Genomic DNA, 57,907 nt, shown 5'->3' with positions numbered 1-57,907 from the left:
ACCTGAGTGGACGGAGCATCCTTGCCAAGCTGCAGGCCAAGCATGAGAAACTGCAAGAGGCCATTCAGCGAGGTGGGCCCTGCTCCCAGCCCCCTCGACCCCTTCCGCCCCACCCCAAGGGCCAGGCACCTGCTCTCAGCTCCCCTTCCTGGGAACCCCACCCGGCCCATGTTCCTCTCTGCCCAAAGAGGTTGGCTGGTGTGCAAGGAATAACCCAGCAAGCGTCCTGGCCCCCATCCTGCCCTTGGCCTTCAGGCCAAGCCTTTCTCTGCGGTGCACTGGGGACCTCCTGGGTTGAAAGGCACACCAACATTGTCTCCTCCCCAGGTGACAAGGAGGAGCGAGAGGTGTCTTGGTGAGTCTTTCATAGGGGGCTGGTTTGTTCTGAGGAGCTGGGCTTCTGCAGGGGCCAAGCTGCGATGTCCCCACCTCCCCTCTCCTTGGGGCCCAGCTCTGCTGCTCATTCCTCTGTGGCCTCAATTTCCCACTTTGCCCAGTGGGTTCTAGAATAACTCTCAAGCTCCAGGGCCCTGTTTGGCTGGGCTGGGGGTGGGGCATCCTATTCTCCATGCCCACTCTCCTCAGAGCCAGCTCCTGTTTATCACAGGACTCAGTACACACAGAGAAAATTCCAGAAGAGCCGCCTCCCCCGCCCCAGCTCCCAGTATAACCAGAAACTCTTCGGGGGAGACATGGAGAAGTTTATCCAGGTACTTGCTGTGCCTCACGCTCCAGCTGAGTGCAGGCTCTCCCCCTACATTCTGGTCTCTCTCCAGCCCTGGGCCACCTCTGTGGCCTGGCTGCCTGTGACTCCAGTGTCCCTTGTCGCCAACCACTGGTCAACTGTCCCTTCCTGGGTGGGCCTTTGCCAGGCCTCCAGTGATCGAAGGGGATGTCCTTAACTAATAACAGGCATCTACAGAAAATCTCAGGCAGCAGCATTTTTCAGGGAGAGAAATGAGCTTCTGGCCAGTGTGGTATTGGGGGTCCTAGACAGTGAAATAAGGGAAAGAAGAAAGATCAGAAAAGAAGAAATACCACTAGTATTTGCAATGATGTGACTATGTACGTAAACATTCAAAACAATCGACCGACTGTTTAAGTGAACTTGCAATGTGACTTGATTTGAGGTCAGCCTACAAAATTGGATTGCATTTTCGCATGCCAGCAATAGACAGTAAATCATGTGTCAGGGCTGCCTGACACCCGGGGGGAGTCTGCCAAGCCGCGGGCTGGCCGTGTTGCCGACAGCGACAACCGTAACACCTTGTTAAGAGAAAATAAAAGCGAGCGAATGACAAGGCAGGACGTGCCATGTCCACAGTGAAGTGAACACCTTTCTGTCCCCAGAGCTCAGGCCAGCCCGTGCCCCTGGTGGTGGAGAGCTGTGTCCGCTTCATTAATCTTAACGGTAAGCAAGACCTCGGCCCTACTGCCTCTGGCCTGGCACCCAGCACCTGGCCCCTGATCCTGGGGGGGATTGGGAGGGGACTCTGCCCACCGGCTCTTCGTCCTCTCGCAGGCCTGCAGCACGAGGGCATCTTCCGGGTGTCTGGTGCCCAGCCACGGGTCTCGGAGATCCGCGACGCTTTTGAGAGAGGTGGGGACAGGCCAGGTGGGGTGGGGGTGGGGGGCTCTCTAGAGCGGGTGTGATCAGCTTTCTCGCTCCTCATGTCGCTCTCAGGGGAGGACCCGCTAGTGGAAGGCTGCACAGCCCACGACTTGGACTCAGTGGCAGGGGTGCTGAAGCTCTACTTCCGGAGCCTCGATCCCCCACTCTTCCCCCCGGACTTGTTCAGAGAGTTGCTGGCTTCTGTGGGTGAGGCCAGGGCCTGGGGCAAGCCGGGTGGGAGGGACTACTCCCCCGTGACCTTGGCTGCACTCACAGGCTTCTCTCTGGGGCGGTGGCCTGGGTGCAGAGCTGGAGGCCATGGCAGAGCGGGTGGAGCACGTGAGCCGCCTCCTGGCGCGGCTGCCTGGATCGGTGCTGGTGGTCCTCCGCTACCTCTTCACCTTCCTCAACCAGTGAGTGTTTCTTGGGGGGCGAGGGTGGCCAAGGAGTGGCCCCAGCCAGCTGACAATAGGGGTGCAGGGGACACTGGGCAGGGAGCTCCTGCTTGTGACCTGTGTGTGCCCCCAGCCTGGCCCAGTACAGTGATGAGAACATGATGGACCCCTACAACCTGGCCGTGTGCTTTGGGCCAACACTGCTGCCCGTGCCCGCGGGGCAGGACCCGGTGGCCTTGCAGGGCCGGGTGAACCAGCTGGTGCAGACGCTCATCGTGCAGCCCTCGCGGGTTTTCCCACCCCTGAGCCTGCTGCCGGGGCCCGTCTACGAAAAATGCATGGCTCCGCCTTCTGCCAGCTGCCTGGGGTACGCTCTTTGAGCTGCCTGGGGTGGGGGGGGTCCCGCGGAGGGGAGCCCCCTCATCTTCTCATCTGACTCACTCTGCCCTGAACCTTAGGGACACCCAGCTGGAGGGCCTGGCAGGGGAAAATGAGCCGGAGATGGAAGCTGGGACCCCCGCCCAGGAGGATGGTGAGGGGGGCAGAAAGGAGGGAGGGCCTTACCCTGTCCCCGCCCTACCCTGGGTGCCCACTCCACCCCTTTACTCAGACCCTCTCTTCTCCCCAGACCTGGAAGGGGTTGTAGAGGCCGTGGCCTGCTTTGCCTATACCGGCCGCACAGCCCAGGAGCTGACCTTCCAGCGTGGGGATGTGCTACGGCTGCACGAGCGGGCCTCAGGGGACTGGTGGCGGGGTGAGCACAACGGCGCCCGGGGACTCATCCCGCACAAATACATCATGCTGCCCGCAGGGTGAGTGACCAGTGCCCTGTGGCTTCCCTTTCACCTGGGTTTCTGGCCCCCCCCCCCGAGTCCCAGCTTCCACAGGCCTTTCTGACCACTTATGGCAGCACGAGCCCCCAGAACTTGTGCTGGAAAGAGCACTCTAAACAGGCTGTCTTTCTGACCCCAGGTCAGAGAAGCTCACGGCGGGCCAGGGGCTGCAGGCTGCAGGGGAGCTGGGGAGCAGTCCAGAGGGCCTCCTGGCCATGGAGTTCCTCCATCGGTGAGCAAGGGGAAAGCAGCCCTTGGGAAGACCCTGTCTGGTGGTCCCAATTGCCCGCCCTGGCCAGGCCGGAGGGGGCTGGGGTCAGGCTTTGGCAAGGTGGAGAGGGGCCCAGTGGGGAGAGTTGTCCAGGTGAAGGACACTGAAGGAGAACAGAATGGACTCGCTGGACCAGCCTTGCTGTTCCGTTTCCCTTGGCCACACCCCGGGGTTGGGAGGAGCCACTGCCAGGGTAGCACAGGGACTTCCCAGGGCCCCCTGCCCCCTGCCAGGCTCACTGTCTGTACCCTGCAGGCCAGAGCCGTGCACCCCACCCGAGGCCCCTCTGGGCGCACCTGGGGGCCCCTCTGGACACAGACGGCACTACTTGGTCCCAACCTCCCTGGAGCGACACGTGGAGGTGGATAAGGTGAGAGCTGGGACTGGCTATGTGGCAGGTGGGAGCGCCTCTTCTGGGAGCTCTCTGCCTCCCTTTATGAACCAAACGCTTCCTTCCCAAGGTTGTAGCCAGCCTGGGGTTGGGGGGGGCAGGCCTGCAAGGGTGTGAGCACAGGTGAAAGGACGGGTGGGCCCAGGAGCAGGGTAGAGGGGGACGTGGGGGCTCACGCATTTGGGTTTCATGTCTGGTTCTTGAGTGGGAAGTTGCAGGTGGTGTGAGTGAGGGGCTCCCGGACAGACTCCAAGGCTAGCATCTAGAGCCAGGCTAGGTGACAGCTGGTGACATGGCAGGCACTTGGCGGGCCAGGGAGGATGAAAGGGACAGATGGAAGTGAAGCTGGAGGGGGTGACTGACCGGGAATCCGGGTAGGGCAGTGGTTCTTGCAGGGGGAGAGAGTGGGTACTGGACGCAGCCCCTGCAAGGGGTGCAGCCTGGGGAGACCGGCTCCCTGCTCTGTCCGATGGGCCCAGTGCGCCCGCCTGCAGGCTCCCAATGAGCACCGTGGGGCTGAGACAGAAGCCCCGGGGACAGTCTGAGCTTGAGGAGAGAGAGGGAGAGAGCGCTCGGTGTCCTGTGTGTACCCCAGCGGCCAGGCCTAGGAGCCCGAGGACAGGGGTGAGCTGGGCCGCACAGACGTGGTGGCCCAAGGAGCAGGAGCCAGGCGGTGGGGGTGGGGCGGGGCAGCTGGGAGATCCCAGGGGAGGTGGGTGGCAGGTGGGGCCGGGTGTAGGTGCACTCTGACCTGGGAGTTCCCGACATGCTGATGGTCCCCACGGCCCCCAAGGCGGGGGCGGGGGAGGGGGGTGTAGAATGGCTGTGATCTCAGCCAGGGAGAGAGTGGGTGTGAGAAAAGGGGAGGCACGAGCCCCAGCCAGAGGGGCCCCCACTTCAGGGCTAGGCTGAGGATTGCTGTCCCCAGAAGAGGCTGTGACAGCCACACCAAAAGTGGCAGGAGGGAAATCGGGCAAGGGAGGAGAGTCAACAGCTGCGGGGCCCACGGAGAGGAGGGTCCTGGGGACAGGCAGTGACCAAGGATTGTTTCTGGACTGTGGAGGAGTTCCACTGGAGGCTTGGGCAGCGGATGGGGGGAGAGCCTCACTCCTGGGTCAGTTGGCAACACACTGACCTGGGGGTGTGGGGAGTGGCTGGACAGGTGGGGGGATGCTCTCACTAGATGCCCTCCCTTTCTCTCCTCTCTGCCAGGCCGTAGCACAGACCATGGACTCTGTGTTTAAGGAGCTCTTGGGCAAGACCTCTGTCCGCCAGGGCCTCGGGCCAGGGTCCACCAACTCCCCGAGCCCTGGGCCCCGCAGCCCGAAGCCTCCAACCTGCAGCCGCCTCGGAAAGAACAAAGGCTTCTCCCGTGGCTCTGGGGCCCTGGCCTCACCCTCAGCATTCCATTCCCAGGGGCTGGACTCACCCGTCAAGCCGCACTGAGGTGCTGCTGGCTCCTTTGCAGGCCCCGCCCCACCCCAGGCAGCCACCGGTGAGACCAGCCACCCTCCTCAGGCCCTTTGCTTCTCCCTGGCCCTGTCCAGCAAGCGCTGAGCACCTGCTCTTGACTCTTTGCAGAGGAGGATGCCCCTGCCTGCCCCCAGCCCTGGCTTAGGCCCCTCTGGGAGGCAACCAAGGAAGGAGGCTGGGGGCAGGCCCCTCCCCGGCTTTGCTGTAAGGGGTCATCAGTGGCTGTTGGGTGACAGGTGCCCTTGCTCAGATAAGCAGGCACACCAGTGCCTAGGCCTGTCTCTGCCTCAGCTGAGAGTCTGAGCCTGGAGGGGTTGGCAGGCAGGAATTGGCAGCCATTCATAAAGACCTGTGCATTGACTCCCCGCGAGAGGTAGTTCTCTGTCTTAGGGGGCTGGGAGGTGGGTACAGGGCTAGCCCCCTAGCGCCCCAACTGCTTGAGGCCACATGCCAGGGCGATCAGCAAAGGCAGCAGGTTGGGCTACCAGAACAGCTTCCACCAGGGGCCGCTGGGCACCGAGCTGTCCATGCCAGGGCTGTGTGGGTTGGGGACCTGCACCTTTAAAGGCTCAGTCACCTGCATCATGGGTTCCAGAGCTGTGCATGTGTCTGTGGGTGTGGGGGGGTCAGAGAATGTCTTTCCACCATTACCCTGATCCAAGAGACTCTCGGGTGGAAAATGAGCTGCAACTTTTATCGGGGAAAGAGTGAGAAGGGAGGGCAGAGGGAGACTAGAGAGGCAGAGAAAGAAAGGTCACCTGGCCCCACCCCTTTCCTTCCTCCTGGGCTCCCCGGGATCTCCGTCTCTTGGGCAAGCACTGGCTGGGGTGGAAGCCACGTGCCACCCTCAGACTCTGCAACCCCTTCCCACACCCAGCACCGAGGAGCTGACCTCTGGGGCCCCTCACAATCCTGGAGCCAATTCCCAATGGGCCCTCCTCTCCCAGCGGCTCCCAGGGACAGCCTCAGGCAGGCAGCTGAACTTCATAGAGCCTCTGGAAGGAAGGCGCCTCCTGGCTTCTCAGGAGGAAGTGTCCTTGGCCAGGAGGGAGCTGGCAGTGGCGCAGGACTCATCTTGGGGCCCCAGGCTGGGTGGGGCACGCCTCCGGGCCCAGCAGAGCAGGCTGCGCAGCTCCGAGGAGATGCTGCTGCTGAAGGAGGCGTAGATCCAGGGGTTGGTGCAGCTATTGAGGCTGGCCAGCAACATGAGCAGCACGAAAGGGGGCCCTGTGGGGGTGCAGGAGTCCGGGCTGGGGCTGAGGGTGCTTGGGCAGGGGTGCGACCCCATGTGCCTGCTAGGGACTAGCAGTCCCCATGAGCATGTGTGTGCTCATAAGCCCACAGCTGGACGCATGTGTCGGGGGGGAGTAGAGGTGCGTGTGCAGCCAAGCCCCGTGCCCCCCGCCCATGGCTCTAGCTACAGCCACACTCACCTTCCCGAGGCGCCTTCGGGTCCCACGCTGCCCACAGCTGCACAAGGAAGAAGGGCGCCCAGCACAGCACATAGACAATCACAATCACCAATGTCATCCTCACAGTCTTGGCCATGGCTGCCGACACTTGGGCTCCCTCTCTGGGACTGCCTCTCCGGTGCCCTCCACGGCGCCCCCCAGCCCTCTCTGCTGGCCCCGGCACCAGGCTGGCATGAATCTCCCGGAAGATGAGCACCTGGCAGGCAGCGATGCCCAGGGCAGGTGCCACAAACACCATTAGGGCAATAAAGGTGACGTAGGCGCGGAGGCCCCAGGGCTCGGCAAAGCGGGCCCAGCAGTCGAAGACCCCGCTGCCGTCTCCCACATCACGCTGGGCGAAGATGAAGAGCTGGGGCAGGCTGAGAAGGAGTGAGAAGGCCCAGGCCACCAGTACCGGCCGGTTCCAGCGAGCTCCGCCTCCATGGCGGTATGCCAGCATGGGGCGGCAGATGGCGCGGTGGCGGTCCAGCGTCATGGCCAGGATCATGTAGGAGGAGGCGTACATGCCCACCATCTGCAGGTACTTGACGGCCCGGCACAGGGCGTCAGGCCCCCGGAAACGGTCGGTGGCATCCCAGGCCAGCTGGGGCAGCACTTGGAACAGAGCCACGGCCAGGTCAGCCAGGCACAAGTGGCCAATGAAGACGTGCATGGGCGCCCAGCAGCCCCTCTGGCCCCGCCGAACTAGAGCTCCCAGCACCAAGCCATTGCTCAGGGCCACGGCCACAAAAACCGTGGAGAGCAGGGCCAGCTCCGCCTGGGCTAGCAGCGGATCCCGGGTGTCCAGCGGCTCCTCCTCGCTGCTGTTGCTGGGTGGGATGGGTTGAGAGAGGGGCTGGAGCACAGCTGGGCAGGGGTGGGGGAAGAGGGCCAAGTTAGGGAGTGTGCTCTGCACGGGGATCAGGCCCAAGGAGGTTCCAACTGGACAGGCAGAGCTGCTGGCCTGGGCAGCCATCAACCTGCGCCTCCTGCTTCCTTCCCACCTTCCACTTCCTTTCTCTCATTCTTCCAGCAGAGCACACATCATCCCTCCACCTCATGTGGTGGGGAGGGAAGGGCAGCCCCAGTCGCCACTGAGTATATAGAGCCATGCCCTCCCTTCCCCCAACCAGCAGCCTGGAGAGGAGGGCAAAGGAGCCTCTGAAAGAGGGGCTTCTCGTCTTCATCCAACCCTGCTCGGCCCACCTGGCACATCCGGTGGGGGGATGGGTAGGGGCCTAGTGGCTGGAACCTTACCGGAGGTGGTGGACACCACGAGCATGATGGGGCCGGGACAGGTGTCCTGAGTGCCTGGAGGAGACAGGGCCGTGAGCTCAGCTTCCCATCTGAGGGGTCAGCCCTGCTGCCCAGAGTTTCTGGATAGGGGCCGTTAGAGAGGTACAGGGTGGCCAGGTGCCTGTGTGTGTGTGTGGTGGGGTGGGGGTCCAGCCCGTGCATGTAACTGCATGTGTGCGTGCGTGCGTGTGTGTGTGTGTGCGCCAGTGATCGGGCACTGAGGGTACACCTTTAGCTTGATCAAGGTTGGTGAGGTCTGGCCCCATTGAGTCAGACATGGACCTTAGGGCCTCGCTACGCTCCTCTCAGGACTGGACAGGGGAAGATAGAGAGAGGGACAGTCAGACAGATGGATAAACCGAGCCTAGGACCCACCTAGGCAGTTCACGAGACCCAAGGCAAACATATAGACCCCCCTTTTCCTGACAGAGGTCCAGAGAGGTGGCCATAGAGGGCTGGGGACTGAGTGGGAGGGGCCAGCGTACCCCCAGGGTCCCTGACAGCCCCTTACCTGGCCAGGCTCAAGGGCTCCTGGGCAGCTGTGTGGCAGCGGGTGAGAAGGTGGCCCAGGAGCTCAGATCTGCTCTCCATCGATCGCCCCGCCCCAACCCAGCCTCTGGGAGTGACCTGCCCAGGAGGGCACTTCCTCCCCTCCTCCGTCCCCCGTCCCCCACGTGCCTCCCCCGGCCTCCTGCCTGTGGCACCTGGCACCGGGAAGTAGGCTCCTGGCCTCCTCTGCTTCCTTTCCTGCCCCTGGCCCTCCCAGGTTGGTCCCCAGCACTCCTTTCCCCCACTCTTTAGTGCCCTGAGCCCTCCTTGGCTGGTTCCCAGCTTGGCCCAGCTGCGCCCACCACACCGGCTATCCCTCACCCACTCCCTGCACAGGGCCCACCCTACTTAAATGTCGGGCCTGGCCAGGCTGTGGGAGATCACTTAGTTCAACATCTCCTCATATAAGTGAGGAGCCTGAGGCCAGAGAGGAGTGGGACCGGCTCAGGATCTCACACAGCTTTTTCGTGGGCCTGGGCGAGGGAAAGGGGAGAGCTCATGGAGTCCCCACCTCCCCGAGGGATGGCCCCTCCCAGGCCTATGAAAGCCCCTCTGCCTCCTCAATTTGGGTGCTAGAAATGAGGGACAAGAAGCGAGGGGGTGGGGCGGGGTCAAGCCAGGGCTTAACGTGCCCTGTGAGATGCGGCTTCCTCCCCAAGGCCCTGTGGGAGCCAGGGACATCCAGGTCCTCATTCTCCTCCCCCGCCTGCAGCTACCTGTCCTAGGAGGAAGGGCACTCTGCACGTTCCAGCTCTCCCTCTCTCTCTCTCTCTCACACAGACACACAAACACACGCCTTCATCTGCATGAAACAGCCGCATGCCCACAAAGGCACACATACTTGACACAGACACAGACACGCACTCGTGTCCCCACACACTGTGTGGAGGGCCTGAGAGAGGGACTTCTCGGTCAGGGGCTTCAGGGCTGGGCCCTCCCTCCCTCCTCCCCCTCCTCAGGCTCCAAGACTTCCTCCCCCCTCAAGCCCATCCTTCCTCCCTCCCATCCCAGGAGCCTTTTTTCCACCTCTTCCCTGCTCTGCCACAGGCCCTGGCCTGGCTCAGCCTAGGCCTGCTGGCCCAGCCCAAGGCAGAAGCCTGCACGCTGTGCAGGGCCAGGCTCCCGGCCAGAACTGGCCCTTTTCCTCTGTTTGTCTGTCTTCTCTGGTGACCTGCGCTGACCAGGCCCAAGTACAGCCAAGGCCAAGGCTCCCTCTTTCTGGCCAGAGAGCCTGGTGGCACCTCAGCCCCTCCCAGCCCCTGACAGGGCAGCAGGGGACGTGGGGATGGGTGCCTTACACACTCACCACACCCCCACCCCTATATGCTGCACACACAGCACACGTACTACACCCACAGGTGCCGCACATACAGCACACACACAGCACCCAGTACACACAAGTGCACACTGCTCATACACATACCCCATACCCCCCTGCCTTGCATGTGCATATTTATAATGTTTTTTGCTGAACCATTATGAATTAGGTTGCAGAATGCCGACACCACAGGTCTGAACACTCCCACTGCACCTCGTAAGAACAAGAACCTCCTCACTTTCTGCCCTGTAACCACACTCCCATTATTAACCTAGGAGTGTAGGAAAAACTTTCTATAGGAGCTCCTGGGACCGGCTTAGGAAGCGATGCCAGCCTTGTGGGATAAACATGCAATCATCTCTTTATGGGTTTCTCTGCCCAGACACAAATGAGGCCATGCAGGGCTGGATCCCAGTGGAGATCTGGCACAGGGCGAGGCCCCTGAGTTGTGAGGCCAGGCCCTTGGCCATCTCTGCTCCCTGCACTCCTGTTTTCCTGTTGTTGAGCCCTTGAGGAAGGCCTCCTTTCCGCAGTCTTCTCTGGGCTCCAAGAAGCAAGGGGAAGGGTTTGTGTCCACACCAAGGCCAGGACGTAAAGGGAAGCCATGCATACAGCTCCGCCTGCTCAGCCAGAACAAGTGCTGGGGACCTCCACGAGGAACCAAGAGCCACCAAGGCAAGAGCGCTGCCAGAGAGAATCTGGCTCCTTGGCTGGTAGCCCCCAAGGCTCAGAAGCCCGTGGTGCACGTGCAGGTGCCGCATGGGCGCTGTGCCAGGGGAGAGGCTGGGCCAGGCTGGGCCGAATCCCACTGCCTGCAGCAAGGAGCTGATCACAGGTGAGAGGCCCCGGGCAGGCCTCCGCCCCAGCCACCCCACAGAGGACTAGAGAGGTGGGGCTGGGCAGCAGTTCATGGGAAGAAAGTCTGGCTGGCTTATTCACTGTCAAGGCCATGTGAGCTGGAAGAGATGGCACTGGGCTGCTGAGAAGCCCCTGCCCTCTGGGCAGAGTTAACTGGAAGCAGGGCACCTACCTGGAGCGGGGTGCCGTGCCCTCACTCCTTGGGGTGGGCAGGTGGCCCTGGGCGTGCCTCCCTGGGACAGGCAGTGGTGGGTGGGGGTCCCTGGAGAAGAGAGAGAAGAAAGGATCCCTGAGAAGTGTTTGAGGAGGTGGCTAAATGGGACCCATGCTCATCCCAGGGAGCACTGGGAAGCTGGTTCTGGAAGGCTGGAGAAGAGCTTGGCCATGGGGCTGGCCAGTTAGCCTCAGCGGGTCTCAGGCCCAGGGCAGGACTGAGCAGACACCCTCCCACCCCCCACCCCCCCAGCGCAGCGTCCTCTGCCCTGCCCCTCCCCAGCTCCCTCTAAGATTGCATTTGCAGAAAGGGTTCTGTGGGTTGCCAAGGTGTGGGTCTGTGTGGCCCCCCAGCCCAGTGTCTGATGAGAAGAGAACAGGAGGCCTCAGGGTGTGGAGGGCACTGAGCATCCCACGTGCCCACCCCTTGGGCAGAGGATCAGAGGTGGCAGGCCCCTGGGCCTCCCTGTCCTGCTCTATCAATGGCTCTCCGCAAACAGAACACTTTGCTCAACAAACAGCAAGTACTGCTGGTCCTGCGCTGTGGGTGTGGAGGTGGAAGGGCCTGGGCGCTGTCCTGAGTAGTGCATGGTCTTGTGCCAAGAGGAGTGGGGGCAGGGAGGCCAGAAGAAGCTGTTGCCATCACCCAGGAGAGAAAAGGTGGGACCGCCGGGCAGTGGGGATGGAGAGGAAAGGCATGTCACAGGCCCTCGATAGATCCTGGAAGGACGTTTCAGGGATGAAAGAGGAAGAGGAGCCAGCCAAGGACATGGAGGAGTGATTAAAAAGCCGGGAGAAAAATCGGGAGAGCATGGGTTCACAAGGCTGGGAGGAGAGACAGATGCCCCAAAGGAAGGAATGACACAAGCAAAGCTGCTGAGAGGCCATGCCCTGGGGAGAGAGAGGCGCCCCAATTGGGTGTCCCTGCTGACGGAATGTGCACTGCAGGTGGTGGAGGCTTCGTGGCAGTGGGAAGAGGGAATGAGCTTACACCCACCGAAATGACAGTAAGGAGCAGAGTGAGAGGGCAAGTCCAACATTAATCAAATGCTTAGAGGCTCCGATGGGGTGAAAGAGCACTGGGTTAGAGAATGGGATCAAAAGGGGCAAAAATACATTTAATAGAACCACATGCGTGTGTGCGAGTGTGCAGTGGGACGCGCATGAGCCAATGACAACAGGAAGACAGGGTGTCCACTTAGCTGAGGTCCAAATTAAAGTGAATAGTAATTTTGAAAGTTAGATAAAACCTGTTTGCAAGTTTCGGGAGGGAGGAGAGTGGTACTTGAGGCTGGGAGGGGCAGGGGCCCCAGCAGGCGCTGGGCTGAGGAGCTGGGGGGTAGAAGGCAGATAAGCAGTTGACGGTTGTGCCCCCAGATGGCCATGAAATCCTCATCTAAGGGAAGGCAGCCTGGCAGGAGGCATCTCCTTTTTGTTCAGCGTTATACAGGCCTGTGGTTTCAAGTGGCAGATTGTTCTGAAGCGGAGGCTTGTAAGGAAAAGCAACAGCCGCCCCTCCCCATTTCCCCATCCCAGAGGCAACGGATTGCAGCTTCTTCCAGGGGCTCTCTGGGTAAGCACCTCTGTCTTGCTCGGAAATGAACCTCTAGCTCTCTTTCACCACCACCACCACCACCACACCCCCTTCTTCCTCCGCCTGCTCTCCTTCATTATGGCTGCAACTAGAGCCACCTCATCAGAGTTTGCTGCCTCCACTGTTCTGACCGCCGTGGCCTAGGCACTGATTTCTCTCCTTGTCCTGAATGAGGTTTTAAAACCAGCTTTATTGAGGTATGATTAGTATACAGTCAAATTCACAAATTGTTTCATGAGACTTGACACGTGTATACAGTCGCGTAATCACCACCATAATCATGATATAAAACATTTCCATCACTCCAGAAAGTTCTCTCATGGCCCTTTACCATCTCCTTCTCCCACCTGGAGCCTGGCAACCATGATATTTCTATCACTATATATCTGTCTTTTCTAGAATTTTATACAAATAGAATCATAGAGTATGTCGTATTTTGTGTCATGCCTGTTGCTGTGTGTATCAGGAGTTCCTCCTCCGTGCTAAGTAGTGTTCCAATGTGTGGAGGGAGCACAGATCGTTTATTCCATTACCAGTTGATGGAGGCGTGGGTTGTCTCCATTTTGAGGCTGTTATAAATAAGGCTACTCTGAACACGAGTACAAGCTTTGGTGTGCACATGTTGTAACTTCTCTAGAGCAAATCCTTAGAGGTGGGGCTGCTGGGTCATATGATAAGTGTAATGTTTCAGTTGATAAGAAACTGGCAGATTGTTTTCCACACCCGTCATACTGTTTGTATCTCCACCAGCAGCTCTGCATCTTAGCCAGCACTTGCTATGGTCAGTCTGTAATTCTTTTTAGCCTCTGTAATTTTAACATTTTAGTGGTATTTTACTGGGGTTTTATTTTGCATTTTCCTTATGACTAATGACGGCAAGAATCTTCATACACTTCTTTGCCTTTTGTATATATTCTTTGGTGAAGTATCTAGTCAAATCTTTTGTCAACTTTTAGGAGTTTTCTCAATTATTGAGTTGTAAGAGCTTTTTCTCTTCTTTTTTTTTTTTTTGTGAGGAAGATTCTCCCTGAGCTAACATCTGTGCCAATCTTTCTCCATTTTGTATGTGGGTCGCTGCCACAGCATTGCTAACGAGCGATGTAGGTCCACGGCAGGGATCCGAACCCATGAACCCTGGGCTGCCGAAGTGGAGCATGCCGAACTAAACCACTATGCCACAGCACTGATCCCCAAGTTTCTTCATTTTTACTGTATTTTGGATACAAGTCCTTTAACAGATGGGGTTTGCAAATATTTTCTCCCAGTATGTGGCTTGCCTTTTCATTTTACTAACAGTGTCTTTTATTTTATTTTTAATTTTTTTGTGTGCGAGGAAGATTAGCCCTAAGACCATTGCCAATCCTCCTCTTTTTGCTGAGGAAGATGAGCCCTGAGCTAACATCTGTGCCCATCTCCCTCTATTTTCTATGTGGGATGCCACCATAACATGGCTTGATGAATGGTGCGTAGGTCCGTGCCCAGGATCCGAACCTGTGAACCCCAGGCCACCGAAGCGGAGCGTGTGAACTTAAGCACTACACCACCAGGCTGGCCCCAACTGTGTCATTTAAAAAGCAAACATTTTAAATTTTGATGAAATCTAATTTAGCCATTTTTTTCTTTCACGGTTTGTGTTTTTTGTTCCTATCTAAAAATCTTTGCTTAACCCAATGTCACAAAGATGTTCTCCAATGATTTCTTCCAGAAGGTTGATATTTCTAGCTCTTACATTTAGGTCTGTGACTCACTGTGAGTTGAGTTTTGTGCATGGTATGAGGTAAAGGTCCAGCACCATTTGTTCAAAAGACTGTCCCTTCCTCATTGAATTACTTTGGCACCTTTGCCGCAAATGGCTCGTGTGTGCGCGGGTCTATTTCTGGACTCTCGATTCTCTTCCACTGATCTATATGCCTATCCTCATACCAATGCTACAAGGTCTTGATTACTGTAGATTTACGATAAGTCTTGAAATCAGATAGTATAAATCCTTCAACTCTGTTCTTTCTCAAAATCATTTTGGCTAGTCTAGATAATTTGCAGTTCCATATAAATTTTAAATTCACCTTGTCAGTTTCTCTCCCCCCCCAAAAAAAAAGCCTGCCAGGATTTTAATTGCCATTACTTTGAATCTATAGATAAATCTGGGGAGAATTGACATTTAACAGTAATCAATCTCTCAACCCATGAATGTGATATTTCTCTCCATTTATTTAAGTTTCTTTAATTTCTCTCAGCAATATTTTGTAGTTTTGGTATACAGATTTTACACATATATTATTAGTTATCCCTAAATATTTCATATTTTTGATGCTATTGTAAATGGTACTTTATTTTTTTTTGTGAGGAAGATCAGCCCTGAGCTAACATCCATGCTAATCCTTCTCTTTTTGCTGAGGAAGACCAGCCCTGAGCTAACATCTGTTGGCAATCTTCCTCCTTTTTTCCCCCTTTTTCTCCTCAAATCCCCAGTAGATAGTTGTATGTCATAGTTGCACATCCTTCTAGTTGCTGTATGTGGGACGCCACCTCAGCATGGCCGGAGAAGCGGTGCATCAGTGCGCACCCGGGGGGCCAACAGTAGCGGAGCACGTGCCCTTAACTGCTAAACCATGGGGCCAGCCCCAATAAATGGTACTTTTAAATGTCAATTTCTGATTGTCTGTTGCTAGTATATAGAAATACTATTGATTTTTGCATACAGACTGTTTATTCTTCAGGCTTGCTAAACTCACTTATTAGTTCCACTGATTTTGTAGATTTCTTAGGATTTTTTTTTACATAGACAATCATGTCATCTCTGAATAAAGGCACTTCTATTTTCTCTTCTCTAATCTACATGCCTTTTATTCCTTTTTCTTGCCTTACTGCACTAGCTAGGACCTCCAGTGCAACGATGAGTCCAAGTGATGAGAGCAGACTTCCTTGCCTTGTTCCTGATGATGGAGGGAAGCAGGCAGTCACCACTAACTGTGACCTGAGCTGTGGGTTTTTCACAGACGCCCTTTATCAGGCTAGTTTATGGAGAGCTTTTATCACGAATGGGTGTTGAATTTTGTTAAATGTTTTTTTCTGCATCTATTGAGATGATCATGTGCTTTTTCTTTGTTGTTGTTGCTTTGTTAATATGGTTAATGGCATTGAGTGGTTTTCAAATGTCAGAGCAAACTGGCATTCCTGGGAGGAATCTACTTGGTCATGATGTCTTCTCTTTTTATATATTGCTGGATTTGATTTGCTAAAATTTTGGTTAGTATTTTTACATCATGTGTATTCATGAGGGATACTGGTCTGTAGTTTCCTCTTTGTGTAATGTCTTTGGTTTTGGTATGAGAGTAATGCTTACCTTGTAAAATGAGTTGGGAAGTGTTCTCTCCTCTTCTATTATCTGGAAGAGTTTGTGTAGAATTGGTGTTATTTCTTCCATAACGTTTGGTAGAATTCACCAGTGAAGCCATATAAGCTTGGAGTTTTCTTTGTGGGAATGTTTTTAGCTACAAACTCAACTACTTTAATAGATATAGAGTTGTTCCGGTTATCTATTTCTTCCTGAATGAACTTTGATAGTTTGTATCTTTCACAGAATTTGCCCATTTCATCTAAGTCCTTGGATGTATTGGCATAAGTTTTTCACAATATTCCCCTATTATCCTTTTAATGTTTGTAAGATCTGCAATGGTGTGCCCTCTTTCATTTTTTACTTTGGTAATTTGTATCTTCTCTCCATTTTTTTCTGATCAGACTGGCTAGAGTTTTACCAATTTCATTAATCTTTTCAAAGACCAGCTTTTGGTTTCATATATTTACTATATTGTTTTTCTGTTTTCTATTTGACTGATTTCTGCTCTTTATTATTTTCTCCCTTCTACTTATTTTGGATTTAATATGCTCTTCCTTTCCTGGCTTCTTAAAGTGAATTGATTTGGGGTCTTTCGCCTTTTTTTTGTGTGTGTGTGAGGAAGGCTGGCCCTGGGCTAACATCTGTGCCCATCTTCCTCTACTTTATATGGGACGCCACCACAGCATGGCTTGATGAGCAGTGCGTTGGTCTATGCCCGGGATCTGAATCTGCAAACCTTGGGCCACCGCAGTGGAGCACACGAACATAACCGCTATGCGACCGGGCCAGCTCCTCTTCCTTTTCTAATATAAACAGTTAATATTATACATTTTCCTCTAATGACTGATTTAGTTGAATTCCCAAATTTTGATATTTTATGTCTTTATTTTATTCAATGAAAGACATTTTCTAATTCAGCTTGTGATTTCTCCTTTGATCCGTGAGTTATTTAGAAGTATATTTTTTCATTTCCAAATATTTGGAAATTTCCTAGATATTGTTTTGTTATTGATTTTTACTTCAACATCATTGTGGTCAGAAATCCTATTTTGTATGATTTCTATCCTTTGTAATTTATTGAGGCTTGTTCTGCTGCCCAGAACGTAGACTATGGTGGTGAACGTTACATCTGCAGCATTCTATAAACATGGATTAGGTCACTTTGGTTGATAGTGTTGTTCAAATCTTCTATATTCTTACTTGTTTTTTTCCATTTGTTTTATCAGTTACTGAGAAAGGGATGTTAAAGTATCCAACTATGTTTGGAGATTTGTCTAATTCTAGAACACTTTAGTGCTGTCAATTTTTGTTTCATGTGTTTGGGAGCTCTGTTATTAGGTGCTTACATATTTAAAATGATTATGTCTTGGGGCCGGCCTGGTGGCACAAGTGGTTGAGCACGCACGCTCCGCTGTGGTGGCCCAGGGTTTGCAGGTTCGGATCCCGGGTGCACACCGACACACCGCTTGTTAAGCCACGCTGTGGCGGTGTCCCATATAAAGTAGAGGAAGATGGGCACGGATGTTAGCTCAGGGCCAATCTTCCTCAAGAAAAAAAAAATGGGAGGATTGGCATCAGATGTTAGCTCAGGGCTAGTCCTCCTCACAAAAAAAAAATAAAATGATTATGTCTTGTTGGTTATTTGTCCTGTTTCCATTATGAAATGTTTCTCTTTGTGTCTGGTAATACTCTTTGTCTTGAATTCTACTGTATCTAATATCAATACAACCATAGCAGCTTTCTTATGCTCAGTGTTTGCATGGTGTATCTTTTTCCATCCTTTTACTTTCAGCCTATGTCTTTATGCTTAAAGTGTGCTTCTTGTAAATAACATATAGCTATTTTATCTATCCCGACAGTCTCTGCCTTTTCACTGGTGTGTGGCAGATTGTGTTTTTCAAAGGTAGCCCCAACAATCTCTCCCATCCCACATGCTCTTCTGGAACCTTGCCCATTTTCCCGTGGAGAGGTGGAATTGAACCCTCCTCCCTTTAATCTGGGCAGGCTTTTGACTTGCTTGTAATCAACATAATATGGTACAAGTGATGCTGCTTGAACTCGGAGGCCCAGTCAGAGAGGCATGCTTCTGCCTTGTGAGCAGGGAGAGTCACTCTTCCAGCCTTTAGCCGCCACCTAACCAGTCCAGCTTCCTCGAGGCTGCCATGCCATGAAGAAGCCCAAACTAGCCCTCACAGAGGGACCACACGGAAGGACTCTGAGACGACATGAAGAGGGAGAGATGCCCAGCCAGCTCTAAGTTGCTCCAGCTCCACACTGTTCCAGCTTCAGTCACTCGCTGACAGCAACCACATGAAAGACCCTCAGCCAGAACTGCACAGTTGAGCTCTTCCCAAATTCTCTTTTAAAAACTTGTGGAATACATATATATCAAACATTTAAGTGTACAATTCAGTGGCATTAATTACATTCACAATGTTGTGCAACCATCACCTCTATCTGTTTTCTATTTCCAAAACTTTTTTATCACCATAGATAGAAGCTCTATACCCATTATGCAATAACTCCCCATTCTCCCTTCTCTTCAGCCTCTGGTAACCTCTAATCTCCTTTCTGTCTCTATGGATTTGCCTCTTCTGACATTTCACAGAAATGGAATCCTGCAATCTATGGCCTTTTGTGTCGGGCTCCTTTCTCTCAGCATCATGTTTTCAAGGTCCACCCAAGTTGTAGCATGTGTCAGAACGTCATCCATTTTGATGGCTGAATAACATTCCATTGGATGGATACACCACACTTTGTTTATCCGATCTCCTGTGGATGGACATCTGGGTTGTTTCCACCTTTGGGCTATTGTGAATAATGCTGCAGTGAGCATTGGCATACAAGTATCTGTTTGAGTGCCTGTTTTCAATTCTCTTGGGTCTATACCTAGGAATGGAATTGCTGGGTCATATGGGAACTCCATGTTTAACCTTTTGAGGGATGCTTTTCCCATATACTTGACTCATAGAAACCATGAGCAATAAGAAAATGATTGTAGTTATTTTAAAATACTAAATTTTGGAGCAATTTGTTATGCAGCAACAATAACTGGAATAGAGTTTTAGTCCATTTAGTCCATTAATATTTAATATAATTATTGATATCTTTTGGTTTAAGTCTACCATCTCAATGTTTGATTTCTATTTGTTCCATCCTTTTTTTTTGGTGAGGAAGATTCGCCCTGAGCTAACATCCACTGCCAATCTTCATCTTTTTGTATGTGAGCCACCACCACAGCATGGCCACTGACAGACAAGAGGTATAGGTGCATGCTCGGAAATTGAACTTGGGCCGCCAGGGCAGAGCATGCCGAACTGAACCGCTAGGCTACCAGGGCTGGCCCCGTTCCATCCATTTTTGTTTTCTTTTTCTCCTTTTCTGCCTTTTTTGAAGGAACAAATTGGATTTTTTTAGTATTTCATATTCTTTATTGACTTTTTATAAAATCTTTTTGTGTTATTTTTTAAATTGTTGCTCTAGAGGGCCTGCCCCGTGGCTTAGCGGTTAAGTGCGCGCGCTCTGCTGCTGGTGGCCCGGGTTCGGATCCCGGGTGCGCACCGACACACCGCTCCTCCGGCCATGCTGAGGCCGCGTCCCACATACGGCAACTAGAAGGATGTGCAACTATGACAGACAACTATCTACTGGGGCTTTGGGGGAAATATAAATAAATAAAATCTTTAAAAAAATAAATAAATAAAAATAAATTGTTGCTCTAGAGATTATGATTTGTTTCTTTAACTTGGCACATTCTACCTTCAAAAAAATATTCTACTGCTTCATGAACAATGTAAGACTGTTACAACAGTATTCCAATTGCTACAGTCCCAACCTTTGTGCTCTGGTTGTCATATGTTTTGTTTTTATATACAATATACAAAAAGATAACTCCACATCACATTGTTATTATTTTTACCTTACACAGTAAATAGTCATATACATTTACTCTTTCTGGTGCTTTTCACTCCTTTCTTCAGTCTGGTATAATTTCTCTTCCATCTAAATAATTTATTTTGGCATTTCTTTTTTTTTTTTAGATATATATATTTTTTAATTATTTTTTTTCCCCCAAAGCCCCAGTAGATAGTTGTGTGTCATAGCTGCACATCCTTCTAGTTGCTGTATGTGGGACACGACCTCAGCATGGCCGGAGAAGCGGTGCGTCGGTGCAAGCCCGGGATCCAAACCTGGGCCACCGGCAGCGGAGCACGCGCACTTAACCGCTAAGCCACAGGGCCGGCCCTGGCATTTCTTTTATTGCAAGTCTGCTGGAGATGAACTCTTTATTTTTTCTCAACTGGAGATGCAACTTTATTTTGTCTTAATTTTTGTAGGATGTTTTCACTAGATATAGAATTCTAGATTGAAACTGTTTCTCTTTCAGCATTTGAAGATGTTGTCCCATTATCTTCTGGCCTCTATTGTTTTTTGATTAGGAGTCTGCTGTCACTCTTATTGTTCCCCTGTACAAAGCATGTCTTTTTCTCACTGAGTGCTCCCAAGGTTTTTAAAAAATCTTTGTTTTTCAGTAGTTTGACTATGAAGTGCCTAGGGGATGTTGGAATTATGATAAATATGTTATTATTTTAAAGTCTCTGTCTGATAATTCCAACATCTGGGCCATCTATGAGTCTGGTTTTATTGACTGTTTCCTCTTGATGGTGGGTCATATATCCTTGCTTTTTCACATGTATCTTAATGTTTTTATTGCATGCCAGACATTGTATGTAATAGAACCGTGGGGACTATAATAAATAACAAGTACACCAAAAAAAGGGCATGCCTCTTCTTCTGTTAGGCCATTAGTGTATCTGTTGGAGGGTGGTTTTGAGTCAATCTGGTCTGTAGTTAAGCTACATTTTCTTGTTGCTTTAGGTAGATTTGGTTCCCCATAGACTTCAAAGTATATTAAGGTAGGACCAGAACCTTTTCTTTGACAAGACTTATGATTTGAGTACCTGGGAGATTTGTTTCAGTCTTACCTCACTCTTAGACTTCAGTAGATCCATGAACATGTGCCTCAGGAGTATCTCTTTGAGGTGTTCTGCCTCAACTCCTGCCATGGCAGTCTTCTGCTTTGTACTCAGTGTAAGATGTAAGGATCCTGGAAGGTTTCTCTCAGCCTTCCTACTCTGCCCTAAAACTTCAGCAGGCCCTGTGTCCCTTCAGCCTGGAGATGATCTCTCTCAGCTTTTCTGCCCTTCCCCAGCCACCGACTGCCCCTGGCAGGTCTGGAGTGTGGCTTCTCTCAGCTCTCCTGCCCTATGTTCAGACTTAAGCACTCCTGGCATATCTAGACCTCAGAGAGGATCTCTCAGCCCACCTGCCCTGCCTCCCAACTTTCTTGGTGAAGGCCCATGGAAAAGAGTTGGTGGGTGAACACAAACTCTCTTTGTGTCTGAGGCCCCTAGGATTCAAACTGTCATGCCATCCCATACTCAACCTTTAAAAATTTGTTAAAAGTTCCTCTGTTTTCTTCTTACACAATCTATGGCAGCCTCCTGCTGCTGCTGCCGCCAAGGATAAAAGCAGCAATGGGTCTTTGCATAGGAAGGGCTTGTCGTTTTTTAAATTTTGGCTCACTTTTTTTTTCACCTTCAGCTCCTTGATAGGCTTAAAAGAAAAAGAAATATTATGATTTTGTAGGTTATCCAGCCTCTTGTAGCTCAGGTGGAAGTAATGGCATGCAACTTTCTGTGTCCTAGGTAGAAGCAAAATATTCATTTACTGACCATTTAACTTATGCTACCACAGAAAGTTCTTGTCTGTTCTCTGATTTTTTTTTATAGCACCCTGTTCTTCTTTCATGGATATTCACATTCTGTTATCTCTCTGAGGAATTTAAGGAGTTTTTAAGAAAATAGTCCCTATCCCTCATAGTCCAGTTTCCCACAAATTGCTTTCCTCCTCGTTTGGATCTCTATCTTTTTTTTTTTTTTTTTTTTTTTTTTTTTGTGAGGAGATCAGCCCTGAGCTAACATCCGCCAATCCTCCTCTTTTTTTTTTTTTTCGCTGAGGAAGACGGCCCTGGGCTAACATCGGTGCCCATCTTCCTCCACTTTATATGGGACGCCGCCACAGCATGGCCCACCAAGCAGTGCGTCGGTGCGCGCCCAGGATCCGAACCAGCGAACCCCGGGCCGCCGCAGCGGAGCGCGCGCACCCAACCGCTTGCGCCACCGGGCCGGCCCCGGATCTCTATCTTTTATGCTTTCATTTAGAGGCTTCCTCAGATGTCTAGTGATCCTTGGTCGTCGTCTCATAGTGAAGAATGGGATACTAAACAGCTTCTTGGAAGGGGTGGGCTCGTCAACTATGGGCTTCATTTTAGGGTGATGTACCCGGGATATTTTTGTGGGGAACCCCATTGTTAGTCTTTTTAGTTCCTTCCTCTTGGAATGCTCAAAGAGCCCAGAGAAAGATCTTCAGTCTGATGGTTGGGGCTGGCTGTCAGCACCTGAGGAACTGAGTAGGGCAAGAGGGCCCAGAGTGCTCCACAGCCAGGAGGGAAGCCTGAACTTAGTATCCCTGTTGTCCGTGTGGTAACCCCTAAGCTGTTCCTGCTGCTCCCCAATCGGGACACTCTTTGTTTCATCATCTCCAAAGAATGAACTTCCTTTTCTGCTGGGCTGGAGGATGGCATCTGGAGGTCTGATTGCCTCTGAAGCAGATTTTCAACTGCAGTGCCACATTCCCCCCATTTCCACTGCTGATTTCTAGGCCAGTGACTTCAGCTGCTGCTCAGTTGTCCCCACTGCCCCAGCTTTCTGAGATTCGCTACAGTGGTTACTGCTCAGTTATCACAACCTTGTTGCTGTCATCACATCTCCTATTATTTTTGTCCTTGGGAATTTTTGCTTTAAAAGTAATTTACTATCATTTTAGTGGGATTTCAGGAGGGAGAGGAAGTAAATGCATGTGTTTAATCTGTCCCCTTTGTTTCCCAGTCCAACAGTATATGGAGAAATTCTGGAAGAGCAACTGAGTGGAAAGAGAGGGAGGCTGGCTAGCGGCGTGTGGCAGGATTGTGGTGCTGAATAGAACAAAGAGGCTGAGGAGAGGGAACTCTCCTGCCTGACTGCTGGAGCTGGGACATTGGCCTTTTCTTGCCTTCAGGCTGGAATTTACACCCTCAGCTCTCCGGGGTCTCCAGCTTGCCAACTGTAGGTTTCGGGACTTCTCAGGCTCCATAGTCACGTGAGCCAATTCCTTATAATAAATCTCTTTACACACACACACACACGCGTGCGCGCGCACACACACACATATCCTATTGGTTCTGTTTCTCTGGAGAACCCTGACTAATGCAACTATCTTCCTCATTCCTACATGAATCCTTTATTAATGGAGAAACTTGAGCACGTTGAAGTGATACACTATAGGGCCTAGGCAGGATATGGAAGAGAGAAAGGCCAAGTGGGATCTGATAGATTGGGTGCAGTGGTCAAGGGACCGGAAAGCTCTATGAGGTCAAAATGCAGGGATAGTGGAAGGGAGCAAGTTGGAGAACAGGAAGGAACAGATTTCAGGTCGTGCCCAGAGAGTTGGCATTTGGAACTTAACATGTCAGAGCAATTCTGTGGATGATGACTAGGACCATAAGGCACAACTGTGAGAGGGGGAGGCTGAGGCCAGGTCAAGAAGGTCTTTGGAGATAAGAAGGTCCAGAAACTGAGAGGTTGGGATGTTGTGTGGCTGAGGGAAAAGTTGGGAGCCATTGGTGAATAAGGCAGAGTGATAACACAAGAAGGAGCCTCTCCATAGGGCTGTTGAGTGCCCTCACAACATGGCGGCTGACTTCCTCCAGACAGAGCAATCCAGGAAAGAGAACAAGGAGGAAGCAGCACTGCCTTTTATATCCTGCTCCCAAAAGTTGCCTGCCTGCTGTCACTTCTGCTTCACTCTATTCATGTGAAATGAGTCACCAGGTCCAGCCCACACTCAAGAGGAAGGTAAGTAGGCACCACCTCTTGAAGGGAGGAGCATCAAAGAATTTGTGGCCATAGGTTAAAATCACCAGAGCAGAGATATTGATTAACTTTAGACTTTGTTAAGAATGCACATCAAAATAGCTAGAGTAACTACTAAAAAATTCATATGGTGGTTCTAAACAAATAGAGGGGAAAATGAAACAAGAAAACAAGTTCAATCCACCTAAAAGATGACCAAGAATGAAGGCAATGCCTGGGATGGTTGTTCGTGCTCCCCATTCACTTCACTCCCACCTCCTTTGTAACATGCCTCCACAGACCAGGCTTTCCCAGCTTTGTACAGCCCGGCTCTGGGAGGCAAATTAGGTTTTGCCAATTAGTTGCACTCACATGAGATTTGGAAGGCTGAAGGAAGGGGAGGCTGTCTTCCTGCTGTGTGGAGCTGTTTTTCTACTGGATATCAAGGTTGAGGAGGCGTAGAGCTTCAGCAGCAATGCTCCTGTGTTCGGCCTCTGCTTCTTGTGGCAGTGATGACTTCCTGGTCTCAGCTTGCTGATCTGTGGCTCATGACTATGGTGGTGTCTTTTTTTTTGGTGAGGAAGATTGTCCCTGAGCTAACATCTGTGCCCATCTTCCTCTATTTTGTATATGGGACACTGCCACGGCATGGCTTGACGAGAAGTGTGTAGGTCCACGTCCGGAACCTGAACCCGCGAACCCCAGGCTGCTGAACCGGATCACGTGAACTCAACCACTACACCTCCGGGCCAGCCCCTAGTGGTGTCTTCTTGAACTCAACAGTTAGTCTGGTGGCTGCCTGTTCCCCCACCTTGCTGATGGTGGCAAAGGTAGCAGCTCCTTTGGGGAGCTGGTTCTTTGGTGGTGTCCTGTGGATCCCACCCAGAACATACCCCTCTGGCCCCTCCAATGGTTGTGTACGCTTCCAATTCCCTGTACAAAGTCCCTTTCTGTGTAAGATGGCTGTAGTGATTTCTGCTTCCTGCCCTGAACCGCCACTGATAGAAAGAGGAGGTGGAGGGTGAGAAATTTGGAAAGCAGGGCAAATAGAAAGCACTTCATAAGCGAGCAAGAATAAATCCAAATACACAGCAATCCCCACCAATGTAATCAACTAAACCCTACTGGGAAAAGATGGATGGGGAGCCAAGTGCACCATGTGACCAGGAACCCCACTCCTCGGTGGTTACCTTCCAGAAATGAAAGTGTGCTCACACAAAAACCTGTATGCTAATGGGTAGAGCCACTCTATGCATCATCGCCCAAAGCTGGAAACAATCCAGAAGTCCTGCAGTGGGCGCATGGCTGAACCCACCATGATATCTACAAACAATGGCGGACTGCTCAGTAATAAAAAGGAACGAACACGACAACATGGATGAATCTCAAAAACTACGTTTATCGAAAGAAGCCAGACCAGAGTACATACTGTACAATTCCATTTGTAATAGATTCTAGCAAAGGCAGAAAGCAGACCAGTGGGGGCCGGGGACCAAAGGCTGGGGGCCGGTGGCGGAGGGAGTGGTTGACTGCAAAAGGGTCATGAGGGGATTTTAGGACATGATGGAAATGTTCTATATTTTGATTTTAGTGGTAGTTACACAACATTTATCAAAACTCATTAAACTGTACACTTCAAAAGCGTGAATTTTATTGTATGTAAATTATATTTCAATAAAGCTGATTTTTTAAAAAGACAAGGATTTTTAGACTGGATCAAACTAAACCAAATCTCAACTATATGCTGTTTCAAAAGATACATGAAGACACAGAAAGATTGAAAGGAGAGGAACAGAGCAAGCTGTCAGGTTCCTGAGACCACCCTGCTAGCCTGCCGGCCCACTCTTCCTGCTCCGCTGGCTTCTGCACTCCCGCTCCTTCATCACATGGCTCTTTGCTTTGGGGGGGCTGCCCTTCTCCAGTTGACTGTGCCCAAGAGGGAGCTGTGAGGAACACTTGTCATTGAAGGGGGTGCAAGTGGGGAGGACCCAGCTGTCCGTCCAGTGCCTCCTCCACCTCCATGGGGAGCATGTGGCAATGGAGGGATGGCTCACCTCTTGTTCAAGGCTAATCCCTCCTGCTTCTCCTGGGACTCACTCTGCCCAAGGTCCTATCTTGTTCCTGCTCTCACTCCCATTGGCCCCTCCATCTCAGCACATGGAAGTGGGAGAAGAGACTTTGCAGTCACATAGAAGCAAGTTCAAATCCCAGCTCTGCCATTTACCTCCTGGATGATCTTGGGTAAGTCACTTGACCGTCTGAACCTCAGTTTCCTCATCTATGAAATGGAGGCAATAATGGTGCCCACTTCACAGTAATGGGCTGAGGAGCAGGTAAGCAAGTGCATGTGGCATGCTTGGCACAGTGCCTCCTGGCCACGTGACTGTCTCTCTGGACCTCAGGCTCCTCCCTTGGAGAATGAGGATGGTAACAACCTTCCTCATAGGGTCGGGTGTGGATGCTAGGAACTAATGAAGAGAGAGACTCTTCCTAGCGTGCTCCCTGGACACGTTCCTTGAGCTCTTTGGGCTTCAGTTTCCTCATCTGCAAGACGGGCTAATGATTGAACTCCCCAGGTTGGTGTGCAAAGTAAGTATGCTAATACGGGAAACGGGCTTAGACCCATGGCAGGCCCATGGCAGAGCTCAGGAAATGCGATTTAGTGTGACGATAGTAACGAATACCAGTACAACAAAAGGAGGCTGCAGGAACATACTAAATGGGTTCTGTCTCCTTCTGACTTCACTCCTGTCATTGTCACCGCAGTGATGAGCATCAAACTCTATACTCTACAAAGGATTTGTGGCCGTTGTGGCCGGAGGAAGAGCCTGGGAACTTGGGGGATGAGTGGAGGCAGAGGCTGGGAACTTGGGGGATGAGTGGAGGCAGAGGCCACTGGAGAGGAGAGAGGCCAGGCCTATCAGAGGTCAGATCAGAGCAGGCAGGAAGCCGACGCAGCTCAGTGCCTCATGGAAAATACCCCCATCTTGGGCGCCCAGGCCTGCCCTCCACACCCAGCTCTGGGCCCACTGGCCTTGTGCCCTGGCTCAGCCTCCCTGCTGCTCCTGAAGGGGCTGGCTCAGCGGCACAAAAGCCCTGCCTGCACTCTCACTCTGGGGCTACAGGAACCAAACAGTGGGCCACTGGCAGTCCTGGGGGGATGGGGGCTCCCTTGGCTCCTCCTCTCCAGCCCTCCACCTTCACTCAGGTGCCTAGGCTTGCCCGTGCTCCTTCTAAAGACCCCTAGAAACACCCCAGCCAGACCCTCCCTGAGGGCAGGTGGGACCACTTCAAGCCTCCCCTCCCAGAGGAAACTGAAGCTGGCTGGGAGCTGGTCGGATGGGGTGGGGACTTCAGGCCAGGATGCCAGGGTCCCTCCCACGTGGGCCCCTCCCACGTGGGCCCCTTGCATGGCTCGGAGGGTCTCGGGAGACTGAGCTGAGGGCCCTGGAATGCTTCATTGGGCAACAGGCATGCCCATAAAAATACCGTGGCCACCAGGGCTGCAATCTGCCATCTGGGCCCTAGGCCTTCCCTGCCCTGCGGCGGGCTCGGCTCACTCCGGAATTCCTGTGCCCTCCACCTCGCCTCGGAGGTCGCGGCCTCAAGCCTGGGGGACGCTGGGGAGGAGCGCCTTCCCCAGGCTTCCAGTGCAAGGCTGCGGGGAGAGTGGGGCCGCCAGGAAAGGTCGGGATGAGGCCAATCGCCACGACAAAGAAATAAGACGCCGGGCCTGGGAAAGCTGGCAGGGAGTCAAATGAAGATCTGGGAGTTGGGAGTGGCAGCTCCAGGGGCGCCCTCTTCGAGACCTCCTCGCCCCCGGGCTCTGGGCTGCGCAGGAGCCCGCGCCCCTCTGCGCGTCCCTGGCGGGCTGAGATGGAGGCCCCCGCGCCCCTCCGGGGCCGGGCGTCTAGGATGGGGGGATTTGGGAGCAAGCCCAGGGAGTCGGGAATCCTGCCCTATGTGGCGGGGCGTCCAAACACTCCACGACCAGGGCGCGGCCGGGACCGCGTTGCTTGTGGATGCCCGTCGCTCGCCAGCGCCCTCGAGGGCGGAGTGGAGGCTGGAGGGATCTGTTTCCCCACCCGACTCCTCTCTCCACAGCCCAGCCCCGCGCCCGGGAGCCTCCGCGCCGCGCGATTCCAGCCCCGAGCCTCCACTGCGGCGCGTGCGCCCCGGTGTGGGGCACTTTCGGGCCAGGTACTCCGGGGCTGCGGGTGCGGGTCCGGCGGGACCTGGCAGCGGGGGTCCCACCGAGCTCTTGGAGGAGGCCACCAGGGGTTCTCAGCCTGCGCCGGGCTCCGCAGTCTGGCTCCCCCGGGACGAGGGGCGAGGGCGCGACGGGGCGGGGCGGGCGGCAGGGGAGGTGATCTCACTCCCCCTCCCCCGCCTCGCCTGCCCTCCCCTCCCCCTCCTCTGCGCGCACGCCCGCCCCGCCCCGCCCCGCCCCGCCGCGCCCCCGCCCCGCCGCCGCCGCCGCCGCCGCCGCCGCAGCAGCATCGGCATCGCAGACGCGCTCGGGCGGTGGGTCCGAGGCCGGCGTGCGCGGAGGTTGGGTGGGCAGCCGGAGCGGCGCCCGCAGCGCAGGTAAGGCGGGTAGGCCTGCCCTCGCCCCCGGCCGCGGCTGCGACGCCCCCGGCCCCCCGGCCTCCCGGAAGCCCAGCCCTGCCCCGGGGCCGAGAGCAGAGAGCGCCGCTCCGCCCGGCCTGCGCTCATGGCCGGAGCCCCACCCAGGCCGGGCACCCGGCTCCGGGCCCCGCGGACGGGAGCGGGGAGCAGGAGGGAGGCCGGAGGCCGGAGACCGACAGGTGAGGGATACCTGGGCGGCGCCCAAAATGCCGACCCGGGGAGGGACATTCCGGGGGCAGTCAGGCAGGGTCTGTGCGGGCAGGTGGGGGCTGAAGTTGGCACATCTCTACGGGTGTGTGCATGCGTGAGAAAGGGCGCGCAATGGGATGAGTGACCCCCATCGGCCGTGGTGGGGTGTGGCCCTGGGCGTGGCTGCCAGTCTTCCCCAGTAGAAGGGCCCTGTTTGGCCGAAAACCCGGCTGCCAGCCTGGTAGGGGGGAGGTTGGGCTAGGCTGCCCCTGCAGTGGGGGGAGGGGCGGGAACAGGGCTGGGCGCTGCCTGGCCCTCCTCCCCAAGGTGGGGGGGGGGCGGGCTTTGTTCTTCTCCCTCTTTTTTCCAAACCCTAGCCTGGACTCCCCAGGGCTCCCCTCCAAGCCTGCACCGGGACCAGGGTCTCCTCCCCTCTGAGGCCCAGGATGCATCTGTAGCGTGTTTCTGCAGGCCCTTGTGGCCAAGAAAGGGTGCACTGAGTGAGGTCGCCTGGGCACCCACCGATGTGCAGCTGTGCACATGGGTGTAGAATATGGGTCCATTAGGTAGGAGGGGTGAGGGAGCTAGGGCCTCACCGGCTCAGGGCCAGGGATTCTGGAAAGCAAGATGCTCGGGGCCCTGTCCCTGCTCACTGCAGGTCTTTTGCCCATTGCCGAGTCTTCCTGCCTCTCGTTATGGGAGGGGTCTGCAATTCCTATTCCTCCCTTCCTAAGGCAGATTTTTGGGTCTCTTGGTTGGGAGGGGTTGCAAAGAGCACCTAATACAACCTGCTGCCCCCTACAGGGTATCTGGAGCCCCGCCCATCACTGCCTGTCTAAGGGAGGCAGGCCCAGGGCCACCTGCCCACCCCAAGGAGTGGGGGCCTGGAACCCCCTCCAAGTAGGTGCCCTGCTTCCAGTTAACTCTGCCCAGAGGGTGGGGGCTTCTGGGCAGCCCAGTGCCATCTCTGCCAACTCACGTGGCTCTGACGGTGAGTAAGCCAGCCAGCCGTTCTTCTCATGAACTGCTGCCCAGCCCCATCTCTCTAGTCCTCTGTGGGGTGACTGGGGCAAGGGGCTGCCCGGGGCCTCTTGCCTCTGATCAGCTCCTTGCTGCAGGCGATGGGACTCAGCCTGGGCTGGCCTCTCACCTGTCACAGCACCCATGGGCTCCTGAGCCTTTGGGGTTCTCGGCTGTCTATGGCTACATGGCAAGTTCATATCAGGGCTGAGACAGGTCCCCTCTACTCTCCCCACCCTGGCTCCTGGCCATTTCTCTTTGCTCCATCTTAGTCTCTCTCCATACTCATTTATGTCTGTGTGTGTGCCATCCCCAAAGTAATACATCTTATTGTGGTACACTTGAAATATATGGAAAAGAACAAAAGAAATTAAGGATCGCTGGTGATCTGATCACCAAGAGAAAAATCCGCTCAGCACACCCCAGCCCCAGTCTCCTTGGTTTGCTATAACCTGCTCCCAAGAAGCTCTTCCCCCAATGCACAGCCCCAGCCCCCTGCAGAGCTCTGAGCGGGGGTACAGCACCCCGCTGCGGCTCCCTGCGTGGTACTGAGCTCCTCCCTGCCTGGGAGCTCAGTGGCTTGGGCTGGGCAGAGATTTGCTGGGCAGCTGCTCACTGCCAAGGGGCTGCTTTGGCCAGGCTCGGGGCTACCCTTGGAAAAGCCAGTGACAAACCCGACCAGTGCTGTCTTTGTCCTCAGGGGGTGCAGATTAGGTTTCTTTTTTCCTTTGTGACTATCTGAAGGGAAAAGGGAGGCAGGGAGTGAGGAAGGACCTCGTCTGAGGCCTACCCCAGTGGGCAGGGACACTCGGTCTGCACCCCCATCAGCCTCTCTGCTGCCGAGGCGGGTGCTTTCCATGGCACGCACTTGGGAAAGACCAGCTGGGGGATGGAGGAGGCAGCCCCGTGTGCCATGCCTGCCATTTCCCAGCCCAGTGACTTGCGACCCTCAGTCCCTCCCCTGCTTTGAGTCTCAGCCCTCTTGGCTATCACATGAGGGCCCAGACTCCTTAAGCTCCAAGGTCCCTTTCAAGGCAAACAGTCCCTGGTGCCACTCTAAATGGCTGCAACTGGAAAGAATGTCTCTCGGGGCACTCTTCTGGGCAGTGAGGGCCGTGTGGCCTTGCAGAGTGGCCCAACCAGGTCACGCTACTAATGGCCTGCAGCGTCTGGCTAGCCTCCAGGAGAGCCAGGGTCAAGGTGTGATGGAAGCTTTTCCCAGACTCCCTTCTTGGGCACAGGTGGCAAGGGCTCTGGTGTGAGGAGGGGAGTGAGTTCCCAGGGTGCCCTGGGGGAGAATGGAGTGGAGGTGGGGTCCTGTGCAGAGGTCGGCCAAGATGGCCACCCCAGCCAACACCCTGCTTCCCTAGGCCCCCTCTGTGATTCAGACAATGGGGGAAGCAAGGGGGCTGAATCCCCCCTCTAGGGTTCCACGCCAGCCAGCTGCTGTCTTTGCCCTACTCCTTCCTCCCATGATTGAGAAGGCTGGGTTTACGTCCCTGGGTGGGGCCGTCGGGAATAGGCCCTCAGCAGGACCTGCCCCCCAGTCTTTCTCCCTCCTGCTTCCTCTGCGCCTCCTCCTTGTTAGCCGCCCACCTCTCTATGCCCCGCCATGCCATCACCTTTCCCCTGTCTGCTCAGTCAGAGTCTCACTGTGGGGGGTGCACCATTCCCCTCCTCTCCTCCTCCTGCCTCTGCCTGCCCCACCCCTCCGGATAGGTACCCTTGGCTCCATCTCTCTGTTTCCCCTTTTGTCTATCTTCTCTCTCTGCTCCTCTCCCCTCCCGCCCTCCCACCTCTTCCCTGCCCCGATCTGCATGGCCCTGAGCTTGACCCCGAGCTCAGTGTGGGGGTGACCACTCTACTGTGGCAGCCACCCAGCACACAGCCACTAGGCTCCAAGCCTTTGGGTTGGGCCCAGACCTCCTGTGGGGGCCTCGTCTGACCTGGAGAGTGGACAGGGGGCACCTGGTGACCACCAGCCAGAGGACTGAGAGGCGGGCAGTTAGCAAGACCAGCCGCCTTCTCCCCAAATACCCACAGGCTCTTTGTGGAGAGAGGGAGGAGCCAGGGCAGGGTGGGGAGTTCCTCTGCAGAGGGAGAGTCTGGGCTGCTGGGCTTCCCAGAAGCTTTTCTTTGTCCAGTGCCCCCCAAGGCCTCAGGAGCTTGCCTGTGCCCTCCATGTTCTCCCCAGGTCACGAAGCTGCAGAGGGAGGGCCCAGCCAGTCCTGCCACTTGGCAGCTCACGCCAGTCTCTGGCCCTAAACCAGCAGGGACAGCTGTGTTGGCCTTGGATTGGGTGGAGCAGGAGGGCGGCCTTCTGGGCCTGTCCATCTTGATGGCAGTCTGAGGATGGAGCTTGAAGGGAGGGGATGAGTCCCCAGGAGCTCCCTCCCCTCAGGTCTCTGTCTAAAGTGTTCAGAGCCAGGCCAATTGGGAGAGGGCGGCCAGGTCTGGAGCTTCACATGGGGGCAGCTTTGGGCCTGTGGGTGTGTGTGTGGCTTCCAGTATTCCTATTTGCATGTGTAGGGATCATATATCTGGTTGAATGTGTGCATTTGTGTGTGTGTGTGTTCGTGAGAGAGCATGCACATACATCCTCCTGTGCCCACATGGAGCCCCTGGGGTTCCCCGACTGGGCTTGTGCTGGGAAAGGGTGAGGCTGATGGTGGGGGCCGCAGAGGCTGGCATGCCGAGCTGTGTGACTTGGGGCTTCCCGTTGAGGAGGTGCCCTCCGGCCCCTCCCCTGGCCGCCTGTGTTCATGCCTTAGGAATGCCAAGGTCCTGGGGACAACAGAGGCTCCATTGTCCACCCTCAGGCTTCCTGTGCCCCCTCGGCCCTTTAACCTTTGGAAGTGGAGAGCCCCGAGGGGGCTGGAGTGGCCTGGCAGTGTCTGAGCCATTTCCAGGCGCCCCTGCCCCGCTGCTTGAGCCAGGTGTCCCAGGCCTGGTGGGTCTAAGCAGCAAGCTCCGAGGCATGCAGCTAGCACCTCGTGCTGTGGGCTGGGCCCCTCTCGCCTCTCCCCTTTGCTTGGCACCTTCCCTGCACTGCCTGCCTGCTCTGCAGCCTTCTCTCCCCTCAGGGCCTGGAGGCAGGCCCTGCCGGTCCATAGGAACTGGATGTATGTTGCCCCCTCTGGCCCGGCCCCCAAAGCCCCCTCTAATGCTAGGTTCATTTCTCAGGTAGGGGTTTCGGAGCCTACTCTCCAGAGCCGGAAGGAGAGCTTTGAGGGAGTGGAGGGGGGTGCAGCTTTTAGGCCATGGGCATCAGTTTCCCCAACTGTCTGTGCGAAACTTTGCTGTAGCGCTGGCGTTTTAGGGGGCTGGGAGGCCTGAGTCTTAGCCCCTGCTCTACTGTGCCTCAGTTTCCCGTTCTGCACAGGAAGGGAGGCAGCACTGTCCCTGAGCCTTGACTGGAGAGAGGGACCTTCCAGGTAGCTGAGGCCTCTTTGTGAGGGGCCCTGGGGCCTTTGGCTTCAAGAAAGGGCTCAGAGCAATCGGAGATTCTGGATAGCAGGGGAGGGGACCAAGAAACCCAGACTGTCCCTCAGCGGACCAGGGAAAGGAGTTTGCCTTCTCTTGGACGGAGGCTTTGGATGGGGGTCGTGTAAGGCCCAAGCCTGAGGGAGGGGATGGCTCCTGCTCTGTGCTGAGGTGTGATGTGTCACATCCTGCTTCCGCGTGGCCTCCTCCCAAGATTGCCCTCCCTGCTCCCTGCCTTTGCCTACCATCTGCCTAGCAAATAGGCCCTTCCCCAGGGGGAGGACAGCTTGGAGGCCATCCTTGTTCAGGCCCCTGGCCCCGGGAATGTGAGCAGGCATACGTGTTGGGGTGCCCGAGTCCCTGAGAGGTGAGCTGACCCCCAGAGTAGTCTTTTGGCAGCTTCAGGAGCCTCCACCCCATCTAGAACCCCAGCCCTGGTGAGCATCAATGCCAGCTCTGTGACGTTGGGCACGATGCTGTAGTTCTCTGAGCCTCAGTTTCCTCATCTGTAAAATGGGGATAATGATAGAACCTCCTTCCCTGGGGTAATTTTAAGGGTTAAATCAGTGATGTGTGTAAAAGTGCTTAGAAGGGTCCCTGGCATGTGGTAAGTGCCATCCATGAATTTATTTAATAAAATGGGGCAGCTAACTGAGACACTGGGGTGGGGGAGGAACCGTCTGTCCTGGCTAGTGAGATCCCCCTTCCTTCCTCAGTGGAGACTGTTCTTCCACAAAGGGTTAACCTCTGTCCCACCCCTTCCTCCTCCTTTAAGGAGAATGGTCCATTACAGGTGAGCTGTCCTTGTTGCCGTGGAGACTGCAGCCTTCAGGGGGCTGAGGGTGCTCTCTTAGGGGGGCCCTTAGGGAGGGGCGAGGCGGGAAGCACAGAGGACGAAGTGGCAGTCCTTTAAGACTTCTGGGCCCCCAGGTCCCTGTGGGGGCTCCCACCCAGCAGCCTCCTTTATTATCTAAAGAACCCATTAGGCTGCAGCAAGCTTTCCTCTTGGCTTCCCCCATCTCTGCCAGTGGAGGGAGCTGGGCTCCATCTCCATGGAAACCCGTCAGCCACAGCCTAGGGGGAGGACGAGGAGGAGCCTTAAAGGAACACAGTGCATGAGATGTAGGTGACACCCACATCCTCATATACACACCGACAGGCTCAAAGACCCCCACCAGCCCTGCTGAGGAGACAGCCCAGGAATGGGTGCCCCCATGTACCCCCCAGAGCTACAAGGACATGAACCCAGCACCCACACTGATCATCTCACACACCCAGGGCACTGATCCCCCAGCCCTGCCCCTGCTTGGGCCTGCCGGGGCACGGGGCACTGCCTTCTTGTAACTTCTCTGTCTGGCAGGCGCATTTCTATCAGATACGAGGGGCAGAGAGGACTCCAGGCAGGACCTGAGAGCTGGCCTGGCATGTGTGCAGTGAGCACGCTCGGGGCACCCTTGGGGGTTCCCATGGTGTGTGCGTGTGTGTGTGTGTGTGTGTGTGTGTGTGTGTGTGTGTTCAGAGAGGAAAGCAGCCACCCCAGGTCTCACCCTGGCTCCACGACTTTCCAAGCCCTGGAGGACAGAGGAGAGGACACCCCAGGGGATGCAGGGACACAGTGGGACCAGAGTGCAGCCAGAGGCGGAGCTTCTCTGGGGTCCCACTGAGCCCCTCCTGGCAGGCTCCAGTGGACCTTACCTGGTCCACGTCAGTGCCTGCCACGCCCTCTCTCCCTGCCTGCCTGTGTGCGGTGAGTGAGGTCCCAGGGGAAGAGCAGCCTGCCTTTGTTGTGCACACCCCCAGCACAGTTGGTGCCCATGTGGGCGTGCACACGGACACTCACTGTTGTTCCTGTGGAAGCATGGGCACCGCCTCCCAGCCAGGTGGCTGCTCACTCCACCTTAGCAGCAATCTTGGAAGAATCCACTGGGGTCCTCAGGGTGCTTCTCCCTCTCTCCCCTTGGGGGCCCCCACCTGCTCCCTGAGGGCCAACTAGCAGTGGTTTATTCATCTTGTCTTACAACTGTCCCCTTGCCCCAATGCCACAAGTGGCCAGGGACCTGCTGCTCTGCCTCTGTTGTCATGTGTTTTGTCTTTCTGGTCCTGTCTCACGGCTTCTCCGCTCTCTGTTTTTCTCTCCGCCCCACCAGTCAGTCCAGCCTGACCTCCAAGCCTGAGAAGCCCCCATCCTCTGACGCAGGCCTATCTCCTCTCCTCCTCTCCGCCCCTTGCCTGGCACACCCCCAAGGGACAAGGACTCTGAGGAGGCACTGCTAGGCCTGTACGCATGTGCATGCCCCTCACTCTTCTCACTCTTTTGGCCATTTCTCATCAGTGCTCTCTGCAGCTGTCTCTCACCCTTTGTACTCCTCTTTCCTCTCCTCTTCCTTTCCCCACTGCCTAGGTCTGTTTCTGGATTTCTCCATCTTGGTTACCGTGGTGGTCTAGTGTCTGTCTTTGTCTCCCATTCCCTGCCCCACTTCTCAGCCTCTCCTGCTCCTTCCTGCCTCTTTCTCGCCCTGTCTGTCACCCTTCAGTCTTCCCCAGCCTGCCCCCACTTTGCAGACATGGCCTTGGCTCCATCTGTACACCAGCTTGTGGAACACTCCCCCCTTCCCCTGCCCCTGGAGGTGCTGACGGGAGGTGGGGGGCCTGCTGAGCTGACAACCTGAGCTGCTTGCTCTGTAATTGCCTGAGGAATGGTGAGAGATCAGAGACACAGCAGCAGTGGGAGGGGAGGAGGCAGAGCCCCCTCCCAGCTGTCAAGGGCCTCTCAACCTTCTGGCTCCTGCCTGTCTCTAAGTGCCCGGGAAAGTGGCGAGCTGGGTGGCAAATACCAGGAGACTAAAAGAGGTTGGATGTGAGACCATGGGGCACTGAGATGGGCCAGAGATTGGGGACCAGTGAGCTGGGGCTATTGTATTTCCCCTGTGTTTGTACCTGGGGTATACATGCTAAACCCCATTCTGGGAGTCTAGATTTGGAGAACAAATGGAGGAGCTGGCATGACGGCAATCATCATTCCAGCAAACAGAGCACCCGGGCATCCTCGAATACAGGAAGGTTCTTCTTTGAGCTTCCCCTCGCTCATTTCCCTCCCTTCCTCCTCCTAAGACCAGAGCACTCAGAGCTCCCAAGGCTGCTGTTTGATCACCTGCCCTCTGATCTGAGTCTCCTACTGCTTCCTACAGGCCTTGAAGTTGAGGCCAAGGCCACCTGGGGCCCACCCTGCTCGCTCTGGCTTTGTGGGGGAAGGTAGGGGTGGGACAGGTCCGCTGTTGGGAGTTGACCATGTGTTCCCCATTTCCTACTGTACAAGTCATTCTCTTGGCCTTCAGCCCATCCACGTTGACCCACTTTGGTGCTTCTCTACCTCCCCCTCCAGCTTTGGGTAAGGGAGTCTGAGAGCTCCAAGCTGACTACTGTTTGTCACCATCCACTTTCCCTGCCCAGTCCCCAGGAAGTCTGCTGCATTCCCCACTCTTCTCCGGTCACCTTACACAAAACCAGTTTGTGGCTCCTGGTTGTCTCCTGACAGAGTCTAGATGCCTTAGCACAGCATCCTAGGCCTCCCCAACCACCCCTCCAGCATTTGGCATGAGGCTTGGTCCCCTCTTTGATAAGGTCTTGTCTGGGCACAGGATGCCCAGTACAGACTTGGTGAGAGCATCCCGACCAGCCTACAAGCTCAGTCACCCAGTAACATGCTCTTGACCCTCCAGCACTTTCACCACTAGCCTCCTTCTCACACACCTTCCTGTTGAGTCAAGCAGTCTGTTTTCTTGAGAATCTGTTTCCTCTTCCAGTCATTGGCAGAGAAGCCCCCAGTCTTTGGGACTCCTTGCATACAGGTGGAATGTGGGCATGGCTGGTGTCACTTGGGCTTGGGGTAGACACATCTAGCAGTTAAGCTCTGAAGATTCAGAAGAAGACCCAGAAGTTGGGTCTGCCAGACACTCGAGAGGTGTCAGAAACACTGCCCCAGAGCTTTCCCTGACCCCTTCCCTGACCTTGGCTTGGAGCATCTGGAAGGCTGAAGGCCACAGTTGCCTCTGTGCCCCCTCCGGGGACCTGAGGGACAGCAGAAAGGTGCTTTCCTCCTTCCCTCCCTCTTGCCATTTCTCGTGGACAGACTTCCTTCCCCCTTCTTTCTTCCTTTTCCTCAACCTATTCTGTGAAATGTAGCCTTCGTGGGCCCCTTTCCTCCCTTCTCTGTCCCCACTTCCCAAGCACCCTCCCACACCAGCTTTTTAGGCCTGAACAGCACCCAGGGATCAGTTGGCTCTGAAACTTAGAGCAGCACGACTGCGACAAGAGTTCTCTACGTACGTGTGTATGCATGCTTGTGTGTGCACGCAGATAGCAGACATGAGGATTCATCCCCCACAGATCCAGACAGACACACAAGAAGACACACACACTCCTGCATGCACACACAGCCAGCAGACCCATGTATTGATTCCCCAGACACACCCACTCATGAGTGCACCTCCCTCACAGAGAAGACACATACAAATGAGCTTTTGCATGCACACACACAGCCACATAAATACTGAGGTGCTTATTTGGCTACATGCAGATCTACATCCACACTCATGCCCGCAGGCACCTACTTGTTGGCACCTCAAGTCACACATGGGGACGACATGCAGAGAGAGGCCTGTAGCATGCCTAGGGGAGCTGATTGGGGCAACAAGTTGATGCTGGAGAAGCAGCTGGTGTGGAAGGCACAGAGAGAGAGTAGGAGGGGAATGAAAGGCATCCTGGAGGCCCAGCCAGTGCAAAGTCTCTTCAAGATTTCTCCCTCCAAATTGGTGGGGAGGGAAGGAGAGGGGAGCCAGCCAGTCGGTGGCGCAGCTGGGGGAGGGGCTGGGGGCGGGGCCAGGAGCCCAGGCTCGCCCAGATGTTAGTCACTAACATTGGTCCACTCTCTATTCTTTCCTCCCCCAGCCTTCGCTTCCCTCCTCCCCTCTCCCAGTGCCCCCACCCCTGACTCCCACCCCAAGCTGCCCACCAGCCCCCTTCCCTCCGGTCAGAGCCTGAGCCGACCCAGCCGGCTGTGCCGCGCCGAGCCACCGGCGCCGCTGGGAAGATGGCCGTGGTGCTACGGTACTTGTGGCCTCTCCTCCTGTGCAGCCCCTGCCTGCTCATCCAGATCCCTGAGGAATGTGAGTAGCTGGAGGGAGCCTCTGCGCCTCCCTTCACCGCCGCGCTGGGCTCCTCTTTATCTTCTGCTTTCTCACCTTCTCCCGATTGCGGACCCTTACCCCCTCACCCCTTCTTTCCTGGGCACGGAGTGAGCGGAAGATACCCAGGACGTTGGGTACCTCTCAAGAGAAAGAGTGGAAAACACGGGATGTGTCAGCACCACGGACAGGGAACAGGCGCCGGCGGTCCTGTGCAATTTCAGCACCACGGACAGCGGGACTGACGCTGGACTGGCCTCCTCTGTCCTCTCTCTGGGCCCGCCCCACCCCTCCCCACACTCCTCCCCCAGGGGTGTGGCAGGCAGGAGAACGGGGCCGTGGTCCCCAGTCCTCAGCTAGCTTGTGAAAGGCCTGGATTCAAGTCTTTTTTTTTTTTTGTGAGGGAGATCATCCCTGAGCTAACATCCGTGCTAATCCTCCTCTTTTTTGCTGAGAAAGACCAGCTCTGAGCTAACATCTACTGCCAATCCTCCTCCTTTTTTTTTCTTCCCCAAAGCCCCAGTAGATAGTTGTATGTCATTGTTGCACATCCTTCTAGTTGCTGTATGTGGGACACGGCCTCAGCATGGCCGGAGAAGCGGTGCGTCGCTGCGCGCCCGGGATCCGAACCCGGGCCACCAGTAGCGGAGCGCGCACACTTAACTGCTAAGCCATGGGGCCGGCCCCTGGATTCAAGTCTTGCTCCTGCTTCTGACTTGCGTAATCCCATCTTATGCCCTTGGTAGCCCTGTCTGAGAACTAAGATAGGAAAAGACACCTTGCAGAGGCCCTGCAGCCTTTTGGATCCTTATGATTTGATGTCTGGTTATTTGGTGGGGCTGGAGGGGTGGGGCTGCTGGAGCATTACATTTGTAGGGGGTCACAGGTAGTTGTGTGGGAGTTGGGGGATGTGGTTAGAGAGTTGTGACTGAACATGAGCATTTGTGTTTGCTTGTGAGTTGGACAAGCTGTATATTTGTGTGTGTGGTTGTGATTGACTAAGCATGGATATTCCTGAGTGTGATTTTGATTTCCTGTGTGGATAAGTTTGTGAGTCACTGAAGCTGTTACTTAGTTGTCAGGTTTGTGGAGGTCCACAGTTGTTTGACTGAACATTTGATTGTAATGGATAGTGTGTGCATGTGAGTACCTGTTTGTGTGTGGGGGGTGTGTTACTCTGATGGTGTCTTCTCCTGAGTGTGAGCAGGAGATGTAAACCCACTGCTGTAAGTGGCTGTTGGGCCTGTGTGAGGGGCATTTCACGGGGTAGCATTTGTGTATCTGAGACTGCTCCTTGGTAGCTCCAATCCCTTCATCCCTTACCTTGCCAAATTTGTCTCTGAGCCTGGACCTGGAGGAGGCCAGTGTCATTGAGAGACGTGCTGGGGGCTGCAGGTGGGGAAGATTGTCCATGCCAGGAATGGGACAGGGACTGAGGGAGGTAGGCTTGGAAGGCATCTGGCATTAGGAGGGTAGTGAGGGTTTGGAGGAGGCAGAGAGGGGCTGATGGGACAAAGGTTGGGGATGCCCCCGTAGATATGCACACGGAGGTTCATGCAGTCATGCCTACACAGACTCCCTCAGCTACAGATGCGTGTGGATGTGCACGTAGGCAGGCATAGACGAGCCACCTGTATCCAACCAGGCACAGAAATACGGAAGGGGCAGAGACCCCAAGGGGACATATAGGAGGCATGCAGACACACACAAGTGAGGGGTTTAGACACAAAGGAACACAGTCATCCACACAGACACAGAGGTGGGTGTACAATACAAAATTGTACACTGAATGCAAGCATGCACACATACAGCCTTCAGATGTACTCCGGCAAGACACACCCATATACAAACACACTGGCAGACACTCACAGACATACTGCGGTACCCCCCGCAGCATCCACACACGTGCCTGGACTCACACATGTACTTGTCCTCCTTCCCCCTCTGTCTCCTCTCAGTTGCTTTTCAGGTCTTACCCTGGGCATCAGCCTGCCCTGCTACCGCATGGGCTGGGCTATCTGGCCAGGTGTGTCTGTGTGGAGGGGCAGGGAGACTTGAGAGAAAGGCAGGAGCGGGGAGAGAGGAGGCGGCTGCCCTGGGCACTGGCTGGCCCCTGTTATTGACTTGGTACAATATGACAGGTGGCCCGATGCCTCCCTGGTGCAACCTGTCCTCCAGCTTGGGCTCTCTCCCTCTCCGGCCACTCCAGGCCCTTTTGTCTCTTCTCCTGCTTCCTCCACCCAGTCGATTTTCCCAACCCTGTCATCCCTGTCACTGTCTCTTGCTCTTGGGTTGCCTGCACTGGCCCCTCCCCAGCTCAAGGCTCCCTCTGTGGTGTCCCCAGGGAGGCCCCTCCTCTCTCCTGGGGACCCTCACACTGAGGTCTTCTGCAGAGACAGAGCTTTCAGAGGCAGCGCACTGCTCGCCTCCCCTCCCTCTCTCCCCTCCTCATGGCCGCGCTGGCCAGTGCTGAGCTGAATCCTGCGGCAGGGGCAGTAGCTCTGGGAGGAAGGAAGGGGAGAAACCGAGGGCTAGTGCCAGCCCTGCAGGCAGTGGGAACGCAGATGCAGTGGGGCCTTTGGGAGGATTTTGCGGGGAGGGGGCAGCTGGGCTCTGAAGGCTGGGCCCGGGTAATTGAAAACATGGAGCTGCACTAATTGGATTAGGAGGGAAACGGGCTGGAGCAGGGGAGGGTGCCCTAGCTGCGGGCTGTCTGCCTCCCAGCCTTCTGAGGCATCCTAGGTGGGATGGGGGGCAGTTCTGCAGGCCCTGCCAGGTGGATGCCAGAGTCTGTCCAAAGGGCACTCCTTATTAAAGGCACGAATTTCTCTCTCCCTACCCACTAGAGCCGCAGCCTGGCTCCCCCTGGGCATTGCCCCAGCCCGGGACAGGTGATCCAGGCTCTGTCCTGTCCTTCTGGGTCTTGACCTGCCACAACTCCAGCCCGGCCTGTGCCCCCATGTTACCGGGCCATAGCTTCCTCTCCCGCCTTCCCCTTCCCCAGGGGTCTGCACACGCTTACTTCTTCCCATGCATCGGGCCCCCTGCTGGGGCTGCGCATCAGCGTTTCTCTCCACTCTCTCCCTTGCTGCCTGGATTTCTCAGATGAAGGATACCACGGTAAGTTGGGGGGCGGTGGGAGTGTTTCCTAGAAGGCCAGGGTGAGAGGGCAAGAGGGGGTGCTCAGCTTCCCTGTGTGCCGTGTGCCCTGTGCGTGTTGTCATCTTTTCTGGATCTTGGGTCCTTGTCCTGCTGTCTCAGCCTGTCCCTATCTTGCACCTGTGTGGGCTGTCTTTGTTCTGTCTCTGTTCTGGCCTGGGTTTTCTTGTTCCTCTCACCGTTTCTTTCTGGTACTCTGTCCTTCTCTCTGGGCCCCTCTCTCCCTGTGAGGAGTATGTCCTTGGTTTCTGTGTCTTTGGCTTTTGTTGTCTCTCATTACTTTGTCTGTCTCTTTGGCTTCATCTCTCTCTTTTAGGCATCTTTCTTGGTCACTTTTGTTGCTGTCTTTTCTCTGTTCTCTTTCTACATTTGTGCCATGTCCCTCTCTCTCCCTCTTTTCACGTCCTATGTGCCTGTGGCCGAGCTAGTCCGTCTCTCTAGCTTCTTCTTCCTCTCCCCGCATCCCCATGGCCAGGGTGCCTCTCAGGGCTCCAGACCCTGCTTCCTTCATGGTGGAAGGGGTTGAGGCTGTGATGCCAGCCAGATGCCATCCTTACCACCACTCTCCCCATCCTGTCCCCAGTGATGGAGCCGCCTGTCATCACAGAACAGTCTCCACGGCGCCTGGTTGTCTTCCCCACAGATGACATCAGCCTCAAGTGCGAGGCCAGCGGCAAACCCAAAGTGGAGTGAGTGACCTTCACCCTCTAAGCCCTGTTGTTGACTGCTGACCTCAGCTGCCAGCCCTCATGCCTCCCAGCTTCTGATCCCAGGCACCCCTGATCCCCCTCATCACCCTTGGTCCTGCCCCTGTCCCAGCCCATCCCTGGGGGCCCATTGCCTCTGGCCTGTTCCAGCCCCTGTCCCGAGTTCCTGGGACTCAGGCCTCTGAGCCCTTTCCTGCCCACAGGTTCCGCTGGACTCATGATGGCATCCTCTTCAAACCCACGGAGGAACTGGGCGTGACTGTGCACCAGGAACCCCACTCTGGCTCCTTCACCATCACGGGCAACAGCAGCAACTTTGCCCAGAGGTTCCAGGGCACCTATCGCTGCTTTGCCAGCAATAAGCTGGGCACTGCCATGTCTCACGAGATCCAGCTCATGGCCGAGGGTGCGAGGCACTGCGGGGACAAGGGAGGGCCTGGGGCACATGAGAGGGTCCCTGAACAGGTCTCAGGGAGCTCATGTGGGAGTCAGGGCTGGGAGCCGTGCTTCCTCAGCTGGTTTTTTAGTGTGCCGAGGGGACGGGGTGCCCTGCCAGCCTGCAGCTGTCTTCCCCCCGCCCTGTCTCTTTCTCCACCATGTTTCTGCTTGTTTCCATCTTCCCTTCCCTCTCTTCTCCTCTGCCCTTTGCCCCCTCTTAGCCTTGGGGCCTGCCACATGGTGGATGCTCGTGGGCTCGGGCATGTTGACCAACAGTGGCTGGAGGATTGATTCTCTGCCTGCTTTGCCCCTCCCTCTGGCCTGCCCTGTCTCTGTCTGAGTCATTGCCTGGGCTTGGGCATCTGTCTCCTCTCCATCTCCACATTGCCATTTCCTTCACCACTTTCAAGTTGTCTCTCTCCACCTCCCCCATTGCTCTATTTCCCCTGCCCTCTGCTTTCTCCTCCTCCCTCCTGCTCCCATATCTCCTTGTCCAACATGGCCTCTCTGGCTCCCTCCTTCCTGCTCTCCAGCTCTGTCTCTGTCTTTATCTGTGTCGCCCTTTCCCTGGGGTTTTCCCCCTGCATTCCACCCTTCCCGAGCCTTCTGCCTCCCAAGCATGCTCCTCTCCCCTCTCCGCCCCTCCGGTTACCTTGGGAACCGTTGCCATGGTTTCTGTGTCAGGATGATGGAAGGGTCTGTGACTCCCACATCCCTCTACAGCTCCCCTCCCCCGCTACTGCACCTCAGCCTCCCCCTACCCGTGCTCATCCCATCCTCAGGAGTGGGAGCTGAGAATTGTGGCAGGTTAACCCTTCACAGCCATCTGACCTGCCCATCCTCTCCTCTGCATGGAGTGCCTGGCTTCACCTTGAACCCAGAAAGGACCCAGAGCCTCTTCCTCCCTTTATGTGAACTCCCTCATGGCCTGGACACCCCTCCTCCTTTCCCCTGCTTTGGCCTGGAGGAGACTTGGGACCCACAGTGCCAGCCTCTCTATCCCTTCTAGGTGCCCCCAAGTGGCCAAAGGAAACAGTGAAACCTGTCGAGGTGGAGGAAGGGGAGTCGGTGATTCTGCCTTGCCACCCTCCACCCAGTGCAGAGCCACTTCGGATCTACTGGATGAACAGCAGTGGGTGCCAGAAGGGGCTGCTGCCTGGTATGGGGTATCCGTGGGTGTGTCTTCCGGGATGGGGGTCCTGACCTCTGCCTTGTTGCCCCCCACCCCCACAGAGATCTTGCACATCAAACAGGATGAGCGCGTAACAATGGGCCAGAATGGCAACCTCTACTTTGCCAACGTGCTCACTTCGGACAACCACTCAGACTATATCTGCAATGCCCACTTCCCTGGCACCCGGACCATCATTCAAAAGGAACCCATTGACCTCCGGGTCAAGGCCAGTGAGTCCCAAAGGCTCTGCCAACCCCGCCCCCCTCCTCTCTCACCCTCAGGCATCAGGCATGGCCCATCCCATAGAGCAGACGACCTCAGTGTTCCTCGAGGGCAGCTTGGCTCCCACATCAATCCTGCTCAGATCTCTTCCCAGGTGGCAAGAGCAGAGATGGGGCCTTCCCTTTAATTAAAGGAGGAAACTGAGGCCTCAGGGGCTCGCTGGTGTGTGCAGAGTCACCCAGCCTGGTAATATCCTGGGTGGAGGGAGGAGGGGACCATGCGCCCACCCCCTTTCTCCCCGCAGCCAACAGCATGATCAGCAGGAAGCCACGCCTGCTCTTCCCCACCAACTCCAGCAGCCACCTCGTGGCCTTGCAGGGGCAGCCGTTGATCCTGGAGTGCATCGCTGAGGGCTTGTGAGTCCGGGCACCCTGGGTGGGGCCGGGGTGGGGCAAGGCCTCTGCCGTGGAGCAGGGCTGAGCGGCCTTGTCCTCTCTCCCCTCTTTTCTCCTCACTTGTCCTTTCTGCACCATGGCCCCGGGCAGTCCCACGCCCACCATCAAGTGGCTGCGCCCAAGTGGCCCCATGCCAGCCGACCGAGTCACCTACCAGAACCACAACAAGACCCTGCAGCTGCTGAACGTGGGCGAGGAGGATGACGGCGAGTATCGCTGCCTGGCTGAGAACTCGCTGGGCAGTGACCGGCATGCCTACTACGTCACTGTGGAGGGTATGGTGCCTCTGCTGGGCATGACCCCCCATCCCATTGCATAGGCTTCTCAGAATGACCTCTGGGGACAGTGGTCTGTGATGCCCACCGTCACGGGAGGCAGGCGGGGTCTGGCCCAGGGGCAAGAGCTGGCTGCAGGCTGCGGGCTCAGGGCAGATCTCCCCTTCCTTGCAGCTGCCCCATACTGGCTGCAAAAGCCCCAGAGCCATTTGTATGGGCCAGGAGAGACCGCCCGCCTGGACTGCCAAGTGCAGGGCAGGCCCCAACCAGAGATCACCTGGAGAATCAATGGGATCCCTGTGGAGGGTGAGAGGGCCTCGGGCAGGGACAGGGAGCATGGGGAGCCCTGGGGACTATGGGAGAGGGAGCGGAGGGTGAGGAGGGGCCTCGGCGAGGCTCACTGCTCTGGCCCGGGCCCATGGGGCCCACCTGCTGCACACACAGAGCTGGACAAGGACCAGAAGTACCGGATCCAGCGTGGAGCCCTGATCCTGAGCAACGTGCAGCCCAGTGACACGATGGTGACCCAGTGTGAGGCCCGCAACCGGCACGGGCTCCTGCTGGCCAATGCCTACATCTATGTTGTCCGTGAGTGCCAACCAGCTGGGCCCGCCTGCTGTCCGCTCCTTGCCTCATAGCCCCCAGTCTGTCCCTGTAGCCCATCGGACAAGGCCACCAGACCAACTCAGCCAGCAGCTGGTGTGTCTACCACGGCTGTCGTTCTCCTTGCTGGGGCCCTGCACCCCATCTCTCGCCCATCCTCACAGCATTGGGTGGAGGGAGTGGGCGTGGAGGAAGGGCAAGGTCCTGTCACTACTTACAGATGAAGAAGCAGCCTCAGAGAGTGGTCTGGCTCACCATGTGTCGCTGAATGGAGGCTCACCCTTGCCAGGATGTGCCTGAGGCCAGCCTGGTGGCTCCTTTCCTAGAGCCTTGGGAAAGACAGGGGCTGGGCCAGGCAGGCCTGTGGGAAGAGGTAGACCATCAGTGGGGCCTCGACTAATTAGTAAAACTTGAGTGGCTGGGACGGGAGGCACGTCTGGAGTGGAGGGGCCGGTGTGTCCCAAGGCAGAGAGAGGCTCAGCCCGGGCGTGGCCAGAGCTGGGCACAAGGAAGCAAGGTGGGCAGGGCTCCTGAGGGCCTGAGAATGCCAGGCACAGTCGGTGGTGGCTTCCAAAGTCTGTGAGCCCTCCTGGGAGAGGCTGCTCTGCCGAGCCCTGCGTCTGCTCCCTGATCCCTCCCTCTGGGCACAGTGGGAGCAGTGGGCTCTCTCCCGGCCCTGAGTCCTTCCCTGTCGCCCGTGACTGCTCCTCCCCCAGAGCTGCCCGCCAAGATCCTGACCCCAGACAACGAGACATACATGGCAGTCGAGGGCAGCACCGCCTACCTTCTGTGCAAGGCCTTTGGAGCCCCTGTGCCCAGTGTCCAGTGGTGAGTGCCCCTGCCCTGGGGCAGGGGGCACCCTGTAAGCCATCTTGTGGCCCAGGGAGCCAGGGAGGGCAGGGGACCCCAGCCTGGGGAGCTCTGAGGCATGCCCCCCTGCTCACACTAGGCTGGACAAGGAAGGCAAGACTGTGCTGCAGGACGAGCGCTTCTTCCCCTATACCAACGGGACCCTGGGCATCCGAGACCTCCAGGCCAACGACACTGGACACTACTTCTGCCAGGCTGCCAATGACCAAAATAATGCCACCGTTGTGGCTAACCTGCAGGTCAAAGGTCAGATGACCCTCCACCCCCACTGACATGATCAGCAGTGCCTCCAGGAGTTGGGGTCAGGGTCTCTGCAAGACACCAGAGTGATCCTCCCTTCCCATCATTGCCCTCAGATGCCACTCAGATCACGCAGGGGCCCCGGAGTGCAATCGAGAAGCAAGGCTCAAGAGTGACATTCACATGCCAGGCCTCCTTTGACCCCTCCTTGCAGCACAGCATCACCTGGCGTGGGAATGGTCGCAACCTCCAGGAACTTGGTGACAGTGACAAGTGCGGGCCCAGCCCCAACCTGGGCTTGGTGGAAGGGGGCAGAGGGGGAAAGCAAAATGTCCAGACCTTCTGGCCTTATCCATAGGGGAGTGCCCCTGCTTTGAGGGGGAATGTTCTGGCAGGAGAGGGAGAGGAGGAGAGCAGAGCGCAGATGGCAGGAAGTGGTGGGTGTGCTGTGAGCAGAAGGACAAGCATGCCCCCTGCCCCCACCAGGTACATCATAGAGGATGGGCGCCTCGTCATCCACAGCCTGGACTACAGCGACCAGGGCAACTACACCTGTGTGGCTGGCACCAAGCTGGACGTGGTGGAGAGCAGGGCAGAGCTCCTGGTGGTGGGTGAGTCCTAGGGTGGTATCGGGCTCGAGGCCTGAAGGTATGGGGGGCACAGGCCTCCTGGCGTAGGAGCCCAGGCTCACATTGCAGGGTCCTTTTGAGCTGGGGGGTGGGGCAGCCGGCTCAAGAGTGGGCCAGAGAATCCACCCTCCGTGGCCCTCAGGGATCCCCGGGCCGGTGCCTCAGCTGGAGCTGTCTGATCATCACCTGTTGAAGCAGAGCCAGGTGCGCCTGTCTTGGAGCCACGCTGAGGACCACAACGCCCCTATCGAGAGTAAGAGGCCTGAGCATGGCGCCACGCACCTCCTCCACCGCCACCCCTGCTAGCCTTCCCTGCTTGCGGCTCCTGCCTCCTCCCAGGGCCGTGGCTCTATGACTGCCCACCTCACTTGGACATGCACCTGTGTTCTGGGGCTCACGGTTCCTTGGGGAGAGCCAGACCTGTGCCCCCATTACCCCTCCCCCATGTGCCACATGCTGATGACTCCATTGCCGGTTCACTTCTTTGCAGAGTATGACATTGAATTTGAGGACAAGGAGATGGCGCCTGAGAAATGGTACAGTCTGGGCAAGGTGCCAGGAAACCAGACCTCCACCACCCTCAAGCTGTCACCGTATGTCCACTACACCTTTAGAGTCACTGCCATCAACAAATACGGTCCCGGGGAGCCCAGCCCGGCCTCTGAGACTGTGGTCACACCTGAGGCAGGTGAGCCACCTGGGAGGGGGCCTCAGACACCAGGGCCCCGGGCTCTGCAAGGAGGGCCTGAAGAGGTGAGCGTGCCCAGCTCCTCTGCTTCCGGGTTTCTAGCAGAAGCGGGTTCCCTCAGGGCTGCTGGCTCCTGGCTTCCAGGGCCAGAATGGGCCATTCCTTCCTTGGTTCTCAGCCTTCGTAGCCTCAGCAGGAGCCCATAGCGTTGATGTGTTGACACATTACTTTCCAGCCCCAGAAAAGAACCCCGTGGACGTGAAAGGGGAAGGGAACGAGACCAACAACATGGTCATCACTTGGAAGGTGAGGGGCCCTGGGGCTGAGCTCGCCCCTAGACATCAGGCCAGGACCCAGGGGTTCACTGCTCCCCCTGTCTGTGCTAAGGACCAGAGGGTGACTGGGGACATGAGGCTGGGCTGGGTGGTTGGTCACAGGAGGGGGTTGCTCCTGGCCGACCAGTATCTCTTCTGTTCACCCCCTCCAGCCGCTCAAGTGGATGGACTGGAATGCCCCCCAGGTTCAGTACCGTGTGCAGTGGCGCCCTCAGGGGACACGGGGGGCCTGGCAGGAACAGATCGTGAGCGACCCCTTCCTGGTGGTGTCCAACACGTCCACCTTTGTGCCCTATGAGATCAAGGTCCAGGCCGTCAACAGCCAGGGCAAGGGCCCTGAGCCCCAGGTCACCATTGGCTACTCTGGGGAAGACTGTGAGTATTTGGCTGGCCCTGCCCATGCGGAGGGGGTGTGGAGCCCCTGTGCTTGCGCGTGCATGGTCCACTCCCCTCCCATCATGCCAGGATCCGCCCCTGCGTGCCCAGTCCCTCTCTCTTTTTTTTTTTTTTTTAATTTTATTTATTTATTTTTTCCCCCCAAAGACCCAGTAGATAGTTCTATGTCATAGCTGCACATTCTTCTAGTTGCTGTATGTGGGACGCGGCCTCAGCATGGCCAGAGAAGCAGTGTGTCGGTGCGCGCCCGGGATCCGAACCCGGGCCGCCAGCAGCAGAGCGCACGCACTTAACCGCTAAGCCACGGGGCTGGCCCGTAGTCCCTCTCTCTCTTTTTTTTTTTTTTTTTTTTTTTGTGAGGAGATCAGCCCTGTGCTAACATCCGCCAATCCTCCTCTTTTTTTGCTGAGGAAGACAGCCCTGGGCTAACATCTGTGCCCATCTTCCTCCACTTTATATGGGACGCCGCCACAGCATGGCTTGCCAAGCAGTGCGTCGGTGCGCGCCTGGGATCCGAACCAGCGAACCCCGGGCCGCCGCAGCGGAGCGCGCGCACTTAACCGCTTGCGCCACCGGGCCGGCCCCAATCCCTCTCTCTTAATAGCACATTTCCTAGGAGTTAAGATATTTTCTTTTTTTTTTTTTGGTGAGGGAGATCAGCCCTGAGCTAACATCCGTGCTAATCCTCCTCTTTTTTTGCTGAGGAAGACTGGCTCTGAGCTAATATCTATTGCCAATCCTCCTCCTTTTTTTCCCCCAAAGCCCCAGTAGATAGTTGTATGTCATAGCTGCACATCCTTCTAGTTGCTGTATGTGGGACGCAGCCTCAGCATGGCCGGAGAAGTGGTGCGTTGCTGAGCGCCCGGGATCCGAACCTGGGCCGCCAGCAGTGGAGCACGCGCACTCAACCGCTAAGCCACGGGACCGGCCCTAAAGATATTTTCTTACATAACCAAAGTGCGGTTATGAAAGTCCAGAACTTACCATTGATACCATATATTTATGTAGTTGGCAGCCGATATTCCAATTGTATCAAAGGAAAGAAGCAGGACAGCTAGACCCATGTGGAGTCTTGCCTTTCCTCAAATCTGGAATGTTAGCAGGTGTTAACTTTGGTCACCTGGTCAAGATCTTTGCTGGTTACTCCTTTGTGTAGTTACTGTTTTCTCCCTTGCAACTAAAAGACAGGCTGCAGGGAGAGACCCTGAGACCATGCAAACGCCCTGCTCATCAAACTGCCTGCCCACCATGTAACATCCAAATCCATCTTCCCCTGCGGGAGGGGTCTGGGCTGGCCTCAGGATGCCACAGGCCCTCATCCATGTCACCGGCTATTTCCAGACCCCCAGGCAAGCCCTGAGCTGGAAGGCATCAAAATCCTCAACTCGAGCACCGTGCTGGTCAGGTGGTGGCCTGTGGACCCAGCCCAGGTCAAGGGCCACCTCCGGGGATACAATGTAAGGGTCCAAGGGGCTGGGGGGATCCCTGGAGTGAGGTATGAGGTCACCAGGAGTGACAGGATTGGGAGTGGGCCTCTGCCACATGCCAGCTGCTCTCGCAGAAGTCCTCAGGTTGGGAGGAGAGGGTTACCGTTGAGGGCAGTGGGGAGCATGTGCCCAGGGGTCACTGCTGGATGCCTTCTGCCCCTACGAGGTCTCCTGTCCACCTACAGGTGACGTACTGGTGGGAGGGCAGTCAGAGGAAGCACAGCAAGAGGCATGTCCACAAAGGCCACGTGGTGGTGCCCGCCAACACCACCAGTGCCATTCTGGGGGGTCTGCGGCCCTACAGCTCCTACCATCTGGAGGTGCAGGCCTTTAATGGCCGGGGGCTGGGGCCTGCCAGCGAGATGACCTTCCGCACCCCAGAAGGAGGTGAGCCTTGCATTCCGTGGCGCCGCCCCCCCTTCCCTCCCTACCCCAAGGAGGGCCTGGACAAGCACCTGCCAGTCATCTCTGTGCCCCGCAGTGCCCGGCCACCCCGAAGCGCTGCACCTGGAATGCCAGTCGAACACCAGCCTGCTGTTGCATTGGCAGCCCCCGCTCAGCCACAATGGCGTGCTCACTGGCTACGTGCTCTCCTACCACCCTCGTACGTGTGTGATGGGCCCAGCCTTGCCACGAGGTGGAGGGGAGCGGGGTGGGGTGGGCAGAGCTGGCGACCAAAGCCAACTCCCCCTGTCCTCACAGTGGACAACGGGGGCAAGGAGCAGTTGTCCTTTGACCTTCCGGACCCTGAGCTGCGGTCGCACAACCTGACCAACCTTAGCCCCCAGCTGCGGTACAGCTTCCAGCTGCAGGCTACCACGAAGGAGGGCCCTGGCGAGGCCATTGTGCAGGAAGGAGGCACCATGGCCCTATCCGGTGAGCTGGAGAGAGTTGAGGAGGCCTTGCCAGGCAGCCCGGACCAGGAGGGGGGCCTTGGACTGCCTCGAGGTCCCACATCCTCCTCTTGCTCCCCAGGGAACCGGAGTTTTGGCAACATCTCAGCTGTGGCTGGCGAGAATTACAGCGTGATCTCCTGGGTCCCCCGGGAGGGCCGGTGCAACTTTGGATTCCAGATCTGGTTCAAAGCCTTGGGGGGTGAGCACAAAAGAGGACCCTGGGGTAAGGGGAAAGGGGGGCTCTGGGCCCAGAGGGACTGGGCGTGGCATGGAGCCAGGGTGCTGCCTGGTACTCCTGCTCACCCCTGCTGCCCTCTTGCCCCTGCAGACGAGAAGATGGGTGCTCATCTCCCGCCACAGTACGTCAGCTACAACCAGAGCTCCTACACACAGTGGGACCTGCAGCCTGATACCCGCTACGAGATCCGCCTGCTCAAGGAGAGATTGCTCCTGCACCAGATGGCTGTGAAGACCAATGGCACCAGTGAGGCCCCATGGGCACCACCCAGTTAGCTGCCCTCGGTCCCCGGCATGGTCCCACCGCCCCAGGCCCCATGCCACAGCTCCTCTCTCTGCTTCCCTCAATCTGGCTGCTCTTTGGGCCATGATAGAGAAGTCCAGGCCCTTGAAACAGGCCCTTCCAGTCCTCCTCCTGTTGTAACTGTTTCCAGTCCAATCATTTTCAAGATTTTATTTATTTATTTTCTCCCCCCAAAGCCCCAGTAGATAGTTGTATGTCATAGCTGCACATCCTTCTAGTTGCTGTATGTGGGACTCGGCCTCAGGATGGACGGAGAAGTGGTGCCTCGGTGCGTGCCCGGGATCCGAACCCGGGCCACCAGCATCGGAGCGCGTGCACTTAACCACCAAGCCATGAGGCCGGCCCAGTCCAATCATTTTCATACAAGATCCTTCTCCCTGCCCCCACGCCCTGTCCCCCAGAGGGTCCCCCCAAGCATCAGTTACAAGCATTGCCTCAGCCCCAGGTCATTACTCCCCCCCGGGCCGTCTGGTGTCTGTGGGCCTGGCCCTCACCCTGCCGCCACCCAGGCCCTGGGGGCAGAGGGCTTGTGAGTGGATGAAGCCAGAGGCTTGGAGTTAGCCCCACACACAAGGCCATGAACCTGGGACGTGGGTTCAGGTTGTGGGGCTGTGGCACCTGGGGGGCCTCACATCTCACCCTGGGTTCCATCTTCTTCCTGCCTCCCGCTCAGGCCACGTAAGACTGCCTCCCGCCAGCTTCACCACCGAGGGCTGGTTCATCGGCTTTGTCAGCGCCATCGTTCTCCTGCTCCTAGTCTTGCTCATCCTCTGCTTCATCAAGCGCAGCAAGGGCGGCAAGTATTCAGGTAACCCCGAGCCCGGTGCTCGGCTGTGGAGACAGAGCTGAGGGGAGAGGGGAGCCAAGGGTCACCCTTCGTCCCTTCTACAAGTCCTCCTCGGTCCCCAAGCCCCTGGCAGGATGGCATGGGCGTGTCGGGGGCAGGCAGGGAGTGCAGAGGGAGCTTCTGCACAGACCGGGGGCAAACAACAGCCAGGCCCACATGGGGGAGTGGTACACTCTTGAAGGCATCTTGGTTTCTGAGAGCGGCCGAGACCAAGTGCTGGGGGCACTTGGAGCACAGAGGGAGAGCCTCCCCCGGGTCCCCTGCCTGGGGATAGGACCCAGTGTCCAGGGACAGGCTGAGGGGGCAGGAGAGGAAGCTGGACCCTCTCTGTGTGTCTCCAGTGAAGGATAAAGAGGACACCCAGGTGGACTCTGAGGCCCGGCCGATGAAGGACGAGACCTTCGGCGAGTACAGGTGAGCTGGGGGTAGCAGCGGTGCAGGCGGCTGCCCAGCAGCTCCCTTGCCATCATGTCTGACCCTGTCTCTCTCTCTTCCCTGTGCTGCCCGGTGTTGTCAGGTCCTTGGAGAGGTAAGGCAGGGGTGGTGGGAAGATACTATCAGACCCCGATGGCAGGGACCCTCCTGTGGACTGTGTGCCTGGGAGTGCCATTGGCCACCGCTTGCTGGGGCTCTGCGCTCCCCCAACCCTCTGGCCCAGCAGCTCCCTGTTTTAGGGAGAAGCCAACACACCCCAACTCCTCCTCCCCCTACTGACACTCAGCCTCTGGGCCTGCCTGTCATCTTCCCAGCTCCCCGTCTCTGGGCTCTGCTTTTGTCCAGCTCCCCCTCAGGCAAGGAGCCAGGCCCCATGAGCCCCCCCAGGCTGAGTGCCCACTTGCTCCCTCACATCCCCCAGGATCCTGGGCAGGCCAAGCCTTTCTCCTTTGGTGGTGTGCCCCTCTGCCCTCCCAGGTGTGTGTCAAGGATGAGAGCCTCTTCCCCAAAGCATTGGGAGCGCATGGAAGGCAGGTGGAACCTGGCGCTGGGGCTCTGCCCAGCCCCACCCTCCAGCCAGGCCTCCTCCCTAAGGCCAGCACCTGTCAGCTCCTGCTGGGCTCTGCTGGGCAGCCTCCCACTCCTTCCCACCCTTTGCCCCTGCAGTGACAACGAGGAGAAGGCCTTTGGCAGCAGCCAGCCTTCCCTCAACGGAGACATCAAGCCGCTGGGCAGTGACGACAGCCTAGCCGACTACGGGGGCAGCGTGGATGTCCAATTCAATGAGGACGGCTCCTTTATTGGCCAGTACAGCGGCAAGAAGGAGAAGGAGGCAGCGGGAGGCAATGACAGCTCAGGAGCTGCCTCCCCCATCAACCCTGCAGGGACCTTGGAGTAGGGGGTCCAGCCAGGCAAGGCCAGGCAGGGCACAGCCTGGGGTCGGGCTGCAGGGGAGTCAGGCCAAGACCCCCGAGCCTGGCACCTGTGCTGGGGCCCTGGCCTTAGGACTGAGACCCCTCTCTCTCCACCAGGCTGCATCCTTGTCCTCTGGTCCTGGGCCTGTGGGAGGCTTCAGTCAGGCACCAGAGGAGAGGAACTCACTGCCTTGGATCTCCCTCTGATTACCCTGTCCTCACTTTATTGCCAAAACCCAGCTGCACCCCTTCTTGGGCACACACTGCTTTGCTCCAGCTTGGGGGCCAATCACCCACACATCAGGAGCCTTCAGTTGCTGCCTCACCAGCCTTTGGGCAGAGAGAGGCCATGGTGGGGGGGGAGTGGGGATGGCCCCAGAGGGGTCTCCCAGATGCTGCCTGGTGGGGTCTCCTCAGAACCAGCATTGGCACCTCCATCCCCAGCCTGGCTGGGACCAGGGACAGAACTCGGTGTACCCGCCATCTGCTCCCTTTTCTTTGCCCTGTCTGCACCAACTAGGTGCAGAGGAGGCCATCTGGAGAGCCCAGAGTCCCCACCTGCCAGTGTCACCTCGGTCAGTACCCCTCCTCCCGCTGCCCACCCCATCTTGCGGCCGCCTTTCAGGAGCTCCATACACACGCTGCCTTCAGTACCCACCAGACAACATCCAAGTGGCCTCTGTCACCGCCAGGTGTGGGGCAGGCACATTTCCTCCCTGCCATCCGGTCTGGCCTCTCTCCTGGCCACCACCACACCCCAGGACCCTTTAGAAGCCCGCCAGCCTCCAGTCTCAACAGTTCCCTTCCTCAGCTTCCCCTGCCCCCACCTTGGGAATGTAAATACACCTTGACTTTGAAAGTTTGTCCCCTTGCCCTCTCCCCATTGCCACTAGTGTGTAGGCAGATGTCTGAGTCTCTAGGTGGTTTCTAGGTTTTATAGTAATTAGCTTTGATGATCCCATCCCAGGAAAAATAAAAAGACAAAAAAAAAAAAAAAAAAGGAAAAAGGAAAGATTGGTTTTCCCAGCTCTGCTGTGCTCCTGCCTGGCAGCCCCAGTCTCCCTGTATGCCTTTGCTTGGTCTGTGGATGAGCCCTTTACAAACAAACAAAAGTATATATATATATGTACATAAATATCAGAATTATAACAGGCAAATAAAAACCTGGAAACAAAGAGAAACTGTTGTCGTTTTACTGAACATGGACTCCCTGGCCATGTCCTACACTGCTGTGTGGAGCCAACCTTGGAGAGCAGCCTGAGACCTCCTGCCTGCTGTTCTCGGCCTGCTCCGGAGCCGGAGCTGGGACCAGGAGTTCCGCCTGCCCTGCCAGGCCTTGCCCTCTGCACCGTTTACCTTGCTGCCTGCCCCTCTTCGAGACAGCTCTGGGCTCGCACCACAGTTGGGCCCCTCATTCCTGCAGCAGGGCAGGTGTGGGGACGTTGTGTGGCCGGGGCCCCCAAGTCCCGGAGCCCTTGGCCCTCAATTTATTGGCCAGCGCCCAGGAGCTTCTTCCCTGTCTAACGTGACAACCGACCTGCAAGAGCCCACCTGGCTCCCTGCTTCAGCGCCCTGGTGGACTCATCCTCCCTGGGGTGCTCGCCCTCTAAACCAGTAAAGCGCACTTCAAATGAGTGACCACAAGCGTCAAGTGGACCCCCAGGGATAGCCAGACTGCCTTGGGAATTTCTGAGTCAGTTGGCTCCCTGGCTCTCCAGGTGAGGGTCCCGCATCTTTCCCCAGCCCCCGGCCACCACTCTCAGTGGAGGCCTTTGTTTCATCTTTAACTGAGCGAGTAGAAAGCATTAGAAGAGAATTTCTTTCCCCAGTTCCTGCTGTCAAATCCGTCCCCCCAGCCCCAGACCCGATCCCTCTGCCTGCCCTCGGCCCCCTGGGGCTGAGCCGTAGTCCATCGTGGTCAGCCCCTTTCCCCCCCAGGCACTGGCTCTCCCTCCTGTGCCCCACGCAAAGTTGTTTTGCTTCATTGTCTTTCTCTTTTCTGTGGCTCTAATTTTCCCATCCCTGTTGATTGGTCCTGTCAGCAGGCGAATGTGCTGTAACAGCTTCCATCCCTAAAACGCTCGCTCAGAACGCCACACACCCCTCCAGCTCTTGCCCCATTTATTTCTCTGTTCCTATTGACAGCAATCCCCTCAAGACTCGTCTACACTGGTGATCCTCGCTTCATCTCCACCTGTAGCAGCGGCTGTTGTCCTTTTTGTCCTCAATATCTGTCTTGTTCTTACAGAAGAATAGAATGTCACTCAGCTGAAGATGCACTTCCCATCCTTCTTTGCACCTAGATGGGGCCAGTGGCATGTGAGTGGAGGGGTAACGTCTGGGCTGTGCCCTTAAAGAAGCAGAGCGTGCCTTTCCCTGCCCCACTCTGTCTCCTCGCCAGCCAGAACACAAGTGCCATGGTGGCCCGGGAGGAGCCATCTCGGACCCCCGCATGGAAGCTGGCTACTGAGGTTGGCAGAGCAGCGACATAAAAGGAGCCTGGGGTCCTGATGATATGAAGCTGCCACGTCTGCTCTGGGCTACAGCCCTGCATGTCAAGAAAATTAATAGACTTTGTCTTTTTAGAGTAACTATAGGTTTACCGAAAAATTGAGCAGGGAGTAGAGAGTTCCCATACAGACTCCCTCACTCAGTGCCCTCAGCAGTTTCTCATTATTAACATCTTGCATTGCTGTGGAGCATTTGTTACAATCCAAGAGCCAATAGTGATACGTTATCATTAACTAAAGTCTGCAGCTTACATTACGGTTCACTCTTGGTGCTATGTGTTCTATGGATTCAGACAAATGTGTAATAACATGGATCCACCTGTATGGTATCATACCGCATGATTTCACTGCCCTAAAAATCCCCTGAAAAGTTCTTTATTGAGGGTTAGTATGCATGAAATAAAATGGACACCTGAATTTTTTACCAGGGAATCCGCCACTCAGATCAAGCTGCAGAACATCTGCATCACTGCAGAAAGCCCCTCGTGCCTCCACCCTGCCGATGTGCTGCTCCAGAGATGACTCCTCTTGCAACGTCGTCCACAGGGCTGTCTGTGTCGGTTCTTCCCGACTGCTCATTGCTGACTAGTATCCATTGTATGGCTGCACCACAAGTTACCTATCCATTTTTCCGTTGGTGGACATTTGGGTCGTTTCCAGTTTGGGCTATTGTGAATAAAGTGGATATATGCCCTCCTTTCTCGGGGCTATATGCCCCAGGAGGAGACTTGCTGGGCCACAGAGTGGTGTGCCAGCACAGGAAGAGAAGTTTTAGGGCTCTCATGGAAGCTCTCTGATGCCTGGCAAGGGGACACCCATTCTCCTCAAAACCCACTGCAACCATCCCCTGTTGCCATTAGACCCATAACTAGAGTCCAGTCTCAGCGTGCTTCGGTGGGACAGGCATAAACCAAGACCTAGGAGGAGATAGCTTACACACCAAAAGAATAGCAGATTTTTGCTAGTAAATACTGGCAGAAACCAGGGAGAATATGTGTGGGAGTGGATTCTAAAGATGTTATAGCAAGGAGGATGGAATGTAACATTGAGTGGGACATAATTTATTGAGCTGGGTGCATTTACCAGAAATTCTATATTTAATGTTAGCCCATGCAGCTGGAAGGGACTCTAACAGCCCACTTCATTGGTTGACTTAAACTTGAATTCAACTGTGGCCTAAATTCAATGATATCAGGATGGCAGAACAACACTGGCTTGATGTAGAGGAAGGAAGCCAAAGGTAGAATTCCCAGGGGAACTGCAGAGATTAGTGCCTTCAACTTGAAAGTTGTAGCTGTGATGAGAGCTCTCATATCCCCACTTGTCTACTTGACCCTGTGCAGCAGGTGGACGGATCTTGGAGAATGACTGTGGATTTTTTTTTTAATTTTTTGTTTATTGCAGTAACACTGGTTTATAACATTGTATAAATTTCAGGTGTACATCATTATACTTCTATTTCTGCATGGATTACATCATGTTCTCATGTTCACCACCCAAATACTAATTACAATCCATCACCACACACATGTGCCGAATTATCCCTTTCGCCCTCCTCCCTCCCCCCTTCCCCTCTGGTAACCACCAATACAATCTCTGTCTCTATGTGTTTGTTTATTGTTGTTATTATCTACTACTTAATGAAGGAAGTCATACGGTATTTGACCTTCTCCCTCTGACTTATTTCACTTTGCATTATACCCTCAATGTCCATCCATGTTGTCACAAATGGCTGGATTTCATCGTTTCTTATGGCTGAGTAGTATTCCATTGTGTATATGTACCACATCTTCTTTATCCATTCGTCCCTTGATGGGCACTTAGGTTGCTTCCAAGTCTTGGCTATTGTGAATAACGCTGCAATGAACACAGGGGTGCATGTATCTTTACGCATTGGTGTTTTCAAGTTCTTTGGATAAATACTAAGCAGTGGAACAGCTAGATCATAGGGTATTTTTATTTTTAATTTTTTGAGGAATCTCCATACTGTTTTCCATAGTGGCTGCACCAGTTTGCACTCCCACCAGCAGTGTATGAGA

The 57,907-nt window shown here is 55.7% G+C and overlaps 3 protein-coding genes across 8 annotated transcripts in view; 2 read left to right on the top strand and 1 right to left on the bottom strand.

Moving 5' to 3' along the window:
* The window catches only part of ARHGAP4 (Rho GTPase activating protein 4), a 17,673-nt gene extending 12,332 nt beyond the window's left edge, over window positions 1-5,341 (top strand). Inside the window, exons 8-20 of the mRNA XM_058535148.1 lie at window positions 8-72; window positions 328-355; window positions 608-710; window positions 1,351-1,411; window positions 1,523-1,600; window positions 1,685-1,819; window positions 1,920-2,025; window positions 2,141-2,374; window positions 2,466-2,539; window positions 2,636-2,819; window positions 2,980-3,072; window positions 3,367-3,481; window positions 4,715-5,341. Of these exons, the coding sequence (XP_058391131.1) occupies window positions 8-72; window positions 328-355; window positions 608-710; window positions 1,351-1,411; window positions 1,523-1,600; window positions 1,685-1,819; window positions 1,920-2,025; window positions 2,141-2,374; window positions 2,466-2,539; window positions 2,636-2,819; window positions 2,980-3,072; window positions 3,367-3,481; window positions 4,715-4,948 (1,510 nt within the window). The 3' untranslated portion in view covers window positions 4,949-5,341. The remainder of the gene's footprint in view (window positions 1-7; window positions 73-327; window positions 356-607; window positions 711-1,350; window positions 1,412-1,522; window positions 1,601-1,684; window positions 1,820-1,919; window positions 2,026-2,140; window positions 2,375-2,465; window positions 2,540-2,635; window positions 2,820-2,979; window positions 3,073-3,366; window positions 3,482-4,714) is intronic.
* A 655-nt stretch (window positions 5,342-5,996) lies between these two features.
* On the bottom strand, window positions 5,997-7,708 carry AVPR2 (arginine vasopressin receptor 2). The gene is made up of 3 exons (XM_058534979.1): window positions 7,684-7,708; window positions 6,409-7,293; window positions 5,997-6,202 (listed from the first exon to the last, which is right to left on the bottom strand). The coding sequence occupies exons 1-3, from the start codon at window positions 7,706-7,708 to the stop codon at window positions 5,997-5,999; spliced, it is 1,116 nt and encodes a 371-aa protein (XP_058390962.1).
* Window positions 7,709-28,056: 20,348 nt separating this feature from the next.
* On the top strand, window positions 28,057-54,557 carry L1CAM (L1 cell adhesion molecule). 6 transcript variants are annotated; one of them, XM_058534974.1, is made up of 29 exons: window positions 28,065-28,130; window positions 29,166-29,352; window positions 37,812-38,029; window positions 41,153-41,167; window positions 41,790-41,895; window positions 42,117-42,319; window positions 43,361-43,483; window positions 43,585-43,755; window positions 44,052-44,163; window positions 44,293-44,477; window positions 44,652-44,783; window positions 44,922-45,065; window positions 45,797-45,908; window positions 46,030-46,196; window positions 46,307-46,463; window positions 46,677-46,801; window positions 46,962-47,072; window positions 47,310-47,507; window positions 47,743-47,813; window positions 47,995-48,217; window positions 49,580-49,695; window positions 49,911-50,112; window positions 50,207-50,329; window positions 50,428-50,601; window positions 50,701-50,844; window positions 50,950-51,105; window positions 51,836-51,970; window positions 52,351-52,423; window positions 53,111-54,557. In XM_058534974.1, exons 3-29 carry the CDS (start codon window positions 37,954-37,956, stop codon window positions 53,340-53,342), a joined length of 3,786 nt encoding a protein of 1,261 aa, XP_058390957.1. In that variant the 5' UTR covers window positions 28,065-28,130; window positions 29,166-29,352; window positions 37,812-37,953; the 3' UTR covers window positions 53,343-54,557. The 6 variants fall into 6 exon arrangements, with proteins under 6 accessions (XP_058390956.1, XP_058390957.1, XP_058390961.1 ...); XM_058534973.1 differs by lacking the exon at window positions 29,166-29,352 and having other exon boundaries at window positions 28,057-28,130; XM_058534976.1 differs by lacking the exon at window positions 28,065-28,130 and having other exon boundaries at window positions 28,714-29,352; window positions 50,701-50,820.
* Window positions 54,558-57,907: the final 3,350 nt, after the last annotated feature.

Source organism: Diceros bicornis, chromosome X, assembly GCF_020826845.1.
Source record: "Diceros bicornis minor isolate mBicDic1 chromosome X, mDicBic1.mat.cur, whole genome shotgun sequence".
NCBI classification, from domain to species: domain Eukaryota; kingdom Metazoa; phylum Chordata; class Mammalia; order Perissodactyla; family Rhinocerotidae; genus Diceros; species Diceros bicornis.
The sequence above is the reverse complement of the archived record's forward strand: the minus strand, read 5'-3'. Positions and strand labels throughout refer to the sequence as shown.

Coding starts and splice junctions, on each gene's coding strand:
- AVPR2 (XM_058534979.1), bottom strand. CDS start 7,708: ATGCTCGTGGTGTCCACCACCTCCG. Junction 7,294..7,683: donor CGTGGTGTCCACCACCTCCG/GTAAGGTTCCAG, acceptor ACCCCTGCCCAG/CTGTGCTCCAGCCCCTCTCT. Junction 6,203..6,408: donor CCCGAAGGCGCCTCGGGAAG/GTGAGTGTGGCT, acceptor GCACCCCCACAG/GGCCCCCTTTCGTGCTGCTC.
- L1CAM (XM_058534973.1), top strand. CDS start 37,954: ATGGCCGTGGTGCTACGGTACTTGTGGCCTCTCCTCCTGTGCAGCCCC. Junction 41,896..42,116: donor AGCGGCAAACCCAAAGTGGA/GTGAGTGACCTT, acceptor TCCTGCCCACAG/GTTCCGCTGGACTCATGATG. Junction 50,845..50,949: donor GCACAAAAGAGGACCCTGGG/GTAAGGGGAAAG, acceptor TTGCCCCTGCAG/ACGAGAAGATGGGTGCTCAT.